This window comes from Camellia sinensis, chromosome 2 (assembly GCF_055761805.1).
Source record: "Camellia sinensis isolate YWXY chromosome 2, ASM5576180v1, whole genome shotgun sequence".
Taxonomy (NCBI): domain Eukaryota; kingdom Viridiplantae; phylum Streptophyta; class Magnoliopsida; order Ericales; family Theaceae; genus Camellia; species Camellia sinensis.
The window spans coordinates 64052627-64124715 of NC_138962.1; the positions used below are offsets into that span (position 1 = coordinate 64052627).

At 42.6% G+C, this 72089-nt stretch overlaps 1 protein-coding gene across 15 annotated transcripts; it reads left to right on the top strand.

Moving 5' to 3' along the window:
* Nucleotides 1-25268: 25268 nt before the first annotated feature.
* LOC114281671 (protein DEFECTIVE IN MERISTEM SILENCING 3-like) lies at nucleotides 25269-31471 on the top strand. Of its 15 annotated transcripts, none has more exons than XM_082914640.1 (9): nucleotides 25269-25603; nucleotides 25860-25940; nucleotides 26117-26186; nucleotides 26759-26946; nucleotides 27364-27561; nucleotides 27646-27716; nucleotides 27803-27888; nucleotides 27978-28218; nucleotides 31212-31471. In XM_082914640.1, the coding sequence occupies exons 5-8, from the start codon at nucleotides 27401-27403 to the stop codon at nucleotides 27993-27995; spliced, it is 336 nt and encodes a 111-aa protein (XP_082770766.1). In that variant the 5' UTR covers nucleotides 25269-25603; nucleotides 25860-25940; nucleotides 26117-26186; nucleotides 26759-26946; nucleotides 27364-27400; the 3' UTR covers nucleotides 27996-28218; nucleotides 31212-31471. The 15 variants fall into 15 exon arrangements, with proteins under 15 accessions (XP_082770766.1, XP_082770760.1, XP_082770758.1 ...); XM_082914634.1 differs by having other exon boundaries at nucleotides 27822-27888; XM_082914641.1 differs by lacking the exon at nucleotides 25860-25940 and adding an exon at nucleotides 25697-25815 and having other exon boundaries at nucleotides 25282-25603.
* The last annotated feature ends 40618 nt before the right edge of the window (nucleotides 31472-72089 follow it).

Sequence of the window (72089 nt, forward strand, 5' to 3'; positions counted from 1 at the left end):
AGAAGACGCAGTGTATCGATACCAAGATTGCCAGATCAGTGGTCTTTGAACAGTCAGGTTGAGATTTCCGAGGCTACTCCAGAGATAGATATACCACCAGTTTAGATAGATCAGGGCAGTATAGCAAGAATGGAAGAAATGATACGTCAGCTTCAGAAGAGTATGAAAGCCATGCAGGAGGACGCTGCTCGCCAAGCATAATTCGCCAAACAACAGGCCATCATCATGGCCCAACAGGTAGAGGTAATCACTAAGCTACAACAGCAAGCCGGGGCATCTGCTTCACACCAAGCTCCTCCCCCACCAAGAGTGCCAATACTCGGGGAGACGGCCAATGTCCAGAATGTCCAAGAGGATACAGATATCCCAATGGGGCCAACTCCGCCCCCGATTCTACCTCAACTATCCAAGGCACCCACTCCTATCAATCAACCGGATTCCCCCTTCGAATTCGAGGTGGACCCCACGGCATTAAAAGTGAGCATGCTTGAGAAGTTGTTCAAGAAATCCCAAGGTGTGAAGTCCATCTCGGACATTGAGGATGGGTATACCGACGCAGCCGTGACGCTGCCAAACAGACTTAAGATCCACATATCGACCGGTTTGATGGGTCTGGTGATCCTATGGTGCACCTGCGGTTGTTTTCAGACATACTAAGGCCGATGGGCCTCACCAGACTACAGAAGCTTTCTTTATTCGGTCGGACCCTGTCAGGTGTAGCGGCCATCTGGTATGCAGAGCTCGAAGACGATGTTAAGTGGAATTGGGATGAGATGGCCGAGGCTTTTGTCGCTCAGTACTCTTATAATACACAAATCGAGATTACAACCCATGATCTTGAGACGACTAGGCAAGAGCCTAAGGAGAGCTTTTCTGAGTTCGTAACTCGATGGAGGGCCAAGGCCTCAATGATGACCACTAGGCCCACTGACAAAGATCAGATTCAGATGATTGTGCGCAATCTCCAGCCTAAGCTTATGTAGAAAATGATCGTCCTTCCTATCCCCACCTTTTCAGATTTACATGAGATGGGAGTACAGATCGAGGATGTTTTGAAGCAGGGCTTGATTGACAATGACAGAGAACAACCTAGGAGAACCTTCAACAACTGCAGTACGAATGCAGGCACAAGTAGTGCTGCAGCTGCTAGATCTCAGGAAGTGAGCACGGTCACCACCAATCCCCCCCCCCCAAGAACCCTTGCAGCTATACCATTCTCCGGTGCGTCCGGAAACAACACATAAACAACCAAATACCAACCCCGAGGCCAAAGAACCTTCACCCCATTATATATGCCCCTGTCCAAGGCTTTGGGGGTGTTAATCAAAAAAGGGCACTTGAAACCCCTGGAGCTGAAGCCGTTGCCAAATCCACTTCCACCCTCCCATAACCCAGCTAAATACTGCGCATTTCACCAACAGCACGGTCACGACACGGACCAATGCTTCTGATTACGTCACGAGATTCAAGATCTCGTTGATAATAGGGTGATTGTGCCTTCGGAAAAACCCAATGTCACAACCAACCCTCTTCCACCATACAACCAAGCTCCACCTCCCAAACGCATCAACTTTATCCAGATCGGGGTCACGTCATACGACCCCAGCATATATATCACCCCATCCCACCTACCCAAGCTAGAGGTGTTCATTCCCAACAACACTGACTTGTGCATGCTGGACATCTCCCGAGCCCAACCTGAACCAATGGTGGTGATCAACGAAGTTGGAACAGGGATAATTTCGGAGAAAAGTAGGGCTGTGAATTCAAACTCTGAGGAATTGGAGAGCTTTGCTGAGGAGGTGTATGATCCAAGAGGCTACATTATGTCAGCAGAACAGGCTAGGCCAAATCTGGAATTGCCAACTGGGGCGGAACTTTGTGTAATATGGGAGGATGAACTTGATCAGAGGATAGATGACTTAGCAACTTTGGAAGGGGACATAGCCAACCTGCAGATTTTCACAGAACAAGACTCAACAGTCAACTAGTTTGATTTTGAGGAGTCAACAGAGGTTATAAGGTGGCTTGATGACCAACCAGATGTTGTTGAGGAATCTCAGCCGGGACAAGGCCTGTCAGGAACGGGGACATCAGTTGTGGTCGGAAGCGCCGGAAGTCAGAATGCATCGTCGAAGAGCACCGGTGCTAAGAATTTCGCTAAGGATTTGGGCATTTTGAATACAGGGAATGTTGAACAGCAGGCTGCACTGACGCAGTTGGAACAGGAAGGGATCGAAGATTCCGAGAGAATCAGAAAGGCCAAAGCCTGCGTGGGGACTGAAGATGCTGCGTGCACAAGAACAGAGGATGGTGCGAGCACATGGACAGAAAGTACCATGAGTACAAGAACAGTTATACTAGAGCCGGACAGGTGTCTGTCGGTCGCCGATGAAATGTGGTGGGAAGACGACGATCTATGTCTTGCCCACACTGATGAGGACTGGAGAAGCAATCAACCGGATGATACCTGGTACATTGGTGAAGTTGACCATATGACTAGGAGTGGGCGGTACTTCAAGTCCCCGCACCTAGATCAAGCAGAGGCATTCGGGAAGGACAAGGAAGTGGAAAAATAGAAAGAGAAGCTACTCGAAGAAGAGGCGGTGCTAAAACAGTTGAAAAAGATACAAGCAGATATCTCCATCTGGGGACTGCTTCTGGCATCACGTGTTCATAGACAAGCTGTCTTATTGGCGATGGACAAGGCCAAGCTCTCGATAGACACCACGCCTGAGCGGTTGGTGGGATTGGTTTTTCTGGGAGAAGCTTTCCCGATGTTGACCTTCTCTGACATAGAATTGCCACCTGAGGGTGCGAATCACAACAAGCCACTCTACATCTCTGTGGAGTGTAGAAACAAATGGATACCGATGGTTCTTGCAGATACCGGATCCGCCATCAATGTGTGCCGGGCAAGGACTGCATATGCAATCGGGTTAAAACCCGTAGACTTTGTGCCAACCACCCAGGTGATAAAGGCATATGATAACACAAGCAGAGAGGTGAAGGGGACTGTGCAAATTCAAACGAAGGTTGGTCTGGGACAACATGACATAGACTTTTACGTCCTAGAAGTTCCTGCGACCTTCAATCTACTCTTGGGGCGGCCGTGGCTGCACCGGGTAAAGGCAGTCTCTTCTACCCTCCACCAGATGTTGAAGTACCCCCATGGGAAGGGGGGGCCATTGTTTTTGGGAATTTGTCAATCCATCCGCCTCCAGAGGTGTCTACGCCGGTTTTGGAAATCGAGCATGGTATGGAGGACGTCTTCTTGTCGGGATTCATGTTGGCCGAGGCCCGGGTCGTTCAGAATATCTTAGCTGCTGATGAGGGATTGTATGTCAGCGCGCAGTCTGTGTACCTCATGAACAAGCTTCAACATATCCTTGGGATGGGACTGGGAAGAAGTGGTCGGAAGGGCATTGCAGCGTCGGCCGAAGTGCCGCACAACTCGCATACCTTTGGTCTGGGTTATACGCCCATCAAAGAAGATTGGGTGAGGAAAGGCAAGGAGATGGCTGGGAGAGCCAGAGTGAAGCAGGCAGGGAAGCCTTTTGAGTTAATGCATCGGCCCATCCAGGGTACCCTGAACGGACGCTTCGTCCGGGAGGGGGAGGACTTTCCATTTTGTGGTTTCCCAGAGCCGTGGCTGAATGCCGAGAAGAGGCGCCTGCCAGGGTTTGAGATCTTCTTCGACCTGCAGTTATCCGGGGATGATGTTGCCGAAGAGCAGACAGACCCATCAGCCGAGGTTAAGCAGCAAAGTAAGGAAGTGGACTCCGAGAGCGCTGAAATTGAAATGGGGGTAGTATTAGCTTGTCTACTTTCAGATCCTCCGATCGGACAGAAGTGCTTGGGGGATAACTTCTCGGTATGCATGATCGGGAATGAAACGGCTACGAGCCCACCGTCAAATATTTTGGATGCATCCATCGCACCCTCTCTCATCTAGCAGTACGAGGAGGGATTTTTGTCAAGCAACACTGGGTCAGGTAGTGAGTCGGAATCTGATTCTATCGAGCCTGTGGAGTTGGAATCAGGTTCCAGCTCAACTGAGTCTGAGTCTGATATTCCTGGGGGTGATAACCTGGATGCCACAGTCCTGTCCAGGTTATCTTTTTCTTTCTCTTTTGAGTCTGTTGTAACCGAAGAATCGGACGATTTGGAAATGCTTAGTGAGAATGATGTGGCTATGGCTGTGGCTTCTGAGTACTTTTCTGTGCCTTTGATTTATTGTATTGATTAGAACTTTCAAAATTTTGATGAAAACGACGAGGAAGAAATTCCTCAAGTTTTACAACGTTTAATTGATCAAGAGCATGAGAGATTTGTTAAACCCCTGGTTGATGAAATCACTACAGTTAATGTGGGTACTGAGGAGGACCCGCGGCTGGTCCAGATCGGGTCCACGTTGTCTTTGGAGGAGCGCGAGCGTTTAATCGCTTTATTAAAAGATTTTCAAAGATGTTTTCGCATGGTCCTATGATGACATGCCTGGGATCGATCCTGAGATTGTACAGCACCGGATCCCTCTTGACCTGAGGCTAGACCCGTTAAACAGAAACTCAGAAAAATCCGCCCTGACTGGGCTCTCAAGATTAAGGAAGAGGTCACCAAGTAAATCGACGCAGGGTTCCTGCTGGTATCTGAATACCCGACTTGGTTGGCCAACATAGTTCGAGTGCCGAAGAAGGATGGCAGGATTCGGGTATGCGTGGATTTCAGAGATTTGAACAGAGCCAGTCCGAAGGATGACTTTCCTTTACCAGATATCGATGAGTTAGTGGACTTCACAGCGGGGCATGCTTTGCTTTCATTCATGGATGGCTTCTCAGGCTATAATCAGATTGTAATGGTGCCTGAAGATCGGGAAAAGACTGCTTTCACCACCCCGTGGGGGACCTACTGCTACAGAGTGATGCTGTTTGGGTTGAAGAATGCTGTAGCTACATATCAACGGGCCGCGACCACGATATTGCATGACATGATCCACAAAGAGGTTGACGTGTACGTGGACAACATGATTGTCAAGTCTAAGGAGAGAGAGGGCCACTACACCGCCTTACAAAAGTTCTTCTAGAGGATCAGAGAATTCCGGTTGCGGTTGAATCCACAGAAGTGTACGTTTGGTGTTATAGCAGGGAAAGTGCTGGGGTTCTTGATTACATAGAGAGGTATCGAAGTCGACTCTTCTAAAATCAAGGCCATCTTAGAAATGCCACCACCAAGGACTGAAAAGGAGGTGCGAGGCTTTCTGGGTAAAGTGCAATTCATAAGACGGTTTATCTCAAAATTAACCTTGACTTGTGAACCACTTTTTGGTCTCCTAAAGAAAGGAACGGAGTTCAAATGGGATGGCCGATGCCAAGCTGCTTTTGAACATATCAAGGAATACTTACAGAACCCACCCGTGTTGTCGCCACCTGAGCTGGGGAAATCGTTGATTTGTATCTGTTAGTGACTGAGACTACAATGGGCTGTGTGCTTGCACAAGAGTCTGAAGACAAGGTGGAAAGAGCCATCTACTACTTGAGCAAGAAAATATTGGATTATGAGACCCGCTACACTCCACTCGAGAAGGCTTGTTTGGCCTTGGTATGGGCTACCAGGAAGCTGCGGCACTACCTGTTAGCTCACTCCGTAATGTTGGTTTCAAGATTAGATCCCATCAAATACCTCTTCGAGAAACCGACACTTACGGGTAGGCTAGCTCGTTGGTTGCTTCTGCTTTCCAAATTCGATCTGAAATGTGTGACTCGCAAGTCAGTAAAGGGGAGAGCGGTAGTGGAGTTCCTAGCCAATCACCCAGTGGAAGGGGATGAAGCAGTTGAGTACTTATTCCCAGACGAGGCCATTTTGCATGTCGAAGACGAATTTTGGACAATGTACTTTGACGGAGAGTCAAGCCAATATGGGTATGGGATCGGGGTGTTGCTGATAGCACCCGACAATTCTCATATCCCTCTAGCATTCAAACTCCGGTTCAAAGTCTCGAACAACGAAGCAGAGCATGAAGCGTGCATCGCTGGTTTAGAAGCAGCCCTAGAACTAGGGGCAAAATGGTTGGATGTCATCGGGGACTCGAACCTTGTCGTATCGCAGGCTAAGGGAGATTGGAAAGTCAAAGAAGAAAAGATGATAATGTACCACCAGGCCTTGGACTTGTTGATTCCTCGATTTGAGAAGCTGAACTTTGCTCATCTACTAAGAGAAAATAACAGGTTCGCAGATTCACTAGTAACTCTATCTTCCATGATAGACATCCTTTTCGGAGTCCGGATGCGTCTGATTATGATTGACCAGAAGTTTGTACCGGCCTACGAGTCTATTGCTGCCATAGAAGAAGATCAAGATGAGAACCCCTAGTATCACGATGTCTGGAACTTCTTGGAGAAAGAAGCATATCCACCAGGGGCAAATGCCAAAGACAAGAGGGCAATCCGAAGAATGGCTGCGCAGTTCATCATCTACGGGGGAAAACTGTATAAGAGAGGTCATTTAGGAATGCATAAGCTGTGTGTTGAAGCCGAAGAATCGAAGCGCCTAATGGAGGCCATCCACGGAGAAGAGTGCGGAGCGCATATGAATGGGGTAATGCTAGCTCGGAAGATTCTCAGACAGGGTTACTACTGGTCCACCATGGAGGAGGATTATATCGGCTTTGTTTGGTGATGCCACAAATGTCAGATCCATGCAAACCTCATGAACATCCCGCCGTCGAAGCTGTACAATATGACTTCGCCATGGCCATTTTCAGTTTGGGGAATCGATGTGATCGGGGCTGTCACTCTGAAGTGGTCGAATGGGCACGAGTTCATCCTGGTCGCGATAGATTATTTTACGAAGTGGGTTGAGGTCCAATCTTATGCGGTGTTGAAGGCTTCACATGTTGCGAAGTTCATTAGAAACAACATCATCTGTCTCCCCTAACGAGATCATCTCAGACAATGGTTCCCACTTCAAGACGGAAGTGATTGACTTGTTGGAGAAATACAATGTGGCTTTTCATAAGTCATCCATGTATCGGCCGTAGACCAACGGAGCAGTTGAGGTCGCCAACAAGAACATCAAACACATTTTCTAGAAGATGGTGGAAACCTACCGGGACTGGCCAGATAAGTTGCCATTTGCTCTGTGGGGCTACCGGACTTCAATTAAAACTTCTACTGGGGCAACTCCGTGTTCATTAGTTTATGGGATGGAGGCCGTTCTACCTATCGAGATTGAGGTTCCGTCATTACGAGTACTGGCTGAGTGTCAGATAACCGAAGCAGATTGGTAGCAGAGCAGATTCAAAGAACTCATGTTCTTTGATGAAAGAAGACTGAAAGCATTGTACCATGTTCAAGGTTATCAGCGCAGAATTGCCAGGGCTTTCAACAAGAAAGTTAAGTCCAGGAATTTGAAGGAAGGATATTTGGTGCTTAAAGACAATTGAGCTCCCATCCATGACCCTAGGGTCAAGTTCAGACCTAATTGGACTGGTCCTTACATCATCAAGTCTATCTGGTCAGGTGGAGCAGTGGTTTTGATGGACCTATATGGCCTAGAGTTCTCCCAACCGATCAACATGGACAAGTTGAAGAAATATTACCCCTGAGAGGCTCGCTAGGCCGAAAACCCAAAAGGGCGACCTAGGCAAAAGTTAGAGCACGAAAAATTGGAAATTATAGAAATTGAGCTCGCAAGGTTGAAAACCCGTAAAGGGCGGCCTTGGCAAAAGTTAGAATGTAAAAGGTGAGGGTTAATACACGAGTGAACCTGAGCCGAACTACGTGAGGCTTGATTCCCATCTTTGGGATACGTAGGCAACTTCATCCTGAAGTCCAGCCATAAACTTTTCCCTAATCAACTTTGTCCATTTGATCATCTCGATCATCTTTGTTTATTCAGCATTTAAGAGTTCGGTGGTGATCTCCGGTGCAGTGCTATTCAGACTAGGGGCAACTGTCCAGTTGCTGGGAATCCGAGGTTGTGCATCTCAATGGCCGATCTTAGGCGTGTCCAGTTCTGATCCATATCGAAAATAGTTTAGAAAAGTTTTAATAAAAGTTGATTTTGCTCAAATTAATCTTTTTACAACTTAGACCATTTTTGGACCAAAGCGGAAAATTTTCAGTACCCACAACCTTCAATTACGTTGATTTCAGTATAGAGTTCTCTTGCTCTTGAATACAAATTGAAGTTTCTTTTTATTACACTCATAAAGAAAACTTGAAAGTACTGATAAAGCAATAAATCAGGGGCACAAATAAGTCAGGTGTTCCTGCGCCCCTCCCTAGAGCTGGTCGAAGCCTCTGATGCCAAGCTGGGCCCAATCTGTGCCTCTTCATTAAGCCAATCTATACACTCATCAGACAAGGTGCAACTAAAAGTGGGAGCGGGGGCCAGGAGCTCTCTAGTCCTCCATGCTGTGGAATACCGAGCAAGCTACGCGTCTCGGACTGGAAATGCGGCTGGGTATTCTATCCCCTCCGCCAGGCAAATCTGATCATGGCCGAACTGGTGCTAGAACCGGAAAGAAAAGTAGAACACATAGTGTGTCAGGCTAATCAACTGAATCCCAAGCTGTCGGGACATGCTGTAGCTCATTGCCGGTAGATTGAGCCAAGGACACCGCCAAGCAATGCGGTCTGCGGACAAATTGCACGTCCAATTGAACCACCATCCCTCACCAAGGGCATCGACCAGACGTTGTCAGAAGAAGTAGCCGTGAGTTGAGTATGCTGGGCAAGAGTCCACAATCTACAACTTATCCATCAACCATACCTGGGGAGGGATGAAAAATGAGAGATTAAAGAATAGAAAGGTGTGCGTTGAGAGAAAAAGGTTTCGAGAGAAAAACCGAGCCTAAGGGCCGAGTGATGTGAGGAATATATATGCGAGATAGGGTGGGAAACGTTACCTGCAGCAGTAGTGGACTCCCTGCAAATCTGGTCGTCTCTCGGCGATGAAAAACATCCAAACCCATCAATGTCTTAGCCAAGGTCATGGCAATGCAGCTCTTGCCCTCCTTTAAGCCTTGGGCAACTTCAATCAGACGAACACTAGATCCTTCGGAGCCTGAGGCAAGCAAGAAGTGGGATAGCATGCACAAGCAAATGGCATGTTGCTGAAAACCTTGCCAATGATGGTCGCTGCGGTCACCAGCATCGGAAAACCGACAAATCAAACTCGGAATATCCAGCATTCCATCACAAATCAAAGCTCGAGCGGCGTGCATAGTGAGCCCATACATTCGTCCCAAGGCTTGGGCGTGCCCGAAGCGAAGCTGGGGCAAGATTTCTTCGTTGCGCTCGGACTCCATCAAAACTTGAAAATCTTCAAAAGTAGGACACATCTCTTGCCCGCTAAAGCTAAAGACATGTGTTATCAGATTCCAAAACCTTGCTGCGACATGGAGAAAGGGAAGATGCAGCGGAGTGCGGCTCAACATGAATAGTGCATTCAAGCCGAAGCCCCGGAAGTTTAACTTTTCCGAACCGTCTAAAGTAGCAATCCAAGCTTTGAGATTTTTGATGAGAAATGCCTCCATTTTGATGCAAAACTGAGATGAAATGAAAGAACCATGAAGCTGGAAATTTTATAGAGGATAAGGCACTGTTTGGGGACACATGTCAAAAATCTGGTGGTCGCCAAACCAGGTGGTCGGCCGACCACTTTTCTGGTAGGCCGACCACCCCTTTGGTCTCCAAGGAAAATAGCTGGTTGGCCAGCCCCTTCTGGTGGTCGGCCATCGAGAAAAGGTGGTCTTTGGTCTGTTCCTAGTTTCTGGAAGAGAGTTCCTAGCTTTTTCGTGCATTGGAAGTGTTGAAGGTCCGTGTTTTCCCCTGTTTTGGATGCGTTCCATCACTACCGATTGTCCGAGATGCATTTGCTTATCAAGTTGTTGTTCTTTATTTATTGAGTTGTTGTTAAGTTTTGCTTATCGAGTTGTTGTTAAGTTTCGTTTATTGAGTCGTCAAGTTTTTGTACATCGGGTTTTCACTCTTTGTTTATCAACATTGGCAGGATTTGCTTATCGAGTTGTAAACTGGTTAAGGTTTTGTTGTTTCTTAGTAAGTTAAGTTGTTTTAGTTTGTTTCGTCGGTTCGCTACTCGACTTGGCAATATTCGTTGTTCAAATTTCAAATTTCATTTTTGTGCAAAGTGATGCGATGCGATGATAAGAACATAAAATACAACATTTTTTCAACAAATAGCTGTTTCATTCCATCATATTCCCTTTGTTACAGCATTTTACAACAAGGGTACAAGTTTTACAGAAAATAAAACTGCCTAATAATGTACAATGTGCTACAACTACTAGTAAAAAAAGGAAAATAAAGTAGGAACATCTGCATCAATGCTCTCGGGCTCAAGATCAGGAGGCCCTCTTCATCCTCTTCGCTTGAGCAGTCTCCTCAATAGCCCCACCAGCACTGTCATCCGAATCGGAGCTATCATCCTCGGGATCCTCCCCGACATCACCTCCACTCTCAGAATCAGAGCCAGAGTCCTCTCTGTCTGCGGATGTCTTCGACTGAGGATGCGTAGAACCCTCATCCTCGCTAGACTCCTCGTCATCTCTGACGGGTGCTCTACGCCTGCCTCATCTGCGAGACGAGTCCCCTTTCCCAGCTCCTCGAGAAGGCCTGGATGGCCCGGCCTGTAGTGGTGGCATCTAAAAAGAATAATTTGAGTGCATTAGCCGATATGTATATCAGATGCAGATGCAAGAAAACTACATAGAATGGGTGCAAGCAAATACAGTGTATAAATGTGGTGTGTGTTGGATGTGCTCTACACATGCGGTCAATCAATACAATGAAATGGTTAAATTCAGCATGTCATCAGAAGTATGATAAATGCAAGAGAATTGAAAAGTACCGTAACACCGACAATGAACAGCTGCGTCTCCCTCCACAAGGCCTTTCCCTCAAGTGAGGCCACCAATCCGAGTAGATCATCAGAATACTCTCTGGGAGGCTGCAAATACAAGCTCAAGTCATCAATGAATAAACGAATGCCTAAGTATCTGAGTGATAAATGAAAAGCAGTGGAACATACCGGTGGTGAGTCAGGATCACTGACATATCGGTGATCGGGCATAGGAGGCCCTATTGGAATCAGGTAAGATGACCCGTATCGCCATCCAGTCAACTCGGTCGGAAGATCTGGCCATCCAGCGTGCTGATAAGTCGAAGGAATTGGGGGAATCTGTGTAGCCCCACTCCTCGATGTGCCAGCCCTGCTAGACGAAGGAACATCTGTAGCTCGGGCTCGAGCTGACGATGATGCACCAGCGGCCCTCCTAGTAGGAGTACGGACACCCATCAGTGGGGGCATCATGCACGTATGGCGGTAGGTCGCATACTCCCCTCCCTCCGTGTGCAGAATGGCATCGGTACCCAACATGAGTACGTTGACATCATCGGGAGTGAGTCCCTCAATGGACCGTATGTCCTCTGGAGGTGCTAAGGGGACACTCTGATCGGGGATGCCCATCGTCTGATGCATTAGCGATCCCCCAGAAACCAGGCCCTGCCAACTGGCCCCTCAAATAAAGTCCTGTATAAAGAAGAGGCCCACCTCCTAGGGAATCGGGAACAGATATCTCCTCCCAAACGCGCCCAGGGCTGCCAAGTGATCTCAGATAACAAGTGCATAAGTTGATTAGAGGTCACAAATATGCAAGATGAACCAAAGTAAAAAACCTGAAGAACTGAGAGTTGTAGATTACCTCGGTCACCCACACCGTGTCAAAAAACTGTCGAAGGTAGGGCAGAGTCTCTCGAGCCCTTGCCCGGTATCGACCCTCAAATATGTGAGAGTAAGGGATCATAAGAGGAACCTCCACCTCGAACTCTGGGGCTAGCGTCGGAAAGTACGCGTAAACCCATAGCTGTGGAAAACAGGGCAGTGGCCATCAGAATACAGAATATATAGAAAATGCAGAATGCTGAGTGTAGAATGTAGAGTACAGAATGTAAAGTGTGCCGTGAGCAGTGTACAGATAATGAAGAGCAGAAATGTAAATCAAGAGGGCAGAAAGTACCTCACAAGCTCTTCAGTAGCCGCCAACTATGTTCCCCCGCCCGCGGGAGGTCGCACTCATATAGCAGTAGAGGGTAGCAAGGCCGGCGCCACCCAAGTCATACTGGCTGACCTGTGATAGGTCCATCAAAGCACTGAGCAGATACATTCCAACTGTATTCCCCCTGTCGGAGAACAAAGTGGTCCCAAGGAGGAACATCAAAAAACCTCGAGCGTACTGCTCTATCTCCTCAAGAATCTCGGGCATAGACACCTTGTACCACACGAGAAACCAGGTGTACCTGACTCTACCTGAAGATCTGTCAATCGGTGGGTGGGCTCCCAGCAGGTGCATCCAAGCCGCCTCTCATTCGCCCATATCTGCGTCATAAGGGATCGGTCGGCTGGCCACATCGAGACTAGTCAGCATAGAGAAGTCGTATGGAGTCATCGTCATATCCCCGGTGGCTAGGAAGTGGAATGAGTTGGTGGTGTCCCACCATCTCTCCACGAGTGCCCCCAGCAAGGTCCTGCTCGCCGGGTAACGTGATAGCCCCGCGCAGAAAGGTCCAAACCCCGCCTCGTCCACGAGATGGCGAACGACATCGGGGAGCTCCGCGTACCAATCCCTAGCAACGATCGAGCCGTAACCTCGCGTCGAATGGGAAGATACCTGCATTCAAAATAAGCAGATGTATTCAGTTTCAGAATGAAATATATAAGCTACGTGCAAATGAAATGAATGTGCAGTGTGTTCAGAAGTGAAGTGTATGAACTGTGTGTTCAGTATAAGCTGCGTGCAAATGAAATGAATGAACTGTGTGTTCAGAAGTGAAGTGTATGAATTGTGTGTTCAGTATGAGCTGCGTGCAAATGAAATGAATGAGCTGTGTGTTCAGAAGTGAAGTGTGTGAACTATGTGTCAGTATAAGCTGTGTGCAAATGAGAAAAATGGGCTGCATCTTCAGAAATGCAAAAAGTTTGGGCAGCGTGTTCAACTTACAACAAGTTTGAGCTACGTGTTTAGATTTCAAAAACAGTGGGCTGCATGTTCACGACAAAAGTTTGAGCTACGTGTTCAGATTTCAAAAACAGTGGGCCGCGTGTTCAACTTACAACGAGTTTAAGCTGCGTGTTCAGATTTCAAAAACAGTGGGCTGTGTGTTCACCATCAAAAGTTTGGGCTGCGTGTTTAGATTTCAAAAACAGTGGGCTATGTGTTCACCATCAAAAGTTTGGGCTGCGTGCTTAGATTTCAAAAATAGTGGGCTGTGTGTTCATCATCAAAAGTTTGGGCTGCGAGTTCAGATTTCAAAAACAGTGGGCTGTGTGTTCACCATCTAGAGTTTGGGCTGCGCGTTCAACTTTCAAAAAATTGTGGGCTGTGTGTTCATAATCAAGAGTTTGGGCCACGTGTTCAACTTTCAAAGACTGTGGGCTGCATGTTCACGACAAAGAGTTTGGGTTGCGGTTCAACTTTCAAAAACAGTGGGCTGTGTGTTCATCATCAAGAGTTTCGGCTACATGTTCAACTTTCAAAAAATTGTGGGCTGCATGTTCATAATCAAGAGTTTGGGCTGCGTGTTCAACTTTCAAAAACTATGGGTTGCCTGTTCATAATCAAGAGTTTGGGCTGCATGTTCAACTTTTAAAAACAGACAGTGGGCTGTGCGCGTTCACGACAAAGGGTTTGGGCTGCGTGTTCAACTTTCAAAAACTGTGGGCTGCGTGTTCACAATCAAAAGTTCAAATTGCAGAGTATGCAGTGTTATGAGCTATGCGCCAACTTAACATAAGACTGTGTTGTAAGCTGTGAGTTAGAATGAGCAGAAGTATGGTGTGTGAATGTGCTCAGAACGAGCAGATGAAAATACATAGAGAAAGCATGAAATGCACGGAGAATGTAAAAGTGAAGCACGTACCTCTCGCGCCTGATGAGAGAGATGAGACTCCGGCTCCCGTAGCAGCAGATCCCCGGGTGCCCGTCGATCAAAATCAGTAAAGTGGTAGAAAGTGGCTGGAGAAAGGATTTGCTCCCGAGGATGATACCTCTCAGGATCAAACAGTCGAACTCTCGGGGGCAGTGACATGATGTCCGGCTCACCCTTGGCATATGGAGGACCTCCACCATGAGGAAAATGACCCACCATTTGAAGAAATCTGCAAAAAGGAGCAAAAATGAGCAAAATGAGCCAAAATTGGAAAAAGTAAACAAAAGTCAACTCTCGGGAAATGAAAAAGTCAACAAAAGTTAACTCCCAAGAAAATGTTCCAAATTTTGAGACAAATTTACCCCAAGTGGTGAAAATGAAGAAAGAGGCTCCGAAATCAAATTTTAATCGGTCCAAAGTGAAGAAAACTGAAAGATTTCGCGAAACAACTTTGCGTGGGGCGTTGGAAAGCGCGTATAAAGAGCAGATCTGAGATAGAAAATGGTCTAGGAAGGAAGGAGAACTGATTTCGGCCTTGAAGGTGTGAGGAATAGTGATTGGGACATGTGGATTTAAAGAAACAAGTGTAAAAAGACAAAACTGTCCCGGATTTGGACAGGTGGTCGGCCGACCACCTTTCCTGGTAGGCTGACCACCCCTTGCACAAAACCTAGTCGGTGGCCTCCCTAGTTGGTCGGTGGCCCTCCTGGGTGGTCTCTAACGTCTCTTTGAGCTCCCTACAAATTTTGGTGGTGATTGGAGTCCCCGGCTCTCGAGAAAGTACAAGGAAAATGCACTTTTCGGCGCGAAACGCCTCTGCAGGAACTTCAAACCCAGTCTTCGATGCGTGGCTCATCGTTACTTGCCGAGAGTGAGGTGTATCCTATTTGAGTACGTTGCAACCCCTCAAAGAGGTAAACCGGAGGTGGTGTTTGAGTTGCCCTCATCGAGGCTTGCATTTCTTTGCTCAATGTTTTGTTTCAAACATACTTTTGAAGTCGCACTTATCATGCATTGTTATGCACGTCACTTGCATTATTATGCACATCGCCTGCATTGTTATGCACGTTTCACTGGCATTATCATACATCCATGCTTAACTCACGTTGTCATGCGTGTTTCGCTTGCATTGTTATGCACTTTTCCATCGGCACCATATCCGTCCGTGTTTCGATATAACGTTGAACATATGTTACTAACTATGTTGTGCCTGTTAAGTTTCTCTCTTTTGCAGGCACGATATTGTATGTACGGTTCATTTGAAGCTGGTGCGACCAGACGAGCCTCACAGGTATTGTATCTTCTCCGTGTGAGACGTAGCGAGAATTGAATAATTCTCTACATTCTTACTGCATGAAATGTAGTTTTGCTTTGCCTTCTTGCTTAAAACTGTTGCATTTACTGTGAATATTTGCTTCATTACAGCTTGCTGCTTTTCATGATCATGAGTTACGTTCGGCTTTGTGCATATCGTTTTGCATTTTGCCCCCCGCCTGCGGGCATGCCTGCGGGCACATCTTGTTCGTCTTGTCTGTTTGTCTAAGTCTTCGGCCTTGTCAAAAATGGGTCGTCTCTAGGCTTTGACATTCACTCCCGTCACTTATGACTTCCAAGTTCTGTCAAAGAGGGGCAACTGTAGACACCCTATTTTTGACCGACCTTAAGACTCAGACGTCATCAATTGAGCGCTTGGTGATTGTGCATGTTGTGCTCGTTCTGAGGTTACAGAATCTCGGCTGAGAGCCTTACCCCTGGACCTCGGGACTCTTTTATGCTTTGCCTCGGTTTGCGAACCAGGTTTGGTTTTCTCTTCCCGAAGGGAGGGAGAGGTCTCGTAGACCATCTTTCAGTGGCCGTAGGCCACTTTTCGTGGTTGTAGACCACTGTTCCCGTTTGGAGACCAGTTTCTGATTTTCGGAGCCGTCGGCCGTGCGCCTCGGTTCAAGACCGCTTAACTTTCTCCGTTTGCTCCGGTTTTTGGCACACACCTTGTTCCCTCTATCTAGGGGGACACTGTGGCCCGGGAGACCAACTTTGTGGTCGCACGCCACTTTCGATGCTTAATAGTCAGTTTTCGGGGCACCCGGCTGCGCGTTTTGGCCCCCGAACTCTCGTTTTGCATCCGTCTTGGTTCATTTTTGGCATGGACCCTATTTTCATTGTTTGGAAGGTGGTATAAGGGTGGGAGACCACCTTTTCTCCTTGGACACCACCTTCCTCTTCGCCGGCTGATTTTCTTGACAGGAAGCTGGTCTCCTTGGTTTTTGGGCCACATTTACGGGTCTCCCACCATACCACTTGCTTGCATTTCATGTGGAGACCACCCTAGGGGGTGGCCGACCACCTTGAACCTTTTGACCTGGTCGGCCGACTAAGGCAAGTGGCCGGCCGACCACTTGAACTGGTCGGCCAGCTCTCGGCAGTTCTGTCACCCTGAATGCTTGCCAGCTGTGCCAACTGGAAGGCACAGACTTGATCCTCCATACACATGTATGGAGGATCTTTGCCCTTGGTTTGAAGCTTATTTGGGAAGTGTTGGACCCTTGGTTCTATAAAGGAAGGCCTTCCCTTCCTTGTAGAGGGTTCACAACTTTGGTGAAGGCAAACAATCTATCTCCCTCTATATCTCTCCCTTTAGGCTTAGAAAGTGTGAAGTTTTTGGCCCTTTGCACACCATCTCCTAGCCTAATCCCTCAAACACCAACCTAAGCTTCTTGGAGCCCTTTTTCAGAGGTTGAGGAGCAACATTTTTGGTCCAGAAGCTGCTAGAGTTGCTGTGCTACAAGGGTAACACATTTCTTCCCTGTTAAGCACTCTTTTTGATTCATCTTTTAGCTATACTTGAAAGCATATTTGAGCTTCAGTGTAAACTAAAAAATTCTTATTTTGAGGCCCTTAACATGTTTCTTTAAGATCATTTTTCTGTTGGGGGTCATCTATCCCCTTGCATGCTTCATTTTGCCTTATTTTGAGCCATGCATTAGGGCCTTCACATTGGCCTTTGTTTGTCCTTCTAGCCACTTAAATCCAGTGGATTTTCAGTGGCTATTTTGAGTGCCAAAATCAGAGAGGGGTGACCTCTCTCCTTGTTTTGTTTCCTAGCATATTTGGCCTAACAAAGGAGCCCTTATTTGCATGCTTCCAAGCCATGTTTCAGGCCATTTTTGATGAGTTTTAGGACCCGCATAGGTCCTGTCCAGAGCTTGTTTTGCCATATTAGGTGTCCATCTTGCATGTGTAGAACAACCCTCTTTATAGCCTATCAAAGGAGCATATCATTCTTGAATGCATCGACCATGTTTCAGTAGGTTTTTGGGATTTATTTGGCATGTCATACCTCTGACATTTTCTAGTTTAGTGACCTCTTGAATGCCTCATATGTTTGTAGTGTAAATCCTCTTTACTAGCTTACATTGCATGCTATTTCGGCTTTTGATTCTAGCACTTTTTGGCCATGCCTTAAGCTGATTTTGTGCATGTTTTAGACTGCCTTAGCTTTGTTTTGAGGTCCCATGGTTGAATGATGCTTGCTATGCATGCTTGTAGTGTAAGGCCTATGCCTAGCTTTGAGTTTTGAAGCTTCTTGCATGCTTGAATGGTGGTGTTTCCTTGTTTTAGGGTCATTGAGCATGTCATTTTAGAGCCTATACTTGGGCCATATTCCCATGTTTTCCACTCTTTAAATGTGTTTGAGAGTCGTGCTTAAATACCTCATTTATGGGCCATTACATGGGCTTCATTTCCATGCCTTTTGAGTCATCATTTTAGCGCATTTTCCCTACTGTTTTGAGCCTACATAAGGACTATTTGGGGCTGGTTTGGTCATTTGTGCATTGCTTTGCATGCCTATGGTGTAATCCGCTTCACTAGTTTCGGTATTTGGGCCATCTAGCATGCATTGTGGGAGGTGTTTGCATGATTTGGGACCATCATGCATTTCATTTCAGAGCTAGAAAATGTGTGATTGTATGCCATATTTCATCCCTTTCCATGCCTTATAGAGTTGCATTTTGTACCTTAGGATTGGTCCCTTGCATTTGTGCATGTTTGCATGCATTTTGTTATCTCATTTTCATCATATTGGCCACTGATTTGGGTGTGGCTGAGGCTCACCTATCTTGGTTGAAGTTCATCTTGCATTATATTTGCCATTTAGTCCATGTTGTTGCATGATTGACCATTGAATTGTGTATTCCTTGATCATTTGATCGTTAGTTTCCATGTGTGCATTGCGTATGCCATTGATCATTTCATAGCATTGTGTATGCTAGTAGCATGTTTGCATATCATCATTCGCATGTTTGCATCATTTAGTGGCATTATGTTTAGGTTGCATGTTAGGGTTGCATTCATGCATGCCAAGTGGATTGCATTTTGTTTGGAGTAGGGTTTAGTCCAAACACGGGAAACGAGGGACGTTTCGTACTCCAAGTGACGAAACGTGCCTCAATTCTCGGTTGCCGACACTCTGGGTTACCCATGATGAAGTTTAGGCCCTGTTTTGTGTTTATATGTGCATTCATTTTACATCGAGTCGTGTAATCTGACTCCTCAGTCATCATGCATCGAGATGCGTGATTAGTGGCATGAGGATCGAGGACTACAGTCCCTAGAGCTTGTGCAATGATGGGGATAGTGGTCATGCACACATATGTTGAAAATACTTTGCCATGCCCCTTTCTCGCTCTCTATTGCAGCAAACCGAAAACCAGCAGCAAATTTATTTCAGCAGCCTTCTAGAGCTTTGTACAGTATTCTGGGACCAGTTGCAAACAGAGGCAAATCGGGGCATTGCGATGGATTTCCCAACAAGGCGACTCGAGCATGCATGCATCTTTCATCATTCCGCACAGAGCTGAGGCAGTCTACTTCATGTAGCATTGCATGCTAGTTTACTCGCTTTCTTAGTTAATTTATTAATTAGCTAGTGTTGTGTAATAATTAGTTATTCATTTTGGTTGTGTAATATTTATTCGGACCCTCCGAGAGAGGGCAATGTTGTAATAAGTGTGCGTGCGTGTGATGTATGTCTTCCAACCCCACGTCTTTCTCCCTTTTATTTACTAGCTTATGATGGTTAGTTTTAGGGCATGTTTCAATTAGCATCTATATATTCGCATGCTTGCATTCATTCATCTGTATTGCATGCACTGGGCTCGGTGCATCATCCTAACTGCATTGTATTTCAATTCCAAGTTGAATACATGTATCGAGTGTTGTATCGATTATTACATCTCATAAGCCATCTTAGAATTGCCGAGCCTATTGCAGTTGCATTTTTGCATGTGTCGCATTAGGCATCTCAGCATAGTTAGGATTCATGCATGCTTTCTAATTAGCTTCTTTCTTTGGCTCAGAGTAGTCGGTAAGTGTTTATGCCTTAGCATCCTTGCATGCGTGTGAGTGACTGCCATGATAGCATGCTTACCATGAGGCTATGTGCTTATGTGATATAATTTCCTGAATGCCTGTGGGTGAAGGTTGGGTTGCTTGAGTTGGAACAATTTGTCGAAACTCGTGTTTTAGCCTACTTGCGAGTAGCAAACTTCAATCCATTTTCAAAACGAACGGATGTGCGATGCTTTGTTCCAACCTAGGCAATCCAGTCTATACTTGTATGCTCGGTGCATCACATAGTAATTCTAGGCTAATAAACCGGAATAAGAGCACATGTGTTTTCAAAAACTCGATATCATGATTAGTAGAGGCCGATCCTTTGATCGGGCAAGCGGGGGTGCTCATGAAATGACCTTCCCCAATTGTACCCAAGTTCCCAAGCCGAGGCAACTTTGGTGATGACGGACATGTGGCCTTAGGCACGAGTCAGGGTTTCCTAAATTCCCCCAAAACAAAGTATTTAGGTGGCGACTCTGTATCTGGCAAAGCAGTCCATGTTTTGCACTTCTTTCTAAAAATCTGTTTTTCAAAACGATTTGCCGGATTTGGACTCTTTGGTGATTTATCGGTCTCGCATTGCACTTTGCGGGATTAGATTCAGAACCGTGACATTTGAGTGCGAACTGTAGTGAGCCCAATGGACAAAACGGGGGATTTCCCTCGGGACGTTCGGGACGTCTACAACTGGCCTTCCCATATGACCCCAGCGTATATATTACCCCTTTCTACCTACCCAAACAGACCCTGTTCATTCCTGAAAGCACAGACTTGTGCATGATGGACACATCCATAGTTTAACCTGGACTCGTGGTGATGACAATGGCAGAAGGAGGAAGGATGGCCTTAGGGAAGAATGCCAGTCCATTACCTGAGAGCTTTATGGACTTATCAGGAGGGCAGTATGACCCATGCCGTTATATTGTGCTAGTTGATCAAGCCAAGCCCGAAGTGGTATTGCCAACAATAGTAGAGGTCAATGTGGTTCGAGAAGATGGCCCGAGCCAGGGCTTGGATGATCTAGCGTAGCTGGAAGAAGACTTAGACAATCTGCAGTTCTACGATGAACAAGATCAGGGGGATGTGCAGATTGACTAGTTTGATTTGAATAGGTCGATAGACAACTCTAGATGGCTTAGTGATGAACCCGACCAAGAGGAAGAAACCGAATCAAAACCTGAAGAAGTAGGAGTGACTGTAGTGGCCAGAATGGCCGAAGACAAGGGGAAACTGCTAGAGAGCCCCAGTATTAAGAATTTAGCTCAGGAATTGGGCGTCATAAGTATTGCTGATACTGAACAAGAAGCCGCGTTGAAGCGGTTTGTGCAAGAAAGGGATACTTCTGATGAAGGAATGATTAGACTGGAGCCAGACAACTGTTTGTCGGCTACCGAAGGTGCATGGTGGGAGGACGATGATCTGCTTTTGGCTCACACCAATGAGGATTAGGGTGAAGACCTGCCAGACAACTCTTGGTAATCCGAAGAGATAGACCATATGACTAGAAGTGGGCGGTACTTCAAGCCGCCGCACTTGGACCAAGCTGAGGCCTCCGGGAAGGATAAAGAGGTAGAGAAGCAAAAGGAAAAGCAGTTCGAAGAAGAGGTAGTGCTGAAACAGCTGAAGAAGATCCAGGCCGATATTTCTATCTAGGGTCTGCTTATGGCTTCTTGGGTGCACCGACAGGCTGTATTATCAACAATGGACAAAGCCAAATTGTCCATTGACACAACTCCTGAACGGTTTGTTGGATTAGTCTTCCCGGAGGCACTATGCCAATTTTAACCTTCTCAGATAAGGAACTACTACCAGAAGGCTCATCACACAATAACCTCTATGCATATCAGTAAAGTGCAGAGAAAAGTGGGTGCCAGTGGTATTAGTTGATACAGGGTTGGATATCAACGTCTGTCCATCTAGCGCGACTTATGCCATCAGTTTGAAACTAGCAGATTTCATGTCTACAGCCCACGTGATTCAGGCGTATGACAATATTAGCAGGGAGGTGATGGTCACAATACAGATAAGAGTTTAAGTGGGCCCAGCTCAATAGGATATTGAGTTCCATGTCCTGGATGTGCCAACAACTTTCAATCTATTGCTAGGGAGACCTTGGTTGCACCAAGTGAGAACTGTCTCCTCTACCCTTCATTAAATGCTAAAATACCCTCACGGGAAGGTGGTAGCTATTGTGTTCAGGAATTCATCTATACATCCTCTGCCAGAGGTAACTACACCTGTGCTAGAAATTGTTCATGGTGAGGAGGATGTTTTCCTTTTCAGGTTCACTCTAGCTGAGGCCCAAACAGTGCAAACCATCGTGGTGGCTGATGAGGGCTTGTATGTTAGCACCCAATCAATCTATTTCACAAATAAGCTCCAACATGTACCAGGAATGGGTTTGGAAAGAAGTGGCCGGAAAAGCATCACCGCATTGGCCGATGTGCCACATAATCCACATCCCTTTGGTCTTGGCTATACGCCCACCAAAGAGGATTGGGTTAGGAAATGGAAAGAGATGGCGGGCAGAGCCAGAGCCAAGCAGACCGGGAAGCGCTATGAACTTGTGCACAGACCAATCCGGGGGACCCTGAATGGCTATTTTGTTCAGGAGGGTGAAGACTTCCCATTTTGCGGTTTCCCTAAACCCTGGTTCAATTCTAAGAAGTAGCATGTTCCCGGCTTTGAAATTTTCTTTGACTTACAGCTACAAAACAGTGATATAGAAAAAAAGGCTGAGCCAACTGTTGAAGCTGAATGGAGCACATAAAGTGATTCTAAGAATGGTGAACTCAAAGTAGGAGCAACACTAGGATGTCTCCTTTTGGATCTTTCGGCCAACTCAGAGAGCTTGGGGCATAACCTGACCATTTCCTTGATCGGAGATCAACCGGTTGTGAACCTTTCTAGCAGCATTTTGGATGCATCTGACGCACCATCCCTCATTTGGCAATTAGAGGAGGGCTACCTGTCTAGCAGTTCTGAGTCAGGTAGTGAGCCAAAGTCTGATTCCACATAGTCTGTGGTGTCGGAATCAAATTTCGGTGCTTCTGAGTCTCAGTCCGGTATTCCTAGAAGTGATAACCCGGATGCCAAGGTCTTGTCCAGGTCGTCTTTTTCCTTTTCTTTTGAGTCGGTTGTAACCGAAGAACTGAATGAGCGGGACTTGATGAATGAGAATGCCACTGCAGATTCTGAGTATTTCTTTGTGCCACTTATTTATTGCATTGATCATGATTTTTAAAATTGTGACAAAAATGAAGAGAAAGGAATTCCTCCGGTTTTGAAAATTTTGATTAATCGGGAGGAGGAGAGGTTTGCAAAACCCCTTTCTGATGAAATCATTGCTTTTAATGTGGGTACTGAAAAGGATCCGAGTCTAGTCCAGATTGGGTCAACGTTGTTTTCGGAGGAGCGTGAGCGCTTAGTCGCTTTATTAAAAGATTTCAAAGATGTTTTCGTCTGGTCCTACAAAGACATGCCTGGAATCGATCTTGAGATTGTACAGTATCGGATCCCTCTTGACCCCGAGGCCCGATCCATCAAGGCGAAGTTGCGGAGAATACGCTCGGATTGGGCTTTGAAGATTAAGGAAGAGGTTATCAAGCAGATAGACGCAGAGTTCTTGCTAGTATCTGAGTATCCAACTTGGTTGGATAATATAGTCCCAGTGCCAAAGAAAGATGACAGAATTCGAGCGTATGTGGACTTCAGAGATCTGAATAAGGCCAGTCCAAAGGACGACTTCCCTTTGTCGCACATCGATGAATTGGTGGACTTCACTGCAGGTCATGCGTTCCTTTCCTTCATGGATGGATTTTCTAGGTATAACCTGATTCGGATGGCGCCCGAGGATAGAGAGAAAACTGCTTTCACTATGCCATGGGGAACCTACTGCTACATGGTGATGCCATTTGGGCTGAATAATGCCGGGGCTACCTATCAAAGGGCTGCATCCACAATTCTGCATGATATGATCCATAAAGAGGTCGAGGTGTATGTGGACGACATAATTGTCAAGTCCAAGGAAAGATAGGGCCACTACACCGACTTGAAAAAATTCTTCCAACGAATCAGAAAATATAGACTAAGGTTGAACCCACAGAAATGCAGTTTCGGCATAATAGTAGGGAAAATGCTGTGTTTCTTGATCACACAGAGGGGCATTGAGATAGATCCTTTCAAAATCAAGGCCATCCTAGAAATGCCCCCACCAAGGACTGAAAAAGAGGTGCAAGGCATTCTGGGTAAAGTGCAATTCATAAGACGATTTATTTCAAAATTAACCTTCACTTGTGAACCACTATTTGGTCTTTTGAAGAAAGGAAAAAAGTTCTGATGGGATGATCAATGTCAATTTGCTTTTGAGTAGATCAAGCAGCATCTTCAGAATCCGCCTGTGTTGTCGCCGTTAGAGCCAGAGAAGCCTTTGATTTTGTATCTGTCAGTAACCAACACAACAATATGCATGCTTGCTCAGGAATCTGAGTATAAAGTGAAGAAAGCCATCTACTATTTGAGCAAGAAAGTGCTAGATTATGAGACTCGTTACACCTCGCTGGAGAAAGCTTGCTTAGCCTTGGTATGGGCTACCAGGAAGTTGAGGCACTACTTATTAGCTCACTCCGTAATTCTGGTTTCCAGATTAGATCCCATCAAATATCGCTTTGAGAAACCAGTGTTTACGGGTAGGCTAGCCAGTTGGTTGCTTCTCCTTTTCAAATTCGATTTTAAGTATGTTACTCGCATGTCGGTCAAGGGGAGAGTAGTAGCGGAGTTCCTGGCAGATCACCCAGTAGAAGGGAATGAAGCGGTAGAATACATGTTCCTAGATGAAGCTATTCTGTAAGTCGAGGAAGAGATTTGGACAATGTACTTTGACGGAGTGTCTAATTAATACAGTTATGGGATAGGTGTGTTGTTGATAGCACCCGGCAATTCCCATATACCCTTAGCCTTTAAACTTCGGTTCAAAGTATCCAATAACGAAGCAGAATACGAAGCGTGTATCGCTGGTTTGGAAGCTGCCCTAGAACTAGGGGCACAAAGGTTGGATGTTATCGGGGACTCGAACCTAGTTGTGTCTTATGCCAATAGAGACTGGAAAGTCAAAGAAGAAAAGATGAAGATCTATCACCAGACCTTGGACGTTCTGATTCCTAGGTTTGAAAAGCTGACCTTCACGAATCTACTAAGAGAGAACAACTGGTTTGTTGACGCCTTATTAACTCTATCTTCTATGATAGACATCCCGTTTGGAGTCTGGATGCGTCCGATCATCATTGAGCAAATACACACGCCAGACTATGAGACTATTGTCACAATAGATGAAGTTTAAGATCTAAACCCTTGGTTCTATGACATTTGGAACTTCTTAGAAAAGAAGGTTTATCCACCAGGGGCAAATGCCAAAGACAAAAGGGCAATACGGCGGGTGGCTATTCAATTTATCATCTGCAAAGGTAAATTGTACAAGAGAGGTCATCTGGGAATGCACAAGTTGTGTGTCAAAGTAGAGGAATCAAAGCGCCTGATAAAGGCTATCCATGGAGGAGAGTGCGGAGCGCACATGAACGGAGTAATGTTAGCCTGGAAGATTCTCAGGCAAGGTTACTATTGGTCTACCACACTACTAGAAAAATAGGTATAAGACATGGAACATTTTGCAACAGCATATTAACTGTCGCAAAAAGTAATCTTTTGCGACGACTAATACCTCGTCGCCAATGATCACTTTTTGCGACGGCATTTCCTGTCTCAAAAGATAGAAGGATATATTGGATGGTTTTTACGATGGCAAACTATTGGCCATCGTGAAAGACCTATTTTTTTGAGATGGCTTTTTCTCTCGTCGCAAAAAGATTTTTTTTGCCATGGCCTTTCTTGTGTCATGGCTAATAGACCAAAAAAAAAAAAACGCTTCTTATTCTTTCTCTCTATCATGCCTCTGTCTCTCTGTCACGCCCTCCTCCTCCTCCCCTCTCTCTCTCTCTCTCTCTCTCTCTCTCTCTCTCCACTGTCGTCAGTATAGGATCACACGACCACCACTGCCACTGATATCACCATTGCAAACTAGCAGCCATTCTCTGAAATCGAGGAGACGCAATCGAAGCGGTTTGACATTAAGATCGCCATCCAAATTTAGACGCTAGAATCGACAGAGACGACAATTGAGCTACGTAGTAGGGGTGGAATGTAGTGGGGGAATCAGAAAACCTAATTTTATTTCTCTTCACTCTCTCTCTCTCATATATATATATGTATGTATAAGCAGTTTTAGATCTCTCTCTCTCTTTAATTAAATTTACAGAACATGATGCTTTGCTTTGTTTTGCTTTGAATTGCTTTCTCAGAACTCAAAAAGAGAAAGAAAAAGAAAAAGGGTTTTCTTGACAACTCCATTCGATTCATCTAAAATTCTCGTTTTCTCCAAAATGGGGTTGTGGGATTCCCTCCTCAATTGGCTTAGTAGGTAATTTACTTCTTTCTCTTCTAATCTTCCATATTTTTTGTCAGAATGATTCTTGTCTAACTCCAAGGAATGAAGCGCAAAATGGAGCATTCTGTCAGGGAGAAACAGTTTCATTTACTTCTAAGGTTGTTAAGGATTTTTTGAAGTTGTGTCATAATGTTATGGTAAATGAATCTCGTGTTTTAGTTCTCATCTTGGTTATGACAAAGTTGTTCATGGTGGATATATCTTGTTAAACTGTTTATATACATTATTAGTGGGAGTTGGTCAATTGGAGTAATTTTGTGTTGCTTTAAAACAGCATGAAGACAATATAAAAAATATGAAGTCTCAGAAAAATAGCTTGGATGACTTCATTCTTGACATGCAAGGTGTATTATTTTCTAATTTTTAGTTTGTGTAAGTGTGCCTGTAAAATTTATTGTCTAATTTTCTAATTAAATGTTTTAAGATATTACGTTTTTTGAAAAAAAGAAAGAAAAGAAGTTACTGCCAGAAATTAGCTTGATTGGTATATGTTGTCATAGCAAAAGGGAAGATGCAGGATTCAAGTGCCAATTAGCAAAAATTATGTTCCCTAAGCCCTTAAGTAGAGGCCACATAGTGCGCTCTGTGAGTGTGATTGGTTTTCGTCAATAATGCATTTCTAATGAGCATAACTCATTAAATTTTACCAATTTCTATCGTACCCCTTGTTCACACTGAAGATCAACTCCATGCTTTTTTATTACAATTACATGGAATTAAGTTATTACGTTAATAAGATCTGCATTCAAACTTTGGAAGTGAAATAATTTTGAGTTTGAAGAAGTTAAGATCTTGATTCTCTTGCGATAATGTATGATTTACTTGTATCATTTGCTTATATTTTTTTCCTGATAATTATTATCTCATTTAATCTTGGGAAATATCATTCATCAAGTATGCCTATGATGGAAGACAGGGATCATACTGGTGTGGACAGTGAGGAGGAACCATTAGAACATATAATAGGGCACGAGAAATCTGCAACTGGCATTTTGTGCTTGCCGAAACTTGCCATGGCAATGAGGCTTCCAATCTTCTATTGACCAAGGATGTGTTGGGTATTGTTGCTACACTTGGGAAAGTGGATGATGACAATCTCAGTAGGTTGGTTTGAAATTGCAATCTTCTGTGTTTTTAATTGTTTACTTTGTACTATTGTCATTGCTTCTTATTTAGTTGTGTTCGATAATTTTTCAGCCATTTTGACATGGACATGGTAGAGAATTAATTGTCCCATCCTAATGATATGTAGCTCTAGTGATTGAATATATTCTGGTAAATGTTTTGTATATTATTAGGTTCGTTTGAAGTTTGCATGGTCGTGTGTGTTTTTGAATAGGTGCAATGAGTGTAGTTGTTACATTGATGTCTTGGCAGTTCTGATGTTAAGATGCTATGCTAACTTTACTGGCTCATGGATGGTAGACTTCCTACAGCATGTTGATTAAGGTGTAGTCAGAGAGTCTTACTGTTATTAGTGATCTATAGTATACTTGACATGTTCTGTTTTTCCAACTCTAGAGTCAGGCTTGTCTCGGAGTACTTGGGTATAGAAACGATGTTGGCAGTTGTCTGCAAGACTTACAATGGTGTTAAAGCTCTGGAAACATATGAAAAAGATGGTTCTGTCAGTAAAAGTTCTGCCCTTCATGGGCTTGGAACTTCCATAGGGAGGCATTTGGATGGCCATTTTCAAGTCATTTATCTTGAAAATTTAAGGTATGTGGCCCCATGTACCATCTTTTTCTTGTACAATGGAGTTCTAGTTTGTTGATATTATAAAATACTGTTTTTTGTTGTCAGACCATTCCATGGTGAGTTTGTAGCGGAGGACCCCCAGATGCAACTTGATATTTTCAAGCCAAGTTTATATTGTAAATAATTTTTTTTTTTTTTTATTTTTATTTTTTATTTTTTATTTTTTATTTTTATGGGTTCATCAAACTTTTTGTTGCCTCAGTTACAGATCGTATGTGCAGATCTGGTGCTGTTGATCTCATCTGCGTTGATTCTGTCTCAGCTCTTACTCCACGAGCTGAGATTGAAGTAAGTTTCATCGTTTTTATTTTCAGAATACAGAAGTTGACAAGATTGCTAATGCCTGACACATCCTTGGGTCTGTTTGTTGTACATAGGGGGAAATTGGAATGTAGCAAATGGGTTTGCAAGCATGTCTCATGAGCCAAGCTCTGTGTAAAATGTCTGGAAATGCCTCCAAAGCTAGATGTACTCGTATTTTTCTGAATCAAATAAGACAAGGTAATTTTGATTAATAAGGTGTAAAATAGAGCCCTGAAGACCAGAGGACACACTCTATTACAATCACTTTCTTCAATCACTCTCACCATTACTACAACTCAAGGTCCAGTACCGAAGGTTTGTTCATTTCCATCAATTTTCTTATCATTTTCCTTGTAATTTTCCTTCATTTTCCATTTCACTGTGTTTCCTCCTGTTAAATCATATATTTTGCATACATACACACACTAAGGTCATGTTTGTTTGGGTGGACATGAGCTTGGGATTGGACTAATAGTCTAATAAAATTATTAATCCGATGTTTGGTTAAACAATTGAATAATTATTTTACACTTGACTATTAGTTAAGATAGGATACATAATCCAACGGATTCGTAGTCCTAGGACTATTAGTCATGGGAATGCTAATCCAGTCCGCCCAAATAAACATGGCCTAAGGGTATAAGCCCACCTGATGGGTGTGTTATTAAATTTGTAAAATATAAATTTTAATTTTGAATTAGAAATATATATAGTGTTTGTTGATCAAGTGGTAAGGGTTTTGTTTTCGAAACTCAAGATCTTAAGTTCAAATCTTGTGCACTTTATAAATTTTTTTCTCTTTTTTTTATATAAAAAAATCCACTTTGCAAAAGGAAAGAGTAGGCTTCAAGACACTAAAATGAGTTGTTCACACATATATAATAGTATATCTATAATTTATACAAAATTATTTGTAGTGAAGTAATTTTATTGATTTCAAAGAAGTTTGAATACTGCTCTTAATTAGATAAGTGTTCGTTGTTGTCTGTGAATCGGAAGCTAAAATAGTCTATTTGTTTATCAAATCATACTGTGTTTTGCTGGCTGATTGAGTTGCATTCTTCTTTCCTTCATCTAGAAACTTTTCGAAAACCATGATTCTCAATGCATGGCTTTTCAATTCACAGTTTACTCTTGATTCTTAAAATAGGTAATCTTTCTCATTGATTTGAATTGAGGATTCTCAATGCTGGTTTTTCAGTTCACAGTTTAGTGTTGATTCTTAAAATCGATAAAACATTTTACAATTCGATACGTGATTTTATAACTGTAGTTCTGATTTGGAACAAGTCTAGACCGTTTACATACATACATACATATATACATTCATATAAATTGTTATTTTTCATAAACACTCGAGTACTTAATTATGCCAATGACTTCCCCATCTTCAGTGAGTGTTGAGAGCGAACAATGAGGCATAGTAGTTGCTGCTGTGCTGAGCTCACAATAGCAACCCCAAACCCCCCAATAACCTATTTAAACTTTAAATAAATTGCTTGTAGCATATATAAACACCAATAATTTTGACTAAGAATAAAATAGTTCACAGTAATTTTGTAAATCCATCCCAATAACCTATTTAAACTTTAACTAAATTTCATGTAGCATATAAACACTAACTACTATAGCGGGTTGCAAAAAGGAGTATTGAATGAATAGTAATCGAGATGTAAACAAGTAACAGACAATAAACAGAGAGTATAGAGAAGGTCTTTGGGTGAAAAATAAGGAAAGCACCCCTTAAACTGAAAACAAATTAGCACACTATTAAATACACCTTACCAAGTGTCCCGAAGGCACTCATTGCCAATAGCCAAACTTTATTAGTCTCATGTTATTGAAAGGGGGTTTGGGGAATGAATGGACTAAAATTGGAAAAAGGGGAAATATGATTAATTAAGCATTGAGTTAAAAGTTGCTTGAAATATGGTGACAATAATAGACTCCATATGAGTATGAAAGGGAACTCTTGCTTATTTTGGGAAGTCACATTTTACATTTGGTTGTCAAGAAAATTATTCTCGGTTTGTAAACCCTAGTTACTGTTATCTTTTTTTGCATAAACTATATTTTGGATGTGTTAATGTTGTTGTGTTGTCAATCACTACTCTCCATAATAAGCTTATAATGGGGGCTTTCTTTTAGTTGGATTTATTTGTCTATATATGTTCTTTTTTGGACGATATGTCTTTTGGGTCCCTCCACTGTTATGCAGCAGACATTGTTTTTTTTCTTCTATTCTTTGATTAAATGTTACTTATCACTCTTTGATTCTGACTTTGCCCTAGTATCACCTCCAAGTTATCAATTTGAAACTGATAGCCTTTGCAAACAGATTGTTCTATATGAATATATTGATCAATGAAGGAATGAAATTTGCAGCTTTATTTTGCTACTATTATGAATTATCAATTTATTTTATTGATTTAGCATTTGAATGGAAGGATTGATTTTTGTTCTAATAATTGAAATGTCAATGGTGGTGAGCTATTATTCTTTAATGATTTAGCATTTGAATGGAAGGACTAATTTTTGTTATGAGAATTGAATAGTCAATGGTGGCGAGCTGTTATTCTAAAGTGACATCCATTCTTTTAGTGATTCCTATTCATATATCCTTCTCATCAAACTTCTCTGAAATATAATTAATATGATCTCTATTTACATTCAGAAATTGACAAATGGTAGTGTGACAAAACATCACTCTTAGAACCTTTTGGAGTTTGTAATCACTGACTGTTGATAGTCTAATAATTGGTAGTGTGACAAACCATCCACTTTGGTCGACGGTGCTGGTTTGGTTTTATAACCCTATACGACAGTCTTAGCAGAACCTTTGGAGTTTATAATTTCAACTTCGATGTCTCTCTATTCATACTCACACATCTTGATTGATTTGTCCATGGTATGGAGTCACATAAAACTACTTATTCCTTAGAGTTCAAAAATTGGTTATTATGTCATTAACAGAATGTATGGAAGTCAAGTGAAGTTTGTGCCCAAAAAAATTGAGTTTATAATGCAGGGTTTTAGGGAATTTTAAACCATGGAAGCCCTTGCAGTGATTGGAATTAGTTCGGTTATTTCTGGCAATACTTGTCTCTCACCTGGTAGACATCCATGATACCTCAGTTCTGAGCTTTCTAAAAATTTAATTAGCCATTTATCCTGAAAAAGGGTACTGTCCGGTACAAGGTTCTTGGCCAGTTTCATGAAATAAATATTAATTGTTTTACATTTTCTGTAAGTTTGAAATTAATTATATTATAAATGATATTTTTTTTTTTTGTGTTTTTTTTTTGCAGATGCAACCCTTTTTGAGTACGTGATGATATTTTTGCATTTCGATATTGGAGCTTACTGTTGATATTAAAACAAACTATAATATATATGTTTTTTTATTTGGATTGTTGATACTTTTGTTTTGCTTTAGATACAAAAATTTAAGTTATTGAATATCAAAAGTTATTAGTATTGTTAGAGAATGTTTTATATATTTTTGTAAAGAATATTTGGTTGACAATTGTTACAGGATAAATATTACGTAAGATTTTGTGAATATAAATGTGGATGTGTGTGGATGTGGATATGGATGCAGATGTATTTTATTTTAGAAAATATTAATAATTTGTACGGGGAATGAATTAATAAAATATATATTGATTTTATGAAAATAATTTTATTGCGACAATAATAACTGTCGCTAATGTAATCATCATTTCCTTACATTTTATTAGCGATGGGTTAACCTCTAGCATATACATATTAGTTCAATCTTTAGCAATGGTTTAAACTGTCGCAAATATGGTATTAATTTAATTTTTCTTTTTTGTGACATTTTAGGCCGTCGCTAATAATACTTTTCGCGGCGTCAAATATTGTCGCAAAAAAAGTCTTAGCGACGACAACCAATATCGTCACTAAAAAGTGGAGTTTTTCCACCTTTTTTATGTCAGGTTAAACCGTCGCCAAAACTATTGATTAGCCGTTGCTAAAAGAACGCGACGGTTTGTAACCATCACAAATACTTTTTGTCACACCCCTTTCCGCGACCCCCATTTTCGCAAAAGACTTTTTGTGACGATATATGGACCTTTTGCGATGTTTGAGACCATCGCAAAAAGTCTAATTTTTAGTAGTGAGGAGGATTATATTGGTTTTGTTTGGCGATGCCACAAATGCCAAATTCATGCTAATTGCATGAACATCTCGCCATCGAAGTTGTACAACATGACTTCACCATGGCCTTTCTCAATCTGGGGATTTGTCGTCATCGGCGCAGTCACACCGAAAGGGTCGAATGGGCATAAATACATTCTGGTGGCAATTGATTACTTCACGAAATGGGTGGAAGCTCAGTCCTATGCAGTGTTGAAAGTAGTGCATGTGGCTAAGTTCATCCGAAATAACAGCATTTGCCGATATGGAGTCCCAAACGAGATCATTTCAGATAATGGCTCCCATTCAAGAAAGAAGTGATCGACTTGTTAGAGAAATACAACGTGGCTTTCCACAAGTCATCCACATATCGGTCGCAAACCAACGGAGCTATTGAGGCTGCCAACAAGAACATTAAGCATATTTTGCAAAAGATAGTCGAGACCTGCAAGGACTAGCTAGATAAATTGCCATTTGCACTCTGGGGCTACAGAACTTTAATCCAGACGTCTACAGGGGCAACTCCTTACTCTTTTGTCTATGGGATGGAAGCTGTTTTGCCAATTGAAATAGAAGTCCCATCGTTGCGGGTTGTGGCTGAGTGTCAAATAGCAGAGGCGGACTAGCAGCAGAGCAGGTTCGAAGAACTAATGTTGTTTGATGAGAGAAATAAGAAAGTATTGTACCATGTTCAGGGTTATCAACGCAACGTTGCTAGGGCTTTTAACAATAAAGTTAAGTCCCGGAATCTCAAAGAAAGGGATTTGGTGCTGAAAGACAATTGAGCTCCCATCCATGACCCTAGGGGCAAGTTCAGACCTAATTAGACTGGTCCTTACATCATCAAAACTATCTGGTCGGGTGGAGTTGCTATTCTCATGGACCTGGATGGCCTGGAATTTTCCCAACCGATCAACATGGACAAGTTGAAGAAATACTATCCTTGAGAGGCTCGCTAGGCCAAAAACCCGGAAGGGTGACCTATGCAAAAGTTAGAGCATAAAAAATTAGAAATAAAGAAAAACTAAGCTCACATGGTTAAAAACCCTAAAGGGTAGCCTTGGCAAAAGTTAGAGCGTAAAAAGAGTGTTAATACTCGAGTGAACCCGAATCGAACTATGTAAGGCTTGATTCCCATCTTCGGGATACGTAGGCAACTTCATCCTGAAGTTTGGCCGTAAACACCTCTAACTCAACTATCCTGTCCATGTGTCTGATCAGGTCATCTTTGTCTATTCTTTACCTAAAAGTTCGGTTGTGATTTTTACTCTGAGAGAAGAGCTGGTTACAGTGCAAATCAGTGTTATTTAGATAAGGGGCAATTTGTGATCTTTGGATTCGGGGTTCTACATCTCGAGGATTGATTCCATGTGTGTCAAGTGGTGATCCTTATCGAAAATGGTTTTGAAACGTTTTAATAAAAGTTGATTTTGTTCAAATTTTACCTTTTACAACTTAGGCCATTTTTGGACCAAAAGAAAAACTTTCAGTGCTCACAACTTTAATTTCATTGATTTCAATACAAAGTTCTCCAACTCTTGATAAAAATCAAAGTAGCTTTTATTACATTCATAAGACTTAAAAAGTAAAATCAAAGCAATAAACTAGGGGCATAGATGAGTCAGGTGCTCCTGCGTCCCCTGCTTGTGCTAGTGGAAGCTTCCGATGCCAAAAGTGGGTTCGGTTTGTGCCTCGTCCCCGAGCCAAGCCAGGTAGGAGCCAGAAGTTCTCTCGTTCTCCAAGTAATGAGGAACCCAGCCAAATGTGAACGTCGGATGGGGAATGAAACCGGGTACTCTACCCCCCCTTTGGGCAAATCTGATCATGTCCAAATTGATACCTGAACCGGAACGGAAAGTAGAATACATAGTGTGTCAGGCCGATCAGCTAAATGCCAAGTTGCTAAGTCATATTGTAGCTCATTTCGATAAGGTTAAGCTAGGGGCAACGCCAAGCAATGTCAGCAGCAAACTTGTTGCACATCCAGTGGCACCACCACCCTTCATTCGAGAATTCCACTAGACGGTGGTGAAAGAAATAGCCTCGAGCTGAGTATGTGGGACAAGAGTCCATTACCTTCAGTTTGTCCATTAGCTGCACCTGGGGAGGGATGAAAAAAAAGAGAGATTAAAGAATAGAGAGATGTATGTTGAGAGAAAAGTGAGAAAATGGCTTTGAGAAAAAAAAAAAAAAACAGAGCATGAGTGCCGAGTGATGTGAAAAATGCATATTAGAAAGGGTAGGAAACATTACTTGAAGAAATAGTGGACTCCCTGCAAATTTGGTAGCCTCTCGCCAATGGAAGGCATCTAAGCCCATCAAAGTCTTGGCCAACACCAAACCAATGCAACTCTTGCCCTCTCCTAGGCCTTGGGCTACTTCAAATAGCCGAATGCTGGACCCTCCGAAACTAGGGGCAAGAAGGAAATGAGCCAACATACATAAGCAAAAGGCGTGTTGCTGAAAACCCCACCAAAGAAGGTCGCCTTGGTCACCGACTTTAGAAAATCGATGAATCAGGCTGGGAATATCCAGCTTTCCGTTGTGAACTAAAGATCGAGCCTCATTGTAACATGCACGCGGGGGACCTCGCTACAGCTCGGACTCGATTTGTAGTCACGGTTCTAAGTCTGAACCAAAGAGTCCAAATCCGGCAAATCGTTTTGAGAAAACAGATTTTTGAAAGAAGTGCCAAACATGGACTGCTTTGCCAGATACAGAGTCGCCACCTAAATGTTTTTTTAATGGGAAATTTAGGAAACCCTGACTCGGTGCCAAAGGCCACGTGTCCGTCATCACCAAAGTTGCCTCGGCTCGGGAACTTGGGTACGATTGGGGAAGGTCACTTCGTGAGCACCCCCGCTCGCCCGATCAAAAATCGGCCTCTACTAACCATGATATCTATTTTTGAAAACTTTGTGTGTCCTTATTCCAGTTATTAGCCTAGGTTACTATGTGATGCACACAGCATATAAGTATAGACTGGGTCGCCTGAATTGGAACAAAACATTTCATGCTTGTTTATTTGAAAGATGGTTTGCTACTCGCAAGTAGGCTTAAAATGAAGATTTTGCCACCCTCAGGTGGGCTTAGGAAAAGATGTTTTTGCCACTATCTAGTGGGCTTAAAACTCACAGTCAATGATTTGTTCCAATCCAACTAACTCAACCTTCACCCACAGGCATTCAGGCAGTTATATCATATAAGCAATTAGCCTCATGGTAAGCATGCTATTCATGGCAGCACTCACACGCATGCAAGGATGCTAAAGCATAGAACTTACCGAGTACTCCAAGCCAAAATAGAAACTACATTAGAAATCATGCATGATCCTAAGTATACAAAAATGCCTAATGCAACACATGCAAAAATGCAACTATAGCAGGCTCGGCTATTCTAAACATGGCATATGAAATGCTACAGCTAACATGTATTCAATTTGGAATTGAAATACAAATGTAGTTAGTATGATGCGCCGAGCCCGGTGCATGCAATACAGATGAATGATGCAAACATGCTGTCATATTGTATGCTAATTTAAACATGCTCTAATCTAACCATCAAAAGCGGATAAATAAAAGGGAGAAAAGACGTGGGGTTGGAAGACATACAACACACACACGCACACTTATTACAGTTGTGCCCTCGCGCAGAGGGTCCGAATAAATATACAGTCCCGAATAAAAGAATATTACAGTCCAAATAATACAGTCCGAATAATATACAAATTCCTAATTAATTAATCAAATTAACTAAGAAAGCTGTAAAACTGGCGTGCAAGCCAGAGACTGCCTTGCTCCTGATGAATGATGCATGTCTGGGCTGCCTTGCGCGGAAATCCACTGGGATGCCCCAATTAGCCTCTGTTTAGCAGTTATTCTTAAAACGCGTGCCAAGTCCCAAAAAGTTGCTGATTCTTCATTTTGTTGCAACAGAGAGCAGGAAAGGGGCATAGCAATGTATTTTCACAGATATATGCATGCCTCGATCCTCGTGCCACCAATCACGCATATCGATGCATGATGGCAGAGGAGTCGAAATGTGCAACTCAATATAGAATGAATGCACGTATAAACACAACAAGAACCTAACTCCATCATGGATGATCCGGAGTGTCGGTGACTGGGGAATTGAGACACGTTCCATCACTCAGAGTACGAAACGCACCTCGTTTCCCATGTCCGGGCTAACTCCTATCCTGAACACGATGCAATATGCATGATATGCATGAAATGCGACTAAGATACAATCTAGCATGCACAGTGCTATGAAAATGAGATGTCTCGAAATGCGTGCACACGGGCACGCAAATCGAGGAAATATATGAATGCGATCTAAGATACAACCTAGTATGCACTATGCTGTGAAAATGAGATGCCTCGAAATGCGTGCGCATGGGCACGCAAACCGAGAAAATGACATACGCAAAGCAATAGGGCTAAAATGGCATATAGAATGCAACATGGACTTATACTAACATGAGAGAGCCTCAGCAACACTCACATAAGAAGCCGAAGGATGAAAATGAAGTGCCTCGAAATGCGTGCACATGGGCACGCAAACCGAGGCAATGGCATACGCAATGCAATATGGCAAAAATGGCATATAGAATGCAACATGGACTTATACTAACATGAGAGAGCCTCAGCCACGCTCACATAAGAGGCCGGTAGGTGAAAATGAAGTGCCTCGAAATGCGTGCACACGGGCACGCAAACCGAGGCAATGGTATATGCAATGCAATATGGCAAAAATGGCATATAGAATGCAACATGGACTTATACTAACATGAGAGAGCCTCAGCCACGCTCACATAAGAGGCCGGTAGGTGAAAATGAAGTGCCTTGAAATGCTTGCACACGGGCACGCAAACCGAGGCAATGGTATATGCAATGCAATATGGCAAAAATGGCATATAGAATGCAACATGGACTTATACTAACATGAGAGAGCCTCAGCCACACTCACATAAGAGGCCGGTAGATGAAAATGAAGTGCTTCGAAATGCGTGCACACGGACACGCAAACCGAGGCAATGGTATATGCAATGCAATATGGCCAAAATGATATGCAAACATGCTAATGGATTTTCAGCAATGAAATGTGGGGGAAAACAGCCCCGAAATGAGGCGATAACACACCCGATGCATGAAATCTCTCCCGAAATGCAAATTAGGCGCATAGAATGAACTACAGCTATACAAAGCATGCATAATTGGCACATGGAATGAAAAGACAGAAGCAAGGCAGCCTCAAAATAAGCATTTTTACAGTACAAATCATGGCCAAACAGCAAGCAGAGATAGGGCAACAATGGCATGCAAAAATGGCCCTAAACATGAGTTTATGAAGCAACTCATAGCTGCTAACTCCAAATAGGTTAGGGCCCTTCAACAAAGTTGAAGAGGGGCCCAAAATATGATGTTTTCCAGAACTGTAAAAACCCCAAAAACAAACACAGGTATGGCTGCACTCCCATGCAAGAAAAAGGGCCAAAAGGTGGCCAAAGAGGCAAGTGGTATATGCAAAGCCCAAACTGAAAAATTCCCTTCTAAAACATTGAAGAGGGACCAAAAATATGACTATTTACAGAACTATAAAAACTCCAAAACAGTATACAAACATGCTAGAAATGCAATGCAAAATGAAGCTCAAAAGTGGCTATAACACAAAGTATGCAAAATATTCATCAAAAAGCCAAAGACCCTTGATTAAACATGAAGAATGGACCAAAATAAGACTATTTCTAGGCCTGTAAAAAGACCAAAAACAGAAGCATGATAGGCTGCCAAAGCATGCAAGAAAATGGCATTCAAGGAGGATATTGAAGCAAGTGCAATATGGAGGGCTCAAACCGGGTTGAGCCCTTAATGAAACAAGAAAATGAGCTCAAAAAAATGACCTTTTCAGTTTTGGTCGGAGCTCAAATCAATAAGCATGTATGGCTTACAAAAGGTGCAAGAAATGGACCAAAAAAAGGGGAAATGCTACTCACCCTTGAAGACCAATGCTTTTGTTGCTTCTTGGACCAACTTTGATGACTCTAAACTGCTGGAGTTCCTCCCCTTGCTGCTGAAATGGAGTGGTGATGGTAGAGCTTGAAGATGATGAAGAAATGGAGCCCAAAACTTGAAGGAAATGGGGTGATATGTATGTATATGCTCCAACCAATCCTTCTAACCCTCTTTCTTGAGTTGGGAGGCCAGCAATCTATGCAAGAGAGGGAGAGAAGACTCTAGGCCAAAGTGGAGTCAATTGAGCCTCTTGTTCCCCCACAAAATATCCCCCGGATATAGATATTTTCTGGGGGAAACAGCTGTACAGCTGTAAAGTACACACAGTGAGGAAGCAGGCCGGCCACGTATTTTTGTTGCAGGTGGCCGGCCGGCCACCACCCCTAGCCGGCCGGCTAGGGGTCAAAAAGGCCAAGTTGCTTTAGTGGCCGGCCACCACATATTGGTGGCCTCCCAGGTCTCCTCTTCATAACCTTGTGGTTCGAATTTGGAAACTCTAAAACAGGAGAGAGAACAAGCCATTTTGAGGAGGGGTTCAAAAGGTTCAAATGGAATTAATGGCCGGCCATAAACTTTTAGGGTCCTCCCATGTGTGTACATCACAAATATGTGGTTTGGGATTGAAGAAAATGGCTCCAAGGTGTTCAACATTGGCTCGGAAGTGCGAAAAACGGGTGTCGGAGGGCGAAAATGGAATATAACTGGTTGCCAAGATAATTGCTAGCCTCCCACCCTCCAGTGACCTTCCTGGTGATAAAACAGAGGCACCTGCCAAAAATAAACGAAAATCGATGCAAAACGAATGCTCGGGGTCCAAAACACGCAGTTCGGGGTCCCGAAAACGGGCTGTTAAGCACCGAAAGTGGCATTCGGCCACGAAGTGGGTTTCTCAGACCCCAGTGTCCCTCAAAAGGGAGTAAAAAGGAAGCATGCCAAAAATCAGAACAAACGGAGATGGTTAGGCGGTCCCGAACCGAGGCACACGGTCAACGGTCCCGAAAAACCGGAAACCGGACTCCGAAATGGGCAAAATGGCCTATGACCATAAAATGTAGCCCACGGCCACTGAGAGATGGTCCACGGGACCTCTCCCTCCCCTCAGGAAAAGAAATAGAGAAAACTGAGCCTGGTTCGCAAACCGAGACAAGGCATAGAAGAGGGTTCGGAAATCCGGAGGCAGGGCTCACGGCCGCGACTCCGAAACTTCTGAACGAGCACATTATGTAACATCACCAAGCGCTCAACTGGTGACGTCTGAGTCTTAAGGTCGGTCAAAAATGGGGTGTCTACACTCATGTAGAGTGAGCCCACACATACGCCTCAAAGCTTGGACGTGGCCGAAACGAGGTTGAGGTATGATTTCCTCGTCACGCCGGGACTCCATTAGCACTTGAAATTCTTCTATTGTGGGGCATATCTCTTGTCCTCCGAAGCTAAAGGTATGTGTAATCAAGTTCCAACATCTAGTTGCGACATGAAGGAGCGGAAAACGAAACGGAGAACAGCTCAGTGGGAAAAGTGAATTTATGCCGAAACCCTAGAAATTCACCTTTTTCGAGCCATCCAAAGTTGCAATCCAAATCAAGAGTTTTTCAGTGAAAAATGGCTCCATTTGTGAAGAATTTGAAGTTGAAATGAAGAAATCACGAAGCCCAAACCTTTTGTAGAAGATAAGGCAATGAGTGGAAGCCAGGTGTCAACAATTTGGACGTTCTTCACACTGATGGCCGGCAAGTGGCCGGCAAGCTGCATTGATGGCCAACAAGAGGCATTGATGACCGGCAGGCCACGTTTCATGGCTGGCATGTGGCCGACAACCCTTGTTTGTGGCCGGCAGTCTCTCACTTTGAGCTGCTGTCCACCTTTGTGCAGAACAGTGCTAGAAGCATGTGTTTTGTTCTGCTCTTAGTCTGTTTTAAGGTCTTGTTTTGAGTCTTTTTCGGCTTTAGCAAGTTTGTTATTTTGTATTTCAGTTGTTGTTGCATTGTTTTGCTTATCGAGTTGTATTTTGTTCTGTTTATCGAGTTGTTATCGTTTTGTTTATCAAGTTGTTATTGTGTTGTTTATGAAGCTTGTATGTTGTATTTCAGATTTTAGTTGTCGGTTGGTTCATTACCCGATTAAGTTTTGTTTCAATCAAGAATGTTAGCTTGGCCAATTCGATTCCATGTCCATTTCATGCAATGTGGTGCTCATGCTGCCAAAAAAAATGACAACACCTTTTTCATAAAAACTGTTTTCATTCCAATCATGGTTGTTTTTATAAAAGTGGAGTTCAAGTTTTTTTAAAGCAAATTAAACATGTCTGAAGTTACAATGTGCTAATGATATAAAAGAAAAGAAACTAAGCAAAAATACAAAAATCAGTGTCGGTCGCCTTAGGCTCGAGAGGCCCTCTTTGTCCTCTTCCTCGGAGGAGAGGACTCTGGGGCACTGTCTCTATCAGCGCCACTGTCTGAACTTGGACCGGAACCTGAGCCGGCGTCATCTCTGCTCTCCACCTCAGAGCTCGCCTCAGCATCGCCTCCACTCTCGGAACCAGAGCCGGCATCATCATCTTCACTCTTAGATGAATTTGAATGCTGACTCACTGCCTCGTCAGAGTTACTCATCTCAACATCGTCATCATTCAGAATAGACTTTGAAGGGCCGCTCTCGGTTCGGGTGCCCGACAGTCTTTACCAGTGGCTGGCTGGCCATTGATGCAAATCTCAGCAGAGAGTTGGTAAGGTGGAGCAAAATGGTTCTAGAAATGTTCAACTATGCAAACAGAGGCTTTCAGGAGCAAAACAGAGGTCTTTTCGGGGGATATCCGAGCATGCGCATGCAAATCTTCCATTTCCCGAGGCAGAGTAGTGGCAAATTAGTTAAATACTTTAATACGTACCTTACTTGCATTTGTGTTGTAATTTAATTTAATTAGCTTACTAGCGAGTTAATTCAAGTGTTGTAATAATTAGTTAATTAGTTCAACTATTTATTTCATTTAGTTTGTAATAGTTAGCTTAATTAGTTAGCTTAATTAGCCTAATTAGCTTAGCTTAGCTTTATTCATTCAGACTCTCCTTCGTGAGAGCATAATGTAATAATGTTTATGTCTTCCAACCACACGTCTTTCTCCCTTTTACTTAACCGCTTTCAATGGTTAGTTTAGGAGCATCATGTTTTGTTTAGCATATCGCATGCTTACATCCATTCATTTTGTATTGCATGCATCGAGGCTTGGTTCATCATTCAGACTACATTGTCGTTTCAATACTTCGATGAATATATGTTTAAAACGCATGCTCTCAGATTGTTGCAAATAACATGTTAAGTAGTCGAGCCTATCTTAGTTGCATATTGCATGTGTTGCATTAGCCATCTTGTATAGTTAGGAATCATGCATATTTTTCTAACTCACATCATCTTAGCTTGGAGTACTAGGTGAGGTTTTAGTGTTTTAGCATACTTGCATGAGTATGAGTGATTGCCATGACTAGCATGCTTACCATGACGCTAAGTGATTAATTGCTATAACTACTTGAATGCCTATGGATGAAGGCTTGCTGTTTGAATTGGAACGATTCAATGAATGTACGCTTTTTTAAGCCCACTATGTTTAGTGGCAAATTCGCAAACTTTAAGCCCACTTGAGGTGGCAAATTTAAACCCTTTTCGCAAAACAAACATAAAATTGAATTGTTCCAATTCTTGCAATTTTAGTCTATACTTGCTTGTGCGCATCACATAGTAATGCTAGCCCAATAAATAGGAACAAGAGTATATAATATTGATAAAAATCATATCATGATTAGTAGAGGCCGATCTTTGATCGGGCGAGTGGGGGTGCTCGATTCATGACCTTCCCCTCTCATACCTAAGCTCTTGAGCCGAGGCAACTTTGATGATGACAGACACATGGCCTTTGGCACGAGTCATGGGTTTCTTAAATTTTCCTAAAATAAAATATTTAGGTGGCGACTCTGTATCTGGCAAAGCAGTCCATTTTTGGCAATTTGATTCAGAATCGATTTTTTTAAAAGATTTATCAGATTTGGACTCTTTGGTGTTTATCAATTTCACATTGCACTTGTGAGATTAGATTCAGAACCGCGGGAGTCCGAATTATAGGGCTTTCATTCGAGCTTCTAAAAGGGGGTGCAAAAAAGGTGAGCTACACTAACCAATGATCTTCCCGATAATTTCAATTAAACGTTTGTGTGCTTAGGTATTCTAGTTATTGAATGTGACAGTTACTAAAAGTGGAGGGAATTTTTTGGTAAAGGAAAAAGCGTGATAGAGTTCACCCCAAATGGGGCGTTCGCTTTAAATAATAGAACAAATAGAAAACAAATAGAATAGAAGAATAGATAGAATGGGTATAGTATCATTATCTATACTCTGGTGATAAATTTGCTTGCCTTCAAAGTGGATGAAATGAAAGTGAAAGTTGAAAACCTTTAGTTTATGGTTGTTTTGGTTCTAATGGCCAAATCAACCAAGTGTTGTGCAAATAATTGGGTCAATTAATTTGATTTAATTTTTCACGATGTCAAAAAATTATAGAGCATGAATGTGGCGACGATATTTTTGAACTACTTTTAAGATGTAATTTTTAGAGATTATGCTAATGGATTCATTCATTATCTTCTCTATGCTTTGGCATAAAGTTTTATTTTTAGCTTTACACACACTACCACACACCCATTAATAAAAGCATAGCTTCGTTATCTGATTTGTATTACATCATATTTCAGCATCAGATTTCAAATTTCTACTGTTTTGACTTTTATTTGGAAAATGCAAAAGTGAAGGCTGGGAATGGGGAGAGAATTCATTTATGGACTGATAAGTGGTGGAATAGTAGTAGGCTCAGTGAAGACTTTCCTTAATTGTTCAGCTTATCTATGGAAAAGGATCGTGGACCAACCTGAGTCCGAATCTGCACAGTCCCCATCACCTTTCTGCTGGTATTGTCATATGCCCTTATCACCTGGGCAGTTGGCACAAAATCTGCGGGCTTCAACTCGATTGCATATGCCGTCCGCAACAGGCACACATTGATAGCAGATCTTGTGTCGACAAGAACCACTGGTATCCATTTGTCTCTACACTCCACAGAGATGTAAAGTGATTTGTTGTGATCCGAGCCCTCAGGCGGCAGTTCCTTGTCAGTGAAGGTCAACGTCGGGGAAGCTCCTCCCGGAAAAACCAATCCTACCAGCTGCTCAGGCGTGGTGTCGATTGAATGTTTGGCCTTGTCCATTGTAAAAAGGACAGCTTGTCTAAGAGCTCTTGAGGCCATATGCAGTCCCCAGATGGAGATGTCTGCTTGTATCTTCTTAAGCTGTTTCAGCACAGCCTCCTCTTCGAGCAGTTTTTCTTTCTGCTTCTCTGCCTCTTTGTCCTTTCCAGACGCCTCTGGTTGATCCAAGTGCGGGGGCTTGAAATACTGTCCACTTCTAGTCATGTGGTCAACCTCGCCAACATACCAGGTATCATCCGGTTGGCTTTGCCCCCAGTCTTTATCGGTGTGCGTAAGACACAAGTCGTCGTCTTCCCACTACATGTCATCGGCAACCGACAGACATCTGTCTAGCTCCGTTGCAACTATTCTTGTGCCCACAGCACCTTCTGTTCCTGTGCTCGCAGCACGTTCTGTCCCTGCAGGGGCTTTGGCCTTTCTGGCCCTCTCAGAATATTCGATCCTTTCTCGCTGAAACTGTTGTTCAGTATCTTTCGTACCCAAACTGCCCGTATTCTGAGCAAAATTCTTAACACCGATGCTCTCCGGCGATGTAGACTGATTCCCGACCCTTCCAGCCACTGTTGATGTCCCCGTTCCTGATGGACCCCATTCCGGCTGAGGCTGCTCAACAATATCTGGCTCATCGCTGAGCCAACCAGTAGCTTCTGCTGCCCTCTCTAAGTCGAACTAGTTGACAGTCACGTCCCCTGAGTCGTGCTCTTCAAAGAACTGCAGATTTGCAATGTCTTCTTCTAGATCAGCTAGGTCATCTAGCCCCTGATTAGGTCCATCCTCCCGGAGTACACAAATCCCTGCCTCAACCGGCAACTCTACTTTCGGCCTAGCCTGGCCTGTTGGTGTGATGTAACTGCTCGGGTTGTACATGAAGCTCACAGACCCCTCAGGCTCTAACTGATCATTCCTATCTGCATCCACAGTCGACCCAATTCTATCTTCGATAACCACCACCACCGATTCTGGTTGGGTTCGAGAGATATCCAACACGCACAAGTCTGTTCTTTCAGGAATGAATACCTCCAGCTTGGGTAGGTGAGAAGGGGTGATATATATGCTAGGGTCATATGACACAACCCTAGTTTGGATTAGGTTGATGCGTTTGGGAGGTGGAGTTTGGTTATGTGGCGAGAGTGGGTTGGTGGTGACATTCGGTTTCTTCAGAGGCACGATCACCTTGTTGTCAACGAGATCCTGAATCTCGTGACGCAATCTATAGCACTGGTCAGTGTCATGACCATGCTGTTGGTAAAAGGCGCAGTACTTCGCCGAGTTATGGGAGAGGGGAAGCTTTTCTAGCAATGGCCGCAGCTCTAGGGGCTTCAGGTGCCCTTTCCTGATCAAAACCCCCAAAGCTTTGGACAGAGACATGTATAGTGGGATGAAGGTTCTTTGGCCTCGGGGTGAATACCTGGCTGTTTGCGAGCTACTTCCGGACGCACTGGTGAATAGTGTAGCTGCAAGGGTTTTTGGGGTGGTGGTGGTGACCATGCCCACATCTGAAGTTCTGGCAGCTGCAGCACTGCTTGTGCCTATATTCGAACTGTGGTTGAATGCCCTTTTGGGCTACTCTCTCTCATGATCAATGAGGCCCTGTTTCATGGCGTCCTCGATCTGCAACCCTATCTCATGTAGATCTGCAAAGGTGGGAAGGAGAGCACGATCATCTTCTGCATGGGCTTGGGCTGGAGGTTGCGCACAACCATCTGTATTTGGTCCTTGTCGATCGGCCTGATGGTCATCATCGAGGCTTTAGCCCTCCAGCGGGTCACAAAATCAGAGAAGCTCTCCTTCGGTTCTTGCCTGGTTGTCTCGAGATTACGAGTTGTGACCTCGATCTGCGTGTTATAGGAGTATTGAGCTACAAAGGCCTCAGCCATCTCCTCCCAGCTTCTCTTAACAGAATCCTCTAGCTTTGCATACCAAATAGCCGCTACACCCGATAGGGTCCAGCCAAACAGAGAAAGCTTCTGCAATCTGGAGAGGCCCATTGGCATTAGTATATCCGAGAATAGTCGCAAATGCACCACAGGATCTCCAGACCCGTCGAAATGGTCTATGTGCGGCATTTTAAGCCGGTCTGGCAAAGTCACGGTCGAGTCGGTGTACCCATCCTCTATATTCGGAATAGATTTCACGCCTTAAGACTTCTTGAACAGCTTTTCTAGCTTGCTCACTTTTAGCACTGTGGGGTCCACCTCGAACTCAAACGGTGTATCCCCCAGGTTGGTCTGTGCTTTGGATAGCTAGGGTAGGATTGGGGGCGGAGCTGGCCCCGTTGGGATGTCTGTATTGTCCTGGACGTATGCTGTCTCCCTGGGTGTTGGAACCCTAGGTGGGGGAGGAGGTGGGTGCGAAGCAGATGCTCCGGTTTGCTGTTGTAGCCTGGCAATTAACTCTGTCTGTTGGGCCACTACTTCCACTTGACGTGCAGCCACTTCTGCTTGGCGAGCAGCTTCCCGCTGCATGGCTTGCATACTTTCCTGGAGCTGACGTATCATCTCTTCCATACTTGACATATTGCCCTGATCTAACTGAACAACTGGTATATCTGTCCCTGCAATAGACTCAGAAATCTTAGCCCGACTACTCAAGGACCACTGATCTGGCAACCGTTGTACCGATACACTGCGCCTTACTGACCTCCGTCAAGTAACCGGGCGTAAGGAATGGAACACTGGTTGTCTGTCTATCAGATCCTCGAATCGATTAAGTCTACGACTCTAACCCAGAGTGCTCGGGAAATATCTGTCTGGTCAGAAGCAATGGTGCTAAACTACCTTGCAAAAAGATAAATAAAGCATAATAAGGAAACGATGAGCAGAAAAACGTACAGCATAACAGCTTAAATAAAGACAACACACAGTTGGCAAATACAAGCTGAAAGAACTATTCTCAACCACTGATTAATGTTCCCAAATCACTGCCTAGATCTGATACCCTCAGGTAAAACTGATTCTCCAAAATATTGATGCCCGCAGGCCTGATACCCAAACTTGCAAACTGATACATGCATTCCTGTAGAGACACACTCTAAAAGTACATAGCAAACAAGTGAGAGTCAAAACACCCCTATGGAGGGGTAGGGTTTTCCTGTCCTATCTTGTTAGGAGCTAGGGTTTCACTACGCACACAGCGGTTTCAAACAACCTATAATCGGGTAAGCAACCTGTCCTAGCTTGGAATGGTCACTACAGTTTCTGATATGCACTAGGTTGAATGGTCATAAAGGGTGCCCCGGTAAAAACTGGGGTTTGTCTTCCCGTCGTGGGAGAGCCCACAACCGGTCAGCCTTATGGCACGCTTCTCAAAGCAAGCCTCCGGCAAACTGTTCAGGAATAGCATATGGCAAACACAGTATCCTAGGCGCACCAATGCAAATGCAATGCAAAGAGATACATAAGTGTAGACAAAACAACATATCATGAGTTCGAGTCAAGTTCTCTAAATCCCCAGCAGAGTCGCCAGAAACTGTAGACGTGCCCGAACGTCACGGCTCCGCTCGCAAAGGCACGAAATCGTTTTGTTCTTAAGCTACCACAGTTCGGACTCAATGTCACGGTTCTGAATCTAATCTCGCAAAGTGCAATGTAAGACAGATAAATCACCAAAGAGTCCAAATCTGGAAAATCATTTTGGAAAACAGATTTTTATAAAGAAGTGCCAAACATTGACTGCTTTGCCAGATACAGAGTCGCCAGCTAAATGTTTTATTTTGGAAAATTTAGGAAACCCTGACTCGTGCCTAAGGCCACGTGTCCGTCATCACCAAAGCTGCCTCGGCTCGGGAACTTGGGTTCGATAGGGGAAGGTCATGCCATGAGCACCCCCGCTCGCCCAATCTAAAGATCGGCATTTACTAACATGATATGTTGTTTTTGAAAACGCATGTGCTCTTATTCCGATTTATTAGCTAGAATTACTATGTGATGCGCACAGCATACAAGTATAGACTAGATCGCCCAGTCGGAACAAAACATCTCATGTTTGTTTGAAAATGGTTTGAAGGTGCTAGTCGCAAGTAGGCTAAGACGTGGATTTGCCACCCTCGAGTGGGCTTAGAAAACATGATTTTGCCACCTCAAGTGGGCTTAAAACTCGCATTTCAATGAATTGTTCCAATGCAAGCAATCCAACCTTCATGCATAGGCATTCATGCAATTAAACACTTAAGCAGTTAGCCTCATGAAAAGCATGCTTTCATGGCAACACTCACGCTCATGCAAGATGCTAAAGTGTAAACACTTACAGTGTACTCCGAGCCAAAACAGGGAAGTAGTTAGAAATCATGCATGATCATAGTTCATGTTAAGATGGCTAATACAACACATGCAAAATGCAACTAGAAATAGGCTCGGCTATTCTTAGATGGCATATGAGATGCAACTTGATAACATGTTGTTGAACACGTATTCAAGTAAATGTATTGAAATACGATGCGGTTTGTATGATGCGCCGAGCCCGGTGCATGCAAGACAAATGAATGAATGTAAACATGCAAGCATAAGGATGCTAATTGAAATATGCCCTAAAACTAACCATCGAAAGCTAGTAAATAAAATGGAGAAAGAAATGGGGTTGGAAGACATGCATCACACACACGCACACTTATTACAAAATTCGCCCTCTCGACGGACAGTCTGAATAAATAATACAAACCAACTAATTAACTAACTATCCTAGCTAATTAATTATTACAAAACTCTTAACTAATTAAACAAATTAATTAAGTTACAAAATCAGCTAAGTAAGAAACTAAAACAGGCTGCCACAGCTCTGCCTCGAAATGATGAATGACGTATGCTCGATTGCCTCGCTCGGAAATCCGTTACCATGCCTCATGTTGCCTCTGTTTGCACTGTTTTAGACTTCTGAAAATTATGCCAACTTCTGTGATGCTTCTGACCTACCTCATGGACATTCTGAGAGGTCATTGGCCAAGAGGGGTGGCCATCGGCCAGTGGATCATGGTCATCGACCAATTTTGAGACTATCGGCAAAAAATTTGTAGCCGATCGGCACACTAGATAACCGATCGGCCATCTCTTCCTACAAACTCCTCCTTTTGCTGCAGCAGAGGACAAACAGAGGCACAGCAATATAATAACCACGCATGTTCTATGCAAGATAAACAACCAAGATATGATGTTGAAAGCATGTTCTATGCATAAAACAAGAGCATTTCTATGCATGAAATCAGAACGAAAGCATATTCTACACATAAATCATAGCCGATGCAAGACGCGCACGCAATGTACATATGAAATGCATATCTATGCAACAATATAAAATGCATATTCTATGCAAGGAACAGAAGCATAATTCGACAAAAACAAATTCAGTGGCAACTTCTGATTTACCTCTCGAAAGATTTACAACATGTTTAAAAAGGATACACCTCATTCATGTTAACAAGTGATGAACATTGTGTGTTCAAAACATAGTTTTGTGCTTCCGTAGAGACAATCTGAGCTCAACAGTGAACTTTCCTAGCACTTCTTGGGAAACAAGGACACAGAACAGCATCAAGACTCAGAAGAGGGCCAACGACCACTGGCCAGCCGCCACTTGTTGGTCACCCCTAAAGCTTGTGGTGGCTGGTCGGCCATCGATAGTAGATTCAAGGCAATTTTGACTTTTTGCCTCAGGTCTTTATATACACACATCCGTATTTCCTTTCTTCACTTCTCCAAGGCCAAAATTCCTCCATCTCTCTCTCTAGACACTTTCCCTCTCTAGATCCGAGCTTTATACATGTTTTCCAATGCCTTACGCACACTTTCTTCGCTAAATCCTCTTAGCTCTCAGCATTTTGAACTGATCAAAATTTGGTCTCGACATTTCTTTCCTCATTTTCGCCCTTCTAGGCTTGTTCCCCCTAGCTTCTCTCGAATTTCGTGACCCTTTTTCGGATCTGATTTTTCCACCTATCTTCTCTCTCCTAGGGTTTAGCTTTTTTCGAGTTTACCCTATTTTCTCCATTTTCCTTCACTTTTCACCGACTTTTCACCCATTTTCTAGATGGTAGACTATATTCCACATGATGGAGCCCCTCCAGAGGTTCCACCTTCACTAGCACCTCCTGCCGAGGTCGAGGAGCCGATGATAGCTGAGGCCGGCGGGGCGGTGGAGGATATTGAGGCAGAGCTTGAGACAGAGTTTGCCCCGGAGCTTGAGCCAAAGTTTCCACCACTGCAGGTATGACCCTTTGATCCGGCGAGGTATCACCCTTGGACACATATCTTGCCTCCCGGAGCCATCAGACGTTTCACTGAGTCTATTCATGGCGTGCCGAAGGACCTCCTGTTGAGGGAGTCGACTTCTCACCTTTTATCCCTTGCTGTTGAGGTATGAACTCTATTTACTTGCATTTCTCCCTTTCTTTACTTGCATTTCTTGCACTGCATTTTCTGACTGTACTTTTATCATTGCCTCATCTGACCCACCTATTCTCTTCCATAGGGTGACTCCCGTGCATATAGGGGCTACGGGGCTACGAACAGCTAGGGATTGGTACGATGAGCTCCCTGCAGGAGTCTGCGATAGCGTTGATGAGGCCAGCTTTGGCCTATTCTGCTCTGGATTGACACGAGTCATAGCGAGCCACCCATTTCTCGGAGCGCTAGTGGAGAGATGGTGGGACACCACCAACTCCCTCTACCTCTCCACTACCGAGGAGATGACAATGATGCCCTACGACTTTGCCATGATCACGGGCTTAGGTACAGGAGGTGATCCGATCCCTTTCGATACTGATATGGAGGAAAAGGAGGCTGCCCGGATCGAGCAATTGGGAGCACCCACACCTCTGTTCCGATCAGCCATGGTTAGATATAGCTGGTTTTTTGAGCATTTTCGAGGGAGCCAGCCATAGACAATGGAGGAGATAGAGCAATATGCTTAGGGTTTTCTGATGTTCCTCCTCGGCACCACTCTATTCGCAAATAGGGCAAACACTGTAGGGTTATACCTGCTGAGCGCCTTGGTGACCCTTCCCTGGGTGTGTTTCTATGACTAGGACGGAGCTGGCCTCATCACTTTATACGGCTACATGAGCTCTGCCTCCCGTCTGTGGGAAGAGTTGATCGGAGGTTATTGGCGAGCCTAGGAGGTATGCATTTTTGTTCCTTCTTTGCATTTTACATTTTCTACTTTGGATTTCCTATATTACATCTGTTTCAACAAATGTGCTTTCCGCTTTGGACTTTCTACATCTGTTCATGCTATGTGCTTTCTGCTTTGCATTTTCTGTACCTTTTCATGCTGTATGCTTTCTGCTTTGCATTTTCTCTACCTGTTCATGTTGTATTGTTGATCGCATATCACTGCACTTTCCTTGCAGCTATGGGTATATGCTTATTTTCTGACTCTCGCCCCAGAGCCTGTGGAGCAGCTTCCCCTATTGGTCCCTTACTCACGGAGGTATGTCGGTCAGCTCCAGCATCGGACCCGTGAGACCTTCAGCTTCTTTCGTCACTATTTTGACACTGTGGCTGCCAATCAGGTAACCCAAAACACAGTCAGTTTGCTTTACAACTGTTCTATCTCACGTTTTGGCGACTAACAACGACTAACAATCTCTAAACACTCTATTTGTAGATTATGTGGCAGCCATGGGCCATGATGCCAGTGGGGATTCGGGACCAGTTCGCCAACCAAACTAGAGATGAATGGGGGGAACTGAGGTAGCTCGGAACCAGGTGATTATTTGATAATTTTGACTTTTCCATTCGTCAAGACGGCCATCGAAGGCACAATCAGTCTCATCCTCCTTCTGGTTTGGTTTGGGAAGAGCACTAGTAATGATCCGCCAAAGACATTTCCCTTTGATGAAGTTGAAGAGAACTTGGGCTCAACTAACATAATTTGACTCATCAAGGATAACAAAAATAGAGTAGATGTGCTCAGTACAATCCACAATCCTCAAACATGGAAATAAAAGAAGATGGTACTTTGTAGATGCTGATTTTGCCAAAACAGAACCTATCAATGGATTTAAGAGGTCGAAAATATGTGGGATATAGTCAGAACGGGGCTAAAAACACACCCAGAAAGGCAAGTAAACGGCTGGCCAAAGTGGGTTTATCAATCTAGTCTACTTAGGACTGATGTCACACTAAGAGGGTGACATCAGCGTGCACGACATACGTTAGCAGAGAGGCGCGCAGTGCATGATAACAACAGCAGGAACGGTGTGCAAAAAACCAGGGCTGACGTCAACTGACATCCGAAAAATGCGGATCACGTTAGTAGATGAGGCCACAGCGCACAATAACATGACACAAGTGCAGGAGGCGCGTGAGGCACATCGCAAAACAGGACAGCGAGTTTCTAAGATTCTGGAGGCGCGTGACGGCGCGTGGAACTTCAGATGACAATGAGGTTGGTAGCGTTTGTTTCATCTTGAAGAGACGAAGAAGATGGTATAGGCTAATTGTTGAAACAGAAAAGGACTTGATACTCAGAAATTGAAGGAAGCAATTTGCCAGGAAAAAAAAATGCGATGAAGAAGAAAAGGAGGCTAAGAAAAAACCCTAGGCTCTAATACCATGTTATGAGAATAGTAGAGAGAGAGAGAGAGAAAAAAAAATATGTATTGTGTACATTTAATTCAACAATTGCAATAAAAGAAGCCTGTATATATAGGCCAAGAAACCTAGGAGTATAAGAAACCTAGGTGTACAAAAATACAAGAGTCCTAAGTATAATATGAGTAGATAACAACTAACAACTTAGACTTTAGGGGTCAATACATAGCAGGTATAACTAAATACTCTTGATTATGTAGGAGTGTATGGATTTATAGTTTTTGACAGTTAACAAGAAATATCTGAAAGAAACTGCAGAAGATACTTGGTAATTCTTGCTTATGGTGCTAAACTAAGATCATTTTTTCCCATCTATTTTTCTAACTCTAGACAAATTTGATTCAAGAATTAAAGTTTTTAACAGTTAACAACTCCCAAAAAGAAACTGCAGAATATACATATATTTATATAAAATATATCTAGAGAAATAAGTACTTGTTCCTACAGTCACAGACTCATCATTATGTTTTGGGGTTTTAAGACACTTGCAAACATGGCTGGCATGTTATCCAAACTTCTGCAAACATGTGTGTTTAGAACCTATTAAATATTAATCAACTAGTTACAAGAGTATTTTCCTTGTTGTTTTTTGGTATTTTTATCGCTTCCATTGACTCTATTCTATTAACCCTTTATTTTATGTATATGGTATAATTACAAGAATCCATATGCCTTGAAAGGTATTGCATTTATTCATCAACCATTAACAATCTGTAAACACTTTGTTCAGTGGCTACCATGAAAGCTCAAGTAGACTTATACATTTCTCGTTGTACTTATCACGTGTTCTTGAGTTTCAAAGGAAAAGACACCTGAAAGGCCTTTACTGATCACCTCTATATAGCTCTGGTGCAAGCAGGACTTTGCAGATACAAAGATAATGACAATATAGAAAGAGGAGAAAAAATTAAGTTAGAATTGCAGAAAGCAAGTTGGCGGTCAAGGATTTCAGTAATTGTCCTCTGTAGACACCCCCATTTTTGACCATCCTCAAGACTTGGACGTCACCGTTTGAACACTCGGTGATTATCCATATTTGTGTTCGTTTGGAGTTCCCGGAGGTCTCGGCTCGCGAGCCTTGTCTCAGGATCTCCGAACTCGACCGTTTAGTGTCTGGTTTTGCACCAAACACTTGTGTCTTGCCTTGGAAGGACAAAGTGGGGCTTGTAGACCATCCCCACCCATCACCGGCAGTGGCTAGATGCCACCGGCTGGTTTTTGCTGCCACCGCAATGTAGTTTGCCGGCCGGCACTCTTTGTTGCCGGTCAGCACTATTTGTTGCCGACCGGCACTCTTTTTGGCCAAGATGGCATTTTTGGCCGGCCGATTGCTGTTCATCTGCTTTTGCAGATATTTTTAGACAGCTGTATTACTTTTTCATCCCTCCATACACGTGTATGGAGGGATCTCCCTCTTGTAAGGCTTGTCTTGGAAGCTTTACAAGGGATATAGGGAGAAGCTCTCTCTAAGGCAAAAGAGGAGAGCTTTTAGACATTTTTGAGAGAGAAAAATACAGACCAAGCTCTGGTTTTTCTAGGGTTAGGGTTAGATATACACTTTCTATCTCTCTTTCCCTCTCTTTTGTTCAACTAGGTGCTTTGTGTCTTACTATTGCACACAAACACCTAGTGTTTCACCTTCCTCTTGAAACTAGGATTCTAAGGGCTTGTTCTTGAGTTTCTTGACTGTTTTGGAGCCAAGGGAGGCCATTGGAGCATCATTTGTGAAGAGAGCTTCAAGGGTGAGAATCTAGTCCCTTTTTCCCCTTTTTTGCATTGATTTTATACCTATCTTAGAGCTGTTTTTGTGCTTATTGTATAACATAAAAAAGTTCTGTTTTTAAGCCCTCTTTATTGTTTATTAAGAGTGTTTTGTGGTTTGAGGGTTGTTGACCACCCTTAGGCCTTAAAAGGCCTCATTTTGAGCCATTTTGTGTTAGCTCCGGGATTTTGGTGTTGAGGTCTCTTCAGCACTGAAATCTTGAAGGATTTCAGTGGTGAAGATGATGCTTTGAAGTCCCAAGAAGGAGAGGGCCACCCCCTCTCCTTGTTGTCCTTGAAAAGGGCACATTTTGGTCTCCTAAGGAAGCCTATGCTTGAGTGTGTGTTGAGCATGTTTGGTTTGTTTTTCATGCTTATATATCTATAATATAACATGATTTTGAGTTGGTTTTGGAACTCCATGGATGCTTAGCATAGTTGCCATGTAATGCCTTATTTGTGCCTTAACATGTTCTAGGTTGTTAGCCTTTGTTGGAGCATGTTTTAGGCTTGTATTTGTGAAGATTATGTGCTTATTTTGCCATGTTTTAGATCTGTCCATAAGTATTTGGGTCGATTTTAGCATGCATTATATGTCCCCTTTGTATTTGGGCTTATTGGCCTTGAGTATGTGCATGTGTAGCATGCCATCTTTGCATTGTTTTGATGATTTGGAATCATCCTACATGCTATTTCAGTCCCATTTCCATGCTTGTTGGATTGCCCTGCATGTCTCTTTAATGCTTTGAAAGCATGTGTTGCAATGCTCCATGTTTTGGCCATGGTGTATGCCTTTGTATTTGGGCCATTTAGATGCCATCTAAAGAGTCCTTTAGCCTTGTTTTAACGTGCTATAAACCTGTTTTTGGTTGCTTAATGCATGCCTTGTTTGGTCTTGTTAAGTGTAGCTCAATGCCACTTTGGTTTACTTTGAACACTTAGGCCATTTGTTGCATGCTTGACTTGATTTATAACTTGATTTGGCATCATTTTATAGCATGATTTTAGGGCTCATGTTGCATGCTAATTGTCCATGTTTCCTCCTTTCAAGTGTGCTTGAATGTTGTTTGATTTGTGCTTAAGTGTTGGTCCTTATGTGCATGTGTGTGTGCATGCCATTTAGCCCTCACTTTTTAGCACATTGGCCACTGTTTAGGCCTTATTAGAGTTGCCTAATTCATGTATAAGTCCATCTTGCCATCCATTTGCATTGCCATATGTATGCTTGCATGATTGCATAAGTGCCTTGCCATGTCATGTTGCATTCCTAGCTTGTATGCCTAGGTCGCATTGCATCTTGCATGCATGCCTTGTTCCTTGAATTGGTGATAGGAATAGGGCCTTGTTTGTTTGATTGGTTTGCATCGCATTTGAAATCAAAGTTGCATACTTGGTTCTTTGGGCCATCATGCATGGAAATGCGTGATTGGTGGTCCGAGAACCGAGGCACATGTCCCTTTGAGTCATTACAATGATAAGAGACGTGGTTGGTGCATACATGCCTTGAATTGTGCTGCCATGCTTTGCCTTGCCCTCTGTTGCTGTGAGTTGCAGGTTCTGCAGGAATAATCTGCCGACCGGCAGTGTTATGTGCCGACCGGCAATATTTTCTCTGCCGACAGACCCTATTTTGTGCCGATGGCCATACTACACTGCCGGTGGAAGTTTCATTCAACCGGTGGTACTCCCCAGTGTCCAGGGATGTAATTCTGAGGTTTTGATAGCCTTCAGAAGAGGAAAGGAAGGAAAACAGAGGCAGCCTATGCATGGTGGCGCGCTTCCCGAGGCGTTTTCCTGTTTTAATTAATTTATTTAATTTGTTAATTAAATTAGTTAATTTGTAATATTAATTAGCCTGCGTAGTTAATTAATTTGTAATATTTATTCGGTCCTTCCGAGCGAGGGCAAATCTGTAATAAGTGTGCGTGGGTGGTGTGTATGTCTCCCAATCCCCACTTCTTTCTTCCCTTTTATTTACCTGCTTATGATGGTAGATTAGGGCACGTTTAATTTAGCATACCTTATGCTATGCATGCGCGCATTCATGCATTTTGTATTACATGCATTAGGCTCAGTACATCACGCTAACTGCATTCGTACTTCAAATCAAAAATTGAATATGTGATAATTGTGCATTTTCACATAACATGTCTAGGTTAACCGAGCCTATTCTAGCAACATTTTGTATGTGATGCATTAGGCACTTAACATGGACTTGGATCATACATGTTTGCTAACAAGTTCTTCGTTTTTGGCACGGAGTACGATGTAAGTATTTTCGCTTTAGCATATCGCATGAGTGTGAATGTTGCCATGTCAGCATGCTTAACATGTGGCTAGATGATTATGTGTTAAACTGTTTTGAATGCCTGTGAGTGAAGGTTGGATTGTTTGAGTTGGAAAAACTCGTTGAAATCCGCATTTTAGCCTACCTGCGGGTAGCAAATTCCAAAGCATTTTTAAAACAAACGGATATGCAATGTTTATTTCCAAATTAGACAATCTGGTCTATACTTGTTTGCTGCGCGCATAACATAGTAATTCTAGGCTAATAAATAGAATAAGAACACATAGAGTTTTCAAAATTGGATATCACGGTTAGTAGAGTCCGGTCTTCGGACCGGGCGAAAGGGGGTGCTCATAGCTGACCTTCCCCGATCGTACCCAAGCTCCCGAGCCGAGACAACTCCGGTGATGACGGACATGTGGCCTTTGGCACCGAGTCAGGGTTTCCTAAATTTCCCCATTTTAAAAAATATTTAGGTGGCGACTCTGTATCTGGCAAAGCAGTCCATGTTTGGCACTACTTTTTCAAAAATCTGTTTCTCAAAACGATTTGCCAGATTTGGACTCTTTGGTTCAGATTAAGAACCGCGACACAAATCGAGTCCGAACTGTAGCGAGGTCCCCCTCCGCGGGCGCGTCTACATCCTCTCAAAAGATTATGCATCTTCCAGATGGTGTCTTGACAAACTTTTGATGATCAATGAATTCAAGAGTGTAACACCCGAAAAATGAAAATCATAATTATCTAGATTATCTATGTGTTAATTGCGGATTATATGATTTAATTTGTGTACATCTGTCCAAATTGGGAAATTATTTGTTGACAATACGACTTTGAAACTGAAGTTGACAGCCAAATTGGGTTCAGAAACCAGAATGGATTACATGGATATGTTAATTGGAATTTTTAGAATCATCTGGGAACTTTAATTAAAAATTGATTTCGTCTGATTTGTAAAGTTATGTTTGGCTCTCATTACTTATATTGAGTTTAGAGATGGATAATTAAAGCCTAATTCACATTAGTGGAATTAAATTTAGTGTAATTGAGATCATAATATGTTGAGAATTAATTTAATTAAAGTGAATTTGTTATAATTTAATTTAATGGAATTTATTGCTTGAGCTTAGAGGAAATTAGAGATCAATTAAACTTCCTAAACCTTTTCGCGTCTCCTTTCTGAAAGCTCAAAAGAAGCCCTACGGTTCAGACTCCCACGGTTCTGAATCTAATCTCACAAGTGCAATGTGAAACTAATAAAGACCAAAGAGTCCAAATCTGACAAATGTTTTTGAAAATCAATTTTGAATCAAAATGCCAAAATTGGACTGCTTTGCCGGACACAGAGTTGCCACCTAAATATTTTATTTTGGGAGAATTTAGGAAACCCATGACTCGTGTCAGAGGCCACGTGTTCGTCATCACCAAAGTTGCCTCAACTTGGGAACTTGGGTACGAGAGGGAAAGGTCATGAATACATTCTGAGCACCATCGCTTGCCCGATCAAAGATCAGCCTCTACTAATCATGATATGATTTTTATCAACATTATATGCTCCTGTTCCGGTTTATTAGGCTAGCATTTACTATGTGATGCGCAAAAGCAAGTATAGACTAAATTGTAAGAATTGGAACATTTCAATTTCATGTTTGTTTTTCGAAAAAGGTTTGATTTTGCCACTTAACAAAGTGGGCTTAAAGTTTGTGAATTTTCCACTTGGAAAAGTGGGCTTAAAACGTATATTCATTGAATCATTTCAATTCAAGCAATAAGCCTTCATCCACAGCCACTCAAGTAGTTATAGCAAGTAAGCACTTAGCCTCATGACAAGCATGCTAGTCATGGAAGTCACTCACACTCATGCAAGTATCCTAAAGTACTAAAACTCACGTAGTATTCGAAGCCAAAATGATATGAGTTACAAAAATGCATGATTCCTAACTTTATGCAATATGACTAATGCAACACAAGTAAAAATGCAATTAAATAGGCTCGGCTACTTAATATAGCATATGAAGCAATTTGATAACATGCGGTTAAACACGTATTCAAAGAATGTATTGAAATGATAATGCAGTTAGAATATTGCGCCAAGCCTCGGTACATGCAAGACAAATGAATGGATGCAAACGTGCGATATGCTAATTGAAACGTGATATCCCTAATCTAACCATAGTAAGCAGATAAATAAAAGGGGAAACACGTGGGGTTGGAAGACATACACATTATTACATTACACTCTCACGAAGGAGAGTCCGAATGATTTAACTAGCCATCTAACTAAGCTAAGCTAATTATTGCAAACCAAAAGAATAATTAACTACCCTAAGGTAATTAATTAAGAAAAATAATTAAATAATTTAACTAGGCCAAGCAAATTAAATATTTACAACACAAAGTAATTTAATTAATCAATTTAAAATAATTAAACAAGAACGAAATAAACTAATTAGTTACAACTAATTACAACAAATAAATCACTAATTACTAATTAAACCAATTAACTAGTCCTGAGAATCGGGGGATGCTCATGCATGCTTGACTTCCACTCGAAGAACATCCACTGTCTGGCTCTGAAAACCTCTGTTGCACAATCTTTCCATTGATTTCACTTCTAGACCAACTCTATTCTGTCTCACAAGAACACTGCTAAATTTGCATTGAGGGCCGATTAGGGGCCGGTCGGCTACTGATGATGGCATGTCGGCCACTGCTGATCTGGACTTCCGTGTTGCAACATAGAGCAAACAGAGCAGGACAATGTATTTCTCAAGGGTTATTTGTACTATATATCCCTCCTTATCATCAAATCATCTCAAAGGAGTGATACACTTAGCTCTTAAACCATCAATCAAGCAATTTCATTGCATGATGGCCAAAGAACTAAGATGTACAAGTTCAAAAAATGCACAAACACGACCAAAAGCCTTCACTCTATCATGCATGGTCAAGGGCAATGGAGACCTTGGAAACTTTGCACATTTCATCACTTTAAGTATGAAATGTCCCAAATTTCCTTGTGTTCAATTAAATTCCGATTGAACACACAGAAACATAATCAAATTATTATCTTGCACCATTTTAGTTGTAACTTTTTAGTTACTCATTTTAGATTACCAACCATTCCTTAACCAATTAAGTCCATTGGTAAATCAAGTCCTCTAAAGAGAAGGAAGTTTCAAACAAGAGGTGGTTTAAGGCAAGAGAGAGGTGTCATGCCGTTGGTAATGAACCCCCAAAAGAGGATTAAACCATTAAGCATGGACCTCAATCTCAAGCCTATACAATCCCAAGGTTGAAACAACCCTCAAAGCAAATGAAAAAGTCAAGAAATGAGGGAGGTTGTAGAGATTAAAAGTGCTGAAATTAAGTGAGAAAAGCACTAAAAACATGCAATCAACTCAAATAAGTGGTGTCTAAAGGCCTAAAACATCAAGCTTGTGAGGACACTGACACTAGAGGCATGCAAAACAAGACTCAAATGGCTTAACCAACCCAAAACAGAGTTAAAATAGTCCTAAATAGAGCCTAAAACATGCTGGAATTAAGTTATAGAAGGGTAGAAAAATATGCTAACACATAGAGCTAACTAGGCTAGCAAACAAGACACAAGAAGGGGAGGCTAACCCCTCCAATTTTGGACTTCAAAACATGATTTTCACCACTGAAAATACACTAAAATTCAGTGTTTAAATGCCCAAAAAAAAAGATAGTTTGAAAGTGGGAAACAAAGGTGGAAAGGCCTTTCAAACAAGGAATAAAGAAGGGTGAACCACCCCCTAACCTTAAAAAGCCTAAAACCACCAATTTTAGCCCACAAAAATAGAGTTTTCATGGCCTAAAAACAACCCAAAAATAGCGGAAAAAGATAGAAAAACAAGTATTCAAAGCAAGGTAAAAAGAGGATTATTATACCTCATGAAGCAAAGATCAACATTAGGCAACAATTCAAGCCAAAACCACCTTCAAGAGCTCCAAGAATGCCTCAAGGAACCTCAGCTCAAAGGTGATTAATTTTGGTTAAGGAGGTGTAGGCAAAAGTGTAGTGTATGTAGGCAAATATGCGCAAATTTGCAAGAGAGAGAGAGAGAGAGAGAGAGAGAGAGAGAGAGAGAGAGAGAGAGATTTTTGTTTCAAAAATTCTAACCTTTAAAAATGGGGGAGGAGAACCCCTATATATAGAAAACATGAATTCCATACAAGGAGATCCATCCCTATACGTGGGTTCAGATGCATGCAACTGTGTAAACAACTGGCACAGTTGGCATAAAATATCTGCAAAACACACTGGTGGCCGACTGGCTACACCAATGGCCGATAACCAGAAGACATGGTCGACAACCCGTGGGGGTGGCTGAGAGGCCACCAAAAGGTTCAGGCTTGAAACACCAAGGTTTTGGTCCAAAAACAAGGTGACAGGGGTGCAAGGCTCAAAGCTGTGGCATTCCGCTGAGGACTTCGAGCGCTAAAACGAGCACATGCAATCATAACCATCAACTGCACGAACGATGACGTCCAAGTCTTGAGGACAGTAAAAAATGGGGTGTCTACAGTTGCCCCTCTTTGACAGAACTCGAAGTCATGAAATGACATGAGTGAATGTCAAAGGCCGAAGATGACCCATTTTGACAGGGCTGTAAGACTTGGACAAGCAAACAAGACAGAAAATAAATAGTTGCACTTGCAGGCTGCCTGCGTATCCCTTTGCAAGGAATCAAACCGGCGTAGTTCTAGGGCAATGCAAATGATATGCATGCAAAGCAGTTTGAAGGTTGGACTTACACGCTTCACGATGCCGGTGATTTTGAAATCTTATGATCATACGAGATGATGCAATAAGCAAATAACAAGTATAATAAGCAAAAGTATGATAGTGACAAATGAATGAGCAACTTCAAGCTAAAATCAACACAAGTTCCATGCAAGAAGAACTAAAACACATTCTAACGACGCGAAAACAAGAGACGAGGAAAGAAAACACAGCTCAGGGCCACAATTCACGCATCCTGAGAAAAAGAGAACAAAAATCGCTCGGGCTCATGTTTCACACGTCCCAAGATACAACCACTCGGTCGCATACTTCGTACGTCCCGAGGTAAAACCCGCCCAAGGCCGCGTTTAATGAAACAACCACTCGGGCGTGTACTTCGTACGTCCCAAGGTAAAACCCGTCCAAGGCCACGTTTCAGGTGTCCTGAGAAACAACCACTTGGGCACGTACTTCATACGTCCCTAGGTAAAAGCGAGGGGTATGCAATAGATGCACGAATGTGAATAAGTGCAATAGATGCACGAGTCAAAGGAGTGCGATAGATGCACAATGGTGAACAAGTGTGATAGATGCACGAGTTAAAGCAGTGCAATAGATGCACGAGTTAAATGAGAGCGATAGATGCACAAAGGTGAACAAGTGCGGTTGATGCACAAGATAAAAGAGTGCGATAAATGCACAAAGGTGAACAAGTGCGGTAGATGCACGAGTCAAAGGATTGCGATAGATGCATAAAGGTGAACAAGTGCGATAGATGCACAAGTTAAAGGAGAAGGCTCTCTTACTGAGACAAGAATGATCTTAGCTAGAACTCCTTTGAATGAACTGTACATACAATATCATTTGTCTGTGTTGGCCAAGGAAGAAGGAAAAGAATCAAACGAGTGCGATATAATAACCATGCATGTTCTATGCAAGATAAGCAACCAAGATATGATGTTAAAATCATGTTCTATGCATAAAACAAGAGCATTTCTATGCATGAAATCAGAATGAAAGCATATTCTACACATCAATCATCGCCAATGCAACATACACACGCAATGTATCTATGAAATGCATATCTATGCAACAATATAAAATGCATATTCTATGCAAGGAACAAAAGCAAAATTTGACAAAAACAAATTCAGTGGCAACTTCTGATTTACCTCTCAAAAGAGTTACAACATGTTTAAAAAGGATACACCTCATTCATGTTGACAAGTGATGAACATCGTGTGTTCAAAACACAGTTTTGAGCTTTCGTAGAGACAATCTGAGCTCAACAGTGAACTTTCCTTGCACTTCTTGGGAAACAAGGACACAAAACAGCATCAAGACTCAGAAGAGGGGCAACGGCCACTGGCCGGCCACAAAGGCAGGGTGTTGGCCACCTGTTGGCCACCCCTAAAGCTTGTCAGCCACCAATGGTGGCCGGTTGGTCATCATTGGCAGATTCGAGGCAATTTTAACGTTTTGCCTCGGGTTTTTATATACACACATCCATATTTCGTTTCTTCACTACTCCTAGGCCGAAATTCCTCTATCTCTCTCTAGACACTTTCCCTCTCTAGATCTGAGCTTTATACACGTTTTCCAATGCCCCACGCACACTTTCTTCACTAAATCCTCTTAGCTCTCAGTATTTTGAACCGATCAAAATTTGGTTTCAACACTTCTTTCCTCATTTTCGCCCTTCTAGGCTTGTTCCCCCCTAGTTTCTCTCGGATTTCATGACCTTTTTCCCGATTTGATTTTTCCTCCCATCTTCTCTCTCCTAGGGTTTAACTTTTTTCGAGTTTACCCTATTTTCTCCATTTTCCTTCACTTTTCACCGACTTTTCACCTATTTTCCAAATGGCAAACTATATTCCACATGATGGAGCCCCTCCAAAGGTCTCACCTTCACTAGCACCTCGTGCCGAGATCGAGGAGGCGATGATAGCTGAGGCCGGCGAGGCGGCAGAGGATATTGAGGCAGAGCTTGAGGCTGAGTTTGCCCTGGAGCTTGAGCCAGAGTTTCTACCACTGCGGGTATGACCCTTTGATCCGGCGAGGTATCACCCTCGGACACATATCTTGCCTCCCAGAGGCATTAGATGTTTCACTAAGTCTATTCATGGAGTGCCGGAGGACCTCTTGTTGAGGGAGCCAGCTTCTCACCTTTTATCCCTTGCTGTTGAGGTATGAACTCTGTTTACTTGCATTTCTCCCTTTCTTCACTTGCATTTCTTGCACTGCATTTTCTGGCTTTTACTTTCATCATTGCCTCATCTGGCCCACCTATTCTTTGCCATAGGGCAACTCCCGCGCATACAAAGGCTACGGGGCTACGACAGCTAGGGATTGGTACGACGAGCTCCCTGCAAGAGTCTGCGACATCATTGATGAGGTTGGCTTCGGCTTATTCTGCTCTGGATTGACACGAGTTATAGTGAGCCACCCACTTCTCGGAGCGCTAGTGGAGAGATGGTGGGACACCACCAACTCCCTCCACCTCTGCACTCTTGGGGAGATGACGATGACGCCCTACGACTTTACCATGATCACGGGCTTAGGTGTAGGAGGCGATCCGATCCCTTTCGACACTGATATGGGGGAATGAGAGGCTGCTTGGATCGAGCTATTGGGAGCACACACCTCTGTTCCGACCATTCATGTTCAGATATAGCTGGTTTTCAGGGCATTTTTGAGGGAGCCAGCCATAGACAATAAAGGAGATAGAGTAGTATGCTTGGGGTTTTCTGATGTTCCTCCTCGGCACCACTCTATTTGCAGACAGGGCGAACACTGTAGGGTTGTACCTACTGAGCACCTTGGTGACCCTTCCCTGGGTGTGTTTCTACGACTGGGGCGGAGCTGGCCTCATCACTTTATACGGCTACATGAGTTGTACCTCCCGTCTGCAAGAAGACTTTATTGGAGGCTATTGGAGAGCCTATGAGGTATGCATTTTTGTTCCTTCTTTGCATTTTACATTTTCTACTTTGGATTTCCTATTTTAAATATGTTTCAACAAATGTACTTTCTGCTTTGGACTTTCTGCAACTGTTCATGCTATGTGCTTTCTGCTTTGCATTTTCTGTACCTATTCATGCTGTATGCTTTGTATTTTTTCTACCTGTTCATGCTGTATTATTGATCACATGTCACTGCACTTTCCTTGCAGCTACGGGTATGTGCTTATTTTCTGACTCTCACCCCGGAGCCTGTGGAGGAGCTTCCCCTAGCGGTCTCTTACTCGCGGAGGTATGACGGTCAGCTCTAGCATCGGACCCGTGAGACCTTCAGCTTCTTTCGTCACTATTCTGACACTGTGGCTGCCCATCAGGTAACCCAAAACACAATCATTTTGCTTTACAACTGTTCTAACTCACGTTTTGGCGACTGACGACGACTAACAATCTCTACACACTCTGTTTGTAGATTATGTGGCAGCCATGGGCCATGATGCCAGCGGGGATTAGGGACCAGTTCGCCAACCAGACTAGAGATGAATGAGGAGAACTGAGGTAGCTCGGAACCAGATGATTATTTGATAATTCTGACTTTCCCATTCGTCAAGACGGTCATCGAAGGCATAGTGAGTCTCATTCTCCTTCTGGTTGGGTTTGGGAAGAGCACCAGTAATGATCCACCAAATATGTTTCCCTTTGATGAAGCCGGAGAGAGCTTGGCCTTAACTAACATAATTTGATCCATCAAGGATGACAGAAAACAGAGTAGATGTGCTCGGTACGATCCATAAATCTCAAAAGGGGAAATAAAAGAAGATGGTGCTTTGTAGATGCTGATTTTGCCAAAACAGAACCCACCAATGGATTCAGGAGGTCAAAAATAGGTGGGCTATAGTCTTAACGGGGCTAAAAACACACCCATAAAGGCAAGTAAATGGCTGGCCAAAGTGGGTTGATCAGTCACGTCTACTTAGGACTGATGTCATAGTAAGAGGGTGACGTCAGCGTGTGCAACATACGTTAGCAGAGAGGCGCGCAGTGCATGACAGCAACAACAGCAATGGTGTGCAAGAAACCAGGGCTAACGTCAACTGACATCAGAAACACGTGGATGACATATGTAGATGAGGCCACAACGCACAATAGCACGAGACAAGTGCAGGAGGCGCGTGAGGCACATCGTAAAACAGGACAGCACGTTTTTAAGATTCTGGAGGCGCATGATGGGGCGTGGAGCTTCGGATGACGATGAGGTTGGCAGCATTTGCTTCGTCTTGAAGAGACGAAGAAGATGGTATAGGCTAATTGTTGAAACAGAAAAGGACTTGATACGCAGAAACTGAAGGAAGCAATCTGCCAAGAAAAAAAATGCAATGAAAAAAAAAAGGAGGCTAGGAAAAAACCCTAGGCTCTAATACCATGTTATGAGAATAGTAGAGAGAGAGAGAGAGAGAGAGAGAGAGAGAGAGAGAGAGGTAGAAAATAATGTGTTGTATATATTTAATTCAACAATTATAATAGAAGAAGCATGTATATATAGGCGAAGAAACCTAGGTGTATAGGAAACCTAGGTGTACAAGAATACAAGAGTCCTAAGTATAATATGAGTAGATAACAACTAACAACTTAAACTTTAGGGGTCAACATATAGCAGGTATAACTAAATACTCTTGATTATATAGGAGTGTATGGATTTATAGTTTTTGACAGTTAACAAGAAATATCTGAAAGAAACTGCAGAATATACTTGGAAGTTCTTGCTTATGGTGTTAAACTATGATAGACTTGTTGGTCATTTTTTCCCAGCCGTTTTTCTAACTCTAGACAAATTTGATTCAAATTTTATAGTTTTTAATAGTTAACAAGAACTCCCTGAAAGAAATTGCAGAATATACATATTTTATATAAAATATATCGGGAGAAATAAAGTACTTGTTCATACAGTCACAGACTCACAATTATGTTTTGGTGTTTCAAGACACTTGCAAACATGGTTGGCATGTTGTCCAAACTTCTGCAAACATGTGTGTTTAAAACCTATTAAATATTAATCAACTAGTTACAAGAGTATTTTCCTTGTTGTTTTTTGGTATTTTTACCGCTTCCATTGACTCTATTCTATTAACCCTTTATTTTATATATATGGTATAATTACAAGAATCCATATGCCTTGAAAGGTATTGCATTTATTCATCAACCATTAACAATCTGTAAACACTTTGTTCAGTGGCTACCATGAAAGCTCAAGTAGACTCATCCATTTCTTGTTGTACTTATCACATGTTCTTGAGTTTCAAAGGAAAAGACACTCGAAAGGCCTTCACTGATCACCTCTATATAGCTCTGGTGCAGGGAGGACTTTGCAGATACAAAGATAATGACAATATAGAAAGAGGAGAAAAAATTAAGTTAGAATTGCAGAAAGCAATTCAGCTATCAAGGATTTCAGTAATTGTCCTCTCAAAAGATTATGCACCTTCCAGATGGTGTCTTGACAAACTTTTGATGATCCTTGAATTCAAGAGTGTAACATCCCAAAAATGAAAATCATAATTATCTGGATTATCTATGTGTTAATTGCGGATTACATGATTTAATTTATGTACATCTGTCCAAATTGGGAAATTATTTGTTGACAATACGGCTTTGAAACTGAAGTTGACGGCCAAATTGGGTTTAGAAACCAGAATGGATTACATGGATATGTTAATTGGAATTTTTAGAATCATCTGGGAACTTTAATTAAAAATTGATTTCGTCTAATCCGTAAAGTTATGTTTGGCTCCCATTACTTATATTGAGTTTAGAGATGGATAATTAAAGCCTAATTCACATTAGTGGAATTAAATTTAGTGTAATTGAGATCATAATATGTTGAGAATTAATTTAATTAAAGTGAATTTGTTATAATTTAATTCAATGGAATTTATTGCTTGAGCTTAGAGGAAATTAGAGATCAATTAAACTTCCTAAACCTTTTTCGTGTCGCCTTTCGGAAAGCTCGAAAGAGGCTCTAGCGTTCAGACTCCCACGGTTCTGAATCTAATCTCACAAGTGCAATGCGAAACTAATAAAGACCAAAGAGTCCCAATCTAACAAATGTTTTTGAAAATCAATTTTCAATCAAAATGCCAAAATTGGACTGCTTTGCCAGATACAGAGTTGCCACCTAAATATTTTATTTTGGGGTAATTTAGGAAACCTATGACTCGTGTCAAAGGCCACGTGTTCGTCATCACCAAAGTTGCCTCAACTTGGGAACTTGGGTATGAGAGGGGAAGGTCATGAATACATTCTGAGCACCCTCACTTGCCTGATCAAAGATCAGCCTCTACTAATCATGATATGATTTTTATCAACATTATATGCTCTTGTTCCGGTTTATTAGGCTAGAATTTACTATGTGATGCGCAAAAGCAAGTATAGACTAAATTATAAGAATTGGAACATTTCAATTTCATGTTTGTTTTTCGAAAATGGTTTGATTTTGCCACTTAACAAAGTGGGCTTAAAGTTTGTGAATTTTTCACTTGGAAAAGTGGGCTTAAAACGTATATTCATTGAATAATTTCAATTCAAGCAATAAGCTTTCATCCACAGCCACTCAAGCAGTTATAGCAAGTAAGCACTTAGCCTCATGACAAGCATGCTAGTCATGGAAGTCACTCACACTCATGCAAGTATACTAAAGTACTAAAAGTCACCTAGTATTCGAAGCCAAAATGATATGAGTTACAAAAATGCATGATTCCTAACTTTATGCAATATGACTAATGCAACACAAGTAAAAATGCAATTAAATAGGCTCGGCTACTTAATATAGCATATGAAGCAATTTGATAACATGCTGTTAAACACGTATTCAAAGAATGTATTGAAATGATAATGCAGTTAGAATAATGCGCCAAGCCTCGGTACATGCAAGACAAATGAATGGATGCAAACGTGCGATATGCTAATTGAAACGTGATGTCCCTAATCTAACCATCGTAAGCAGATAAATAAAAGGGGAAAGACGTGGGGTTGGAAGACATGCACATTATTACATTACACTCTCATGAAGGAGAGTCTGAATGATTTAACTAGCCATCGAACTAAGCTAAGCTAATTATTACAAACCAAATGAATAATTAACTACCCTAAGCTAATTAATTAAGCAAAATAATTAAATAATTTAACTAGGCTAAGCTAATTAAATATTTACAACACAAACTAATTTAATTAATCAATTTAAAATAATTAAACAAGTACGAAATAAACTAATTAGCTACAACTAATTACAACAAATAAATCACTAATTGTTAATTAAACTAATTAACTAGTCCTGAGAATCGAGGGAGGCTCAAGCATGCTCGACTTCCGCTCGAAGAACATCCACTGTCTGTATCTAAAAACCTCTGTTGCACAACCTTTGCATTGATTTCGTTTCTTGACCAACTATTTTCTGTCTCAGAAGAACACTGCTGAATTTGCATTGATGGCCGACTAGGGGCCTGTCGGCTACTGATGATGGCATGTCGGCCACTGCTGATCTGGACTTCCTTGCTACAACCGAGAGCAAACAGAGTAGGACAATGTATTTCTCAAGGGTTGTTTGTACTATATATGCCTCCTTATCATCAAAACATCTCAAAGGAGTGATACACTTAGCTCTTAAACCATCGATCAAGCAATTTCATTGCATGATGGCCAAAGAACTAAGATGTACAAGTTTAATAATTGTACAAACAAGACCAAAAGCCTTCACCCTATCATGCATGGTCAAGGGCAATGGAGACCTTGGAAACTTGGCACATTTCATTACTTTAAGTATGAAATGTCCCAAATTTCCTTGTGTTCAATTAACTTCCGATTGAACACACCGAAACATAATCAAATTCTTATCTTGCACCATTTTAGTTGTAACTTTTTAGTTACTCAATTTAGATTACCAACCATTCCTTAACCAATTAAGTCCATTGATAAATCAAGTCCTCTAAAGAGAAGGAAAGTTTGAAACAAGAGGTGGTTTAAGGCAAGAGAGAGGTGTCATGCCGTTGGTAATGAACCCCCAAAAGAGGATTAAACCATTAAGCATGGACCTCAATCTCAAGCCTATACAATCCCAAGGTTGAAACAACCCTCAAAGCAAATGAAAAAGTCAAGAAATGAGGGAGGTTGTAGAGATTAAAAGTGCTGAAATTAAGTGAGAAAAGCACTAAAAACATGCAATCAACCCAAATAAGTGGTGTCTAAAGGCCTAAAACACCAAGCTTGTGAGGACACTGACACTTGAGGCATGCAAAACAAGACTCAAATGACTTAACCAATCCAAAACAGAGTTAAAATAGTCCTAAATAGAGCCTAAAACATGCTGGAATTAAGTTATAGAAGGCTAGAAAAATATGCTAACAAATAGAGCTCAATAGGCTAGCAAACAAGACACAAGGAGGAGAGGCTAACCCCTCCAATTTTGGACTTCAAAACATGATTTTCACCACTAAAAATACTCTGAAATTCAGTGTTTAAATGCCCAAAAAAAAGATAGTTTGAAAGTGGGAAACAAAGGTGGAAAGGCCTTTCAAGCAAGGAATAAAGAAGGGTGAACCACCCCCTAACCTTAAATAGCCTAAAACCACCAATTTCAGCCCACGAAAATAGAGTTTTCATAGCTCAAAAACAACCCAAAAATAGTGGAAAAAGATAGAAAAATAAGTATTCAAAGCAAGGTAAAAAGGGAAGTATTATACCTCATGAAGCAAAGATCAACTTTAGGCAACAATTCAAGCCAAAACCACCTTCAAGAGCTCCAAGAATGCCTCAAGGAACCTCATCTTAAAGGTGATTAATTTTGGTTAAGTAGGTGTAGGCAAAAGTGTAGTGTATGTAGGCAAGTATGCACAAATTTGCGAGAGAGAGAGAGAGAGAGAGAGAGAGAGAGAGAGAGAGAGAAATTTTTGTGTCAAAAAATCTAACCTTTAAAAATGGGGGAGGAGGCTCCCTATATATAGAAAACATGAATTCCATACAAGGAGACCCATCCCTATACGTGGGTTTAGATGCATGCATCTGTGTAAACAACTGGCACAGTTGGCCGACTGGCCACGCCAATGGCCAATAACTAGAAGACATGGCCGACAACCCATGGTGTTGGCTGATAGGCCACCAAAAGGTTCAGGCTTGAAACACCAAGGTGTTGGTCCCAAAACAAGGTGACAGGGGTGCAAGGCTCAAAGCTGTGGCATTCCGCTGAGGACTTCGAGCGCTAAAACGAGCACATGCAATCATAACCATCAACTGCACGAACGATGACGTCCAAGTCTTGAGGACGGTAAAAAATGAGGTGTCTACAGTTGCCTCTCTTTGACAGAACTCGAAGTCATGAAATGACATGAGTGAATGTCAAAGGCCGAAGATGACCCATTTTGACAGGGCTGTAAGACTTGGACAAGCAAACAAGACAGAAAATAAATAGTTGCACCTGCAAGCTGTCTACGTATCCCTTTGCAAGGAATCAAACCGGCGTAGTTCTGGGGCAATGCAAATGATATGCATACAAAGCAGTTTGAAGGTTGGACTTACACGCTTCACGGTGCCAGTGATTTTGAAATCTTATGATCATACGAGATGATGCAATAAGTAAATAACAAGTATAATAAGCAAAAGTATGATAGTGACAAATGAATGAGCAACTTCAAGCTAAAATCAACACAAGTTCCATTCAAGAAGAACTAAAACACATTCTAACGATGCAAAAACAAGGGAAGATGAAAGAAAACACAGCTTAGGGCCACATTTCACGCATCCTGAGAAAAAGAGAACAAAAATTGCTCGGGCTCATGTTTCACACGTCCCAAGATACAACCACTCGGGCGCGTACTTCATATGTCCCGATGTAAAACCCACCTAGGGCCGCGTTTAAAGAAACAACCACTCTGGCGTGTACTGCGTACGTCCCAAGGTAAAACCCGTCCAAGGCCGCGTTTCACACGTCCTAAGAAAGAACCACTCAGGCACGTACTTCATACGTCCCGAGGTAAAAGTGAGGGGTATGAAATAGATGCTCGAATGTGAACAAGTGCAATAGATGCACGAGTCAAAGGAGTGCGATAGATGCACAAAGGTGAACAACTGTGATAGATACACGAGTTAAAGGAGTGCGATAGATGCACAAAGGTGAACAAGTGCGATAGATGCACGAGTCAAAGAAGTGTGATAGATGTACAATGGTGAACAAGTGCGATAGATGCACCAGTTAAAAGAGAGGGATAAATGCACAAAGGTGAACAAGTGCAATAGATGCACGAGTTAAAGGAGTGCAATAGATGCACAAAGGTGAACAAGTGTGATAGATGCGCGAGTTAAAGGAGAAGGCTCTCTTACCAAGACAAGAATGATCTTAGCTGGAACTCCTCTGAATGAACCATACATACAATATCGTTTGTCTCTGTTGGCCAAGGAAGAAGGAAAAGAGTCAAACGTGATCGATACAATAATCACGCATGTTCTATGCAAGATAAACAACCAAGATATGATGTTGAAAGCATGTTCTATGCATAAAACAAGAGCATTTCTATGCATGAAATCAAAACGAAAGCATATTCTACGCATGAATCATAACCGATGCAAGACGCGCACGCAGTGTATATATGAAATGCATATCTATGCAACAATATAAAATGCATATTCTATGCAAGGAACAAAAACATAATTCGACAAAAGCAAATTCAGTGGCAACTTCTGATTTACCTCTCGGAAGATTTACAACATGCTTAAAAAGGATACACCTAATTCATGTTGACAAGTAATGAACATCATGTGTTCAAAACACAGTTTTGAGCTTCCGTAGAGACAATCTATGCTCAACAGTGAACTTTCCTTGCACTTCTTGGGAAACAAGGACACAAAACAGCATAAAGTCTTAGAAGAGGGGCAACGGCAACTGGCCGGCCGCAAAGGGAGGGTGTTCGCCACCTCTCGGCCACCCCTAAAGCTTGTCAGCCACCAATGTGGCTTGTCGGCTACCAATGGTGGCCGGTCGACCATCGATGGTAGATTCGGGGCTATTTTGATTTTTTGCCTCGGGTCTTTATATACACACATCCATACTTCATTTCTTCACTTCTCCAAGGCCGAAATTCCTCAATCTCTCTCTTTAGGAACATTCCCTCTCTAGATCCGAGCTTTACACACGTTTTCGAATGCCCCATGCACACTTTCTTCGTTAAATCCTCTTAGCTCTCAGCATTTTGAACCGATCAAAATTTGGTTTCAACACTTCTTTCCTCATTTTCGCCCTTCTAGGCTTGTTCCCCCCGAGCTTCTCTCGGATTTCGTGACCTTTTTCCGGATTTGATTTTTCCTCCCATATTTTCTCTCCTAGGGTTTAATTTTTTTGAGTTTACCCTATTTTTTCCATTTACCTTCACTTTTCACCCATT

Coding starts and splice junctions, on each gene's coding strand:
- LOC114281671 (XM_082914631.1), top strand. CDS start 27,341: ATGTTCTGTTTTTCCAACTCTAGAGTCAGGCTTGTCTCGGAGTACTTG. Junction 27,562..27,645: donor ATTTATCTTGAAAATTTAAG/GTATGTGGCCCC, acceptor TTTTGTTGTCAG/ACCATTCCATGGTGAGTTTG. Junction 27,717..27,821: donor TTTCAAGCCAAGTTTATATT/GTAAATAATTTT, acceptor TCGTATGTGCAG/ATCTGGTGCTGTTGATCTCA.